Here is a 64,987-nt window from a genome sequence, read left to right as displayed (position 1 = left end):
AACGTTTTCCCTTCTTTATAACCATAACAACTGTTGTTTGCGTAATTAAGGTAGTATTCTTCTCTGGTTTGTGGCAAGGTGAAATATTCATAGTATATTTGCTTATATGACTTATACGTATATTGAAGTGAACGAGATTTAATAAAAGACCCCTTTTTGTTCTTTTCTTATCACAAATGTACAACTTAAACTGCCAGGGACCATATTTATGGCGGAATGGTGGCGTATGAAGATATCTTCTTTCTGCCTCTCAAAATTATTATAGATTGTGTATAAAACAATTTGAACTTACATTTACACAATATAATCAAAGATTTTCAAATTTTTAAGTGCAAGATAAATCAACAATAAGGACTAAACTGTCAAATTTCATGTAACTATATCATTTTCTTTTAAGTCCATACTAATTATTTTTTCTCTTTTTGTAAACGATCAAAACTAGACTATTTAATTTTTTTTGTATCTTTATGTGATAACTTTACTACATGTGAAAATAAGAAAAATTCAAATATAAGAAGCTCATTAGGAATAGTAGAGAAAATATGCAATTTAGTTAAATTACTTTTGTCAAATTGGTAATATCATCTTATAGCCCCTATTTGGTACATGTAGTATCATTTTATGCAACAAAAAAAAATCAATCTCTTGAAATGGAAGTAGGGACCCTATGAAAGGCTACAGTAATTGTTTATTCTTTATGTCCAGGGAAAATATTATGACCTTGAATTGACCTTGCCTCTAATATAATCTCACTCACACCATCACTTCATGATATTGTCTCTGATTCTTTGAAAATGTCATTAATCTTCAAATACAACAAATTGGAGAAGAAACCTACATTAAACTACTTATAGATATATAATTTTCAACTTTAGTACCTACGAATAAGTATTATTAAAGGTGAATCAAATTATATGGTTCTTAAAAAATAGAAATTAAATTCCTAAAGCAGCAAAAACAGATCAGTTTAAACCACTGGTACGTTGTTTTATGGTTACACTGCAAAGAACTGTAACAATTTATCCCATTTAAAAAAAATGTTTTTGGCATTGCAAGGATGTATATTTGCCAGTAGTGGATTTTCACTTTTCCTCAAGATGAAATATATTTGACTAGATAACGAGAAGTATTCAAGCTAAGAAAAGTCCACAAAACAATGCAAATTGAGGAGTAGAGCAAACACGGACCTACAAAACATCAGAAGTACCTGTAGGATTAGGTGCTTTGAAAGACTTAGTATCCTCTGGCACACCCGCCGTATGCTCCTTATTATTATTGGGAAATAAAGGAAAATTCCTTGAACAAATAATTGTGTAATTTCTTCACATTGATGCATAAATTAAAAGGTAAAGTGTCTTGACGATTGAAAATTTAAAGTCATCAAGTTTCTTTTAAATCTTTGTACTTAGCTTACCATCAACGTCCTTCTCTAGTAAAATATCCAAATATGAAACAGATGTGCCAGACTCTGTGGTGTCTTTTACTTCAAGCTCAAAGGGATATATCGTATCGACATTTTACGTTTAAAATTTTGAACAAATTTTACAAATTTTATATTCAGACCGTTTTGTATTCATATGAATACAAAACGGTTTGTAAATAGCTGTGCGCATTATTGTATTCATGGAAATTCCAGTAGACTGTTGGAAGACCTAGTCTCGAAAAACAAGATATATATTGTCAACATGGTCAATTAGAAACTGTCTTTTTAATATCAACTTCAGAGTACTTGAATGTACAATCACATATTTTAAAAAATTGCAAATGACCAATGACAAGTTAAGAAGAATTACGAATTCCGTTCTTATTGGAAAATAACTGTCAATGATATAAAAAAATTGGACATTAATTTATTGTGGGAATTGTCATAAATACATAAAGTGGACAAATCGTGTACATTTTCATGTTGTTGATTTTGGTAAAATTTTGTGATTTCAAAATTTCCAAGAGTTCCTTAGAATTTTTAAGTATCCACATCAGATTAACTCGTTCTCAAATATATTTTTACACAGTACTTTAGACTTGGGATGGTTACCCAGAGCACAGCAAGATTTATAAAAAAAAAGTTATATATCGCTTTATTTGTATTTTGTAAAATTCTATGGAAATCTGGATGACTTTTACATTTTGAGTTTTACAATAGTAATAACTGTATATCTCGAAATGGCTGAGAAATCGAGATCAGAATCTTTTAAGACGGGATCGGCATTGTTCGAAAAAGAGACGTTTTCAGAAAAGGTGAGCAGAGAGCAGTGATAAACTTTTGCGTAGACATCGGAAAAACACCAACAGAGACTCATAAATGCTGTAAACATGCAGTCGGGAAAATATAATAAAGGAAGCTGTTCTTTAGTATTTAAGTGGCAGTTAGAATTTTCGGACGGTAGGAACAGTGTACGAGGGCTGTTCAATAAATAATGTCCTCGGTGCTCAGAAAGAAGCAAACGACGCTTTTCAATGACTTAGTCTTTATGATTTTACTTATTAATCTCTTAATTCAAACACATATCCGTAACATCTTTTATCCAATTTCTGATTGGTTTTAGAACTAATTTTTGGGTATGACCCTTAGTATACTGGAAAATGGCAGATCCAATGATTTCCTGGACTTGTTTTTTCCTTCTAAAAAGTTTTTTTTTCAAGTTTGGTAATAGAAAGAAGTCAAAAGGTCAAAGATCTTGCAAATATTGTTAATGTGAAAAAAACAATAACTTTCTGTTTATCCCGAAAACCCCTTTACTCTTCAGGGCATGCGGGTTTGGACGCTGTCATGAAGAAATTCAATGTAGTGGATTCCTGATTCTGGGTCCTTCCTCTAATAAACCGTTCGATGTTTTTGCAAAAGAATTGCTTTCTATTCTTCTCCAGATATTGAACTGTCTTCCCGAATACGAACTTGAACAACAATATCTTTGCTTTTGTCAGACCCTCGCCGTTTTTATCAAGTACATCTTATGGTAAATTTTGTTTTGATGATTTTAAGGATATCCGATCCTCAGCCAGGAAGGCTAACTCTTTAATTTACAATTTAATTCAAAAGTCTTTAAATAAAGCTTGAAATTGAAATTTTTTTATGCAACAATTTTCACTTTATGCCTCTTCATATGATTCAATGTTCTTTAAAATTTAAACAAACGGTTTTAAAAAAGTTGATTTTTGTACCTCATAAAACTAAGAAAAACTTGCATATTTAAAAAAAAAATGAAAGTTCTTTTTATTTAGCCTTAGTTACCAATGTTTTTAAGCATGATTTGAAATTAGAAGTGATTTGCATGATTTGAAATTAAAAGTGATTTACAGTGTTTTCTTTGAAAGGAAACACTTCATACACTATACATTATGAAACAATGGAAGTAAGTAGGAGAAAGTAAAGTACCGAATAAGTATAAAAATCATGCAATTTTCTTTAAAAGCCTGGATACCTATGATTTTTTATTCCTAAAATGTATTTCTTGATCAATTATCAATTAGAAAATATGCAGGAGGTAGTTCTAATCGCATTTCCTGAAAAATTATTTGAAATTTACTAATTTTCCCTGTATAAAATGATTGAATTTAAAGGAGAAGTTAAAAAAAAATGGGTAAATACATTTTACTTTGAGAATTTAGAGACATCTTTGTGAGCATTTTCAATTACTCAATGCCTGATTTTCAGAACCTGAGGATCGGATAACCTTAAGCAATAGATTCAAATTCGATTATCTGTTTGAATGTTAAAAAAACGTGGAAACTACAAATACTGATATTTTAAAATAATTGTTTAGGCATTCCTACACGCTGTCGTTTTCACTCATTTTAAAAATAAAGGGTAATCTTTGAGTACCAATCTTTTTTTTTTTTTTTCAAACGTTTCGTTAAAACAGTGTAAATTACTCCCGATATGATGTCTATCAAATTTGCTATGTGTCTTAAAGTCAATCATACATCATCAAATATTATTTGTTGAAATTTGGCAAACAGTACATAAGTTGTTATAATTTTTGTTGTCAAGGAGGGTACCCATTTTTGATGCCCATTATATAATTTTTTATTATTGAAATCCACCTGCTCATTTGTCTATAAAACAGGCATCAGTTGTTGTAAATTTCACATCTTTCAGTGAATATTTCTTTGGGATTTTTAACAAGTTTTACAGCAGCTTTAATGTAGCCTTTATTTTCACTCTAGTTTACTGATTCTTTACCATTCATTTATAATGCACTGTCTCGAATAGCCCTTGTTTCCCAGCTTCTCACGATGAAACTATGTGATGAAAAGTTGTCACATAAACTGTTATAAATTCAGTAAAGATTCAATAATGACAGAAAGTCAAGTTTAATGTCATATGATATCTGTATTGTATGTCTTACAGTTCAGGACATTATTTATTTAACTACCCTCGTAGTTTTAATGACAAGTTAATGCGACATATAAAAAATGTATAGAATTAAACGGTGACTGCGTTGAAAAAAAGTAACACATATTAAGCTTTGACGTCAAGTGACGTCGAGGACTTCCGTTTAAGTGCTTCGGGAATGAATGTGTGTCTTCTTCGTATCTGATAAAAGTATATCAATTTGTGCTTTGCTTATTAATAAAATGAAACATGAATTTAATGAAAATAATAGTTTCATATAATTTATCAATTTTTGTTAGTGATTATCAATGTTGTTCACGAAGTTTACGGACAACTGTCGTATCTCTGTAAGGGTTTTTATGAAAATTTTTTAATCCAATATAGACATGGTACATGTATATGTAACTGAAATTCTTTTTGGTTATTGGGAATATACAAAATATTCAAAACTGACATATGATTTTGAAGACTTTACCCCTTAGAAAGCCCAATCTCTGTAATGTAATTTGCTTGGTAACACTCTGTTACCATGACAACCAGGACATTTATATATAGTAATAATTTACTATTATAACCTTAGATAAACATTCTGACCGAAATTAAATCCACACTATGCTGAAAGATTTCATCTAAATTTAGTAGTTTTGAAGCAGTTGTTCTTAAAAAAAAAGATTTTTGAGTAGAAAATATAAAAAAGTAAAGCACATGTATTTGTGTTAGTATGTTTTAATTCATAGAAAGATGGCCGAATATGACATCTATGAACATTTGATATTTTCCCTTAAATGATGTTAAACTAAAAGATTGGAAAAAAATGTGATGAAAAATATACAAATTTTGTATCTTCTTCAAAGGATAAGCTGGAAGGCTATTCATTCCCCGTGTACAACACAACGTCATGTCCCAGGAACCTATCAGAATGGTATATTAGGTCATCTGACCTCAACTGTACACAGAGTAATGGATACATGTGTATACCTAACGAGAACATTACACAGCTGTTGGAGTTCTGCTACAGATATTTAAGGATTCCAATTGAAAAGGGTAAAACAAATAACTGGCAATTTAATCTTATTTTAGGAGAATTTAGAGCTTAACTTTGATAGCATTATTAAATCATTGATAATTATGATGTAAAGTTCAGTATACTAATTGAATCCTTGTAATTCGATGTGATGCTACATTTGTATGTGAAAACATGTTTTTTATCTCTACTGGTCAGCGACCAGAAGAATTTATGCACTAGTAGTATGTGTCTGTCGTTCGTCTCTCTGTTTGTGTGTAAACAATTTCTCAAAATGCTTCTCCTTTTTGCGGTTTTGATTTCGATGAACAGTGTTGCCATGGTTACTTAAAATAGTACATGCAACTTCTGTGAAATTCTTTGAAACTGCTACTGAAAAAAAACAGTCTGATTGTAATGAAATGCGGCATGTAAGTACTCTACACTGTGATACATCATTGTCGAAGTTTTTTTTTTATCTTGATGCACGATATTGCCATATTAACTTAAATTGAATTTTGTTTTTAATTTTATTATAAGCGAATCCTATAGTTGTAGTTTTTTTGCAACCTTGCCACAAAAAGAGACCTAATAAAGGATCATGATTATTTAATTCATTGCTGCTACTTTTCTCTTCCTTTGTTATAAGTACAAACCAGTGTAAACAGAGAATTCCGTTTTTTTAATTGTCTCACGACATTTCTTTATTTATAATTTATAATGATAATACATCTAAAACATTATAGAATAAAACATTTTCTTTTAGACATCTGCTTGATTCTAAAGAAATCAACGTCCCTTGTTGAAGCCTACAGCTGCAAACAATTTAGAAATGGGTGTCCAGATAAGCAGTACTGGAGTAATGAAATCTTTAAATGTGCGTATTACACGTATAATAAAAATCATGTTTTTCTTAAATTAAAGTATATAATATTGCTTTTCAAAATTAAAAAGATTTAAGGTACTGTGAAATCGCTTATTTTCATGGGAGTTTAATTTTCTTTGTTTTCGAGGTATGAACACAACGAAATGTAAAATTTGATATGTATTACTACTACACATTTATCCACCCACGGTTTCAAATCCCCACAAACCAATACTTTTTCCTCGAACCTCGAAAATTTGACCCCACGAAAATATGTTATTTTACAGTATTTCAGTAAATATTGACTGCTAATCCAACTTCTTATTATCATTGAATTTTATGAAAAATAATGCTATGACGCTATAAAAAAAGCACTGCAATCAATTACAGTACAGAAATCACTTTGATATTAAAAAATAATATTAATAATAATAATAATAATAATAATAATAATAATAATACTTTATTTAAAGAGGGTGACCCGATTAGTGCAATGCACTAGTCTTCCTCGGGGCCCTCTAAGCATGTTCACAATAATACAATAATGAAATCATTGTACAATAATAAATAATACAACATGACGTAAAAATACAAGTACATATAGATTTCAGGAGATTTTAGCTGCGGCATGTTATTATGACTTTTTCTACATTTTTACGAAATATGTGTAAATTCTGTGAAAAACGTATGTACAAAGGTAGTTTGTTCCATAAATGAACACCGGAATAATGAAAAGAATTTTTAAATTGATTTGTTCGATATTTCGGTAGATGAAGGTCATAGTTTGTTTCAGATCATAGAGCTTAACTACTAGAAGAAATAAATTCAAAAGAGTCTCTTAAATAAGTAGGTGCCATACCATGAAGTGTTTTGTACAGTAATATATATTTATGAAAATCAATCAACTCGTAAATAGTCAGCCATCCAAGTTTTTCGAATAATGGTAGTGAAGGGGCATCATAAGCCACATCTAGTATAATACGGGCTGCCCTTTTTTGCAATTTAAAAACTCTATCTATGCCAGCACCTGGCGCATTACCCCAAATAGTTAGGCAATAATTCAAGGAGGGCAGAATGTATGCATTATAGAATAGTTTTCTTGTGTGTAAGGGGAGGAATTTTTTAATTTTGCGCAACGTATATAATTTATATGTCAAAGATTTACAAACTGAGTCAATATGGTGATTCTAGCGCAATGAACCATCAATATGCACTCCCAGAAGTTTTAATTTAAAAAAAAATATCTGTAAAAAACAAAACTGACTTATTCTGAATACGTATACTTATGACTTAATGTTAATTATATGATATGTTTTCGAAAGGTTTTTATTTTTTTTATATTATTGAATAATTTCATTTAAAGATCCAAGTTGTCTAGCTATTGGAAATAGATGTTTTCTTGATGAGCCTCTGTGTAAAAATGAAGGGTATGTGAATATATCAAAATAATAAATAAAAAATCATATTATAACTCACAGATTATTTCACTAGACTTTGTTAAACTTCAGTTCTATTTCATATCGAAAAGTGTCAAAGGTAAAGAAACCCCCTACTTCTAACATTTCATATCAATGTAAAAAAAACAAAACTTTTGTTCAAAGGTAAGTTAGAGATAATTACCTTACATACATTTTCATAATTAAAGCTCAAAGATCACATAATCGTAAGAAGGTCCTGTAATATGATAGTTCTTAGGAAGTACAAAATATACAGGATATACTTATTTACAATTCACGCAGGTTCAATTAGAATTATAATGTTTTTTTTTTGCTTTTGAATAGAATTGCTTCCATTGGAACTTCAGAAACTCAAGGTACAACACACGTCGACTTGGGATCGACCATTTTGAATACAGGTTTAGGAAAAAAACCCATCCCAGATATCGATGGAACTAATACATGGGTTTGGATCCTTGTAATAGGAGTATTTCTGATAATAGTATTCACACTAGTATGTGTGCTTATATTCATCTTCAGAAGAGGAAATCAGAAGACTTTGAGCGGTAAAGACTTTTGCATAAATATATACTGAATATATTTTTCTGACATATAATAAAATAGAATAATTAGTCATTAATAGAAGTTTCTAACAAATATTTCTACCTCAGATATTTATTTTGTTAAACACAAATAAAGAAATTTGAACACCATTAACTGACACTAATGGACGAAAAAAGTGCTGAGAATCCCAAATTTTACTGAGAAAGTTTGATAATTACTGATACTGTGCTGTTGTTGCTGATAAATACTGATATTTACTGTTATTATTACTGTTGTTGCTGATATCTTTTGTTGTTTCTGATAAATACTGATAATTACTGTTTCCTTTTACTGTTGAGTCTGATAAATACTGATAAATACTGTTGAGGTACTGTCGTTGCTGAGAATTGCTGATAATTACTGTTGAGGTACTGTCGATGCTGAGATTTACTGATAATTACTGTGGTCATTGTTTTTAACCTGGTAATTGGTTTAAAATAAAACAGAGGGCTATAAAAACCTTCAATTATTACTTTTTTTTTTACTTGAATTGTCATGGCAAAATTTTCGTATATTTTTTTTTAAAATGTTCCGCTTGTGGCAAGATTACATGACTGTATGTATGTATGCTGATCTCAATTTCTACATTACGTTAACTTTGTGAAAATTTTGACAATAATCAAATGAATTATCAATAGAATGAATATATAGAAATAGAATTAATAAAAAAAAATTAACTGCAGAAAAAAAATGGAATTTTACTTTTGCATAAGATCTTATTGAAAAATAAACTGTAAATAAAAAGAAAATTATGCTATCTTAAAAAAGATCAATCGCCGCCTTTCCCGACTCCAAGAAAATTATGTAGGGAGATCGATGAACTTTTTTTTTCAATAATAAAGAAAAAAAAATCTTAATGGATGGGAAAAAATCGGGATAAAAAAAGTTTCCTGCAGGTTAGAAAAGTTGGATTTGTTCCGTTTTCACTAGGTCAACTGGTCGAGTTTTTGACAACATTTTGTTTTGTTTTTTCTCGTAAACAATCATAGAGAAAAATAATTATATTCATCTTGTTAAGTGTTCAGTTTTCTGGTCTCTTTTCGTCGAAATATTTGAAAATTTGCTCGAAAATTAGAAATTTTATCCCTTTTAAAAAGTAACTAAGAGGTAAAAAAACAGGTTTGAATATGTTCAATCTGTGGGCACTGATTTTAATTAATAATCTATTTATTTATTCATTTATTTTAATGTTATGTAGACGTTTGTAGATCGTCCAAGAATTAAACTCCTCCACATGTACATATGTACAAGTACACACTGTATGCATGTGTAACCGGCAAATGGGGTGAGCTGATTAAAAATTAGAGGTTAAGAATCCCTAGTATAAAGGTACATGTGTTTAGTTTGTCTCTTAAAATTTAAATACAAAATCATTTTTTATTTAATCAGTTTTGAAATATCATTAATTTTTTTAATTTGATTTTATGGAATGGGAAATAAGAACTGAAATGAGACTTAATTTAATATGTTACTATTAGTATATGATCAAATTGATCGATTTTAATTTTGCATGGTAAAAAGTTGAAAGGAAATCACCTTTAAATTGATTTCAATTGATCAGAAATCGGTGATCGACCTGTGATTTGGCTGTATTGTGTACATGTCTTCAGCCCCGGGGTAGAACGGGGTACAACTTGTATATCCCATGCAAATTGTAGTGGTCAGCGTAACAATGGGCACTAATTACCTATTGTTCTTCGTCTGCGGCTACCGGTGTTTTCAATAAACAGACTACGTACACTGTACATGTACTCTCTACTTTGGAACAATCTTAAAGTTTATGGTCGCGCGAAAAAAAAATTCCATAATATTGAATTTGATGACGAATAAAGATGATAGAAAAAATATTTAGAATAGAACACTTTGGTACTATAATGAAAAAAAAGATACATACATGTACATCAAGTACGTTGTACAGACTTATTTCCATTATTATTTCAATTCTCAAAGATCTATCTTCTTCAGTATTTAATTTCATTTTTTAGTTTTACGCATATTTCTTCAATCAATCAATCATTTATTTGAATCTTTTTACCATTTTACTTTAGTATACATAGACCACAAAAAACATAAAAAATTTAGGTGATTTTATACAAAACAGTAGGTCTAAAAGGCATGCGTGAATAAGAAACTAAACAAAAAAAATGTAGGTTGCTATAATTAAATGCGAAGTAAGGGAATTTAGGCCGGGGAGTAAATTTTGTTTATCAGATAAAAGAATATCCCGGGGGAGGTGGTCACATGTATTTTCAATTCTGAATTCTGAATCTCTGCTAACGATGGTTTGGGACCGGTAAATACGTAGACGAGAAATTGACTTCTCTTTTAATTGAAAAAAAAGTGTGCAAAATATACAATCATATAAATATAAAGAGAAAGATTGTTTAGTGAAGCACTTTTTTGAAATTATATTAGCATTAATTGTTCACAATTCAGATGCAGGAAAACTCCACTTCGCTTAATCCGAGGAAAAAAAACCTTAAATGTATGAATTTTGCCAGAAACATGACGTTGTGTATCGCACTCATTAATAAATGTTATAATTACTTCAGTTCTGAATTTTGTATGGTTCATTGCAATTGTTTCTCTAAAATAATTTTATTCATGCATAAAAAAATTCGATAAGTATAATATCATAACTTGCATGACTTTTAAAACACACAACTAAAGAACAGACCTTGCCCTATCGGCTATCACTTAATTGTAATGGTAATTCTCAGCAGCGACAGTACCTCAACAGTATTTATCAGTATTTATCAGACTCCACAGTAAAAGACGACAGTAATTATCAGTATTTATCAGCAACAACTAAAATTATCAGCAACAACAGTAATAATTACAGTAAATATCAGTAATTATCAGCAAGAACAGCACCGTATCAGTAATTATCAAACATTATCAGTAAAATTTGGGATTCTCAGCACTTTTTTCGTCCAGTAGTGTGAAGTTGAATTAATTTCGTTTGCACATTCTTAGTGGGTTTCAACATTTTAGTTTATCAAATTAATAGAGTAGCTAACTTTAAAACAAAGGTATGAGGACGTATTTGGTTGTTTTATTAACACACTCGTCTAATTAAACTGAATATTATTTGATGCGTCTAAAATTCAAACGTGTACTTTTATTGATAGCACGTTTGTCAATAACGGAAATAACAAAAAGAATATAGTTTAAATTGACACTAAAATCATTCTGTATTTTGTCCTTTCATTCCATTTTTTCTTTTTTAAATATAGAGGGGCACAAGGAAGAGGAGACAATTCCCCTTAAAATGGACAGATCGGGAGAAAGAGGAAATTGTAACATGGGTAAATGTTACTTTCATGTCTTTTACTTTATAAAATTGTGAATGTAAACTACAATATTCACATTTGCTCTGTTTTTCTACAAAGCCGACTGTGAAATTGATTTGAATAGCATTTTCGTGTATACTCATGCGTAGAAATATACAAGGAGAAACATGCGTTAACGTGAAGTCACAATGATGTTCCAGCGGCGTTAGTAAAAATGCAAGGATATAAGGAAGCAAGGAATTCAAATATTGAGTAAATTTAAGATGCTCCAAAATGTAAAATGTAAATATAGAGATTTTTTGAAAAATGATTTGTATGCATTGTTGGTGTAAGAATACGTAATCATATTTTTTTAAATAAACTTTTTATTTATGTTTTATTTAAGTATGCCGACTTGACAAGTCTGTGTGATACATACAAAACGTAAAAACATTCCTTAAATAACTTTAGAAGATGCCTGTGCTTTAGGAAGGATATGGAGATAACGAACAGTATTCAGTATCAAGGTCCATAGAATAATTCAAAATAGGAGCAGAGCAAACAGGGACCTCCGAAACATCAGAGGTGGGATCAGGTGCCATATAGGAGTAGCATCCCCTGCTGACCAGTCACACTCGCCGTTTGCACCTTGTCATGATCGGAAAATAACAGAAAAATCCGCCGTCAATTCAGTGTATAAATAATGTACGAACAATTGGTATGAAAAACGTCAGTCAGCACTTGTCTCAATGATAAATTGTATTTGCTCACAAGGTCATTGTAATGACGAAATGATGACTTTAAACGAGACTGTTGATATTCTTGTTCATTAACTTCACCCCTACTAATGTTTTCGGAACTTTTTTTTATTTTTCGGTGCTCTGCAAAATATAAAACCCGATGAGTTCAGAGTAGCTCTGGCAGTGGCTCTGGCGAGAGTTAGCGAGACTACAGCGAGATAGGGTAAATTATTCACGGAAATGTGCCTAGGAAGTGACTAGCACGTGGAGACATGGTAAACAGAAAAGATATGTTGCGTTTCAGTTTTCACCACCCTATATCTGTAGAAATGTACTTCAATCGATCCCTCTTGAATTTATTCAAACTTAAATAAGCATTTTCTATGATACAATTTTCTGCAGTGACTCTGTCATGAATTAGAATAATCTTTTTGGGCAAATATTTTTGCGTGGGAACCATGACTATATTTTTTGGCGTCAGATTAGCAAATGAGGCACCAACATGACTTTAACTGACCAATCAGCTGAATGAGAATTGCATTATGGGTTACTACAAATACTACAGGAATTTTACGCTTGAAAGAGAAGAAAAATCTTATGGCGATCGGAAAGAAACAAAGACCATTTTTTTTCCATCCATCTCGTGAATGAAAAGCATTTTTTATTAATTCTTTTATTTCCATGCTCACAATGACAAAGAATTCATTTGTTATATAAACTGTGGAAGTCTAGGTTTCTCAAAGTCATACTGCAAAGCGATTTGCGTCTGTATTAATTCCTTTGTTGTACTATCGGTGAATACAATTGTCAGGTGGATTCCCTGGTCATGGCCACTAGTATGTAAAAAATGTTTTGTCCATTTAAATGCATGAGATGCTGCTCGCTACCCTTGAAGCGCTGGTGTTCTGAACTTGACACAAACTACATTTTATTACACATAATTATTTTTAGTTACCAAAATATTAAAAAATGCCCGTTAAAACTTTTTAAGTATCTAATCTTTGTATTTTGTTCATAAGAACATTTTTTTATTTTACGCTCCATTGACACGAACATAAATTGACCTGAGACACGTGTTCGAAGTAAAATGTAAACATATTTTGGAATAAACGTTGCAATTCAATGATTGGTCAGTTGCTCGTGGTAAGATCCTCTGTGCGCATGAATAACAATTACCATATAAGGCAAACAAAGGTTTGTGTGTGTAGATGATATTACACATTTTTTTAGACAGCGTATCGGCCGCTTTCGCCGTAAATGATATGATATATTGTTATTTTAACCCCCTCCCCCATTAGTCACCCGTTTCTATTGAAAATCATGAAAGTCTTTCAGAAAGGTCTTGAAACACATTTTTTACAGGACATGCTTTCAAAAGAAACAGTCTATAGCAATTTCCTGTTTGCTGCCAATTTTATTTATAAAACCGGTTCTGCTCTATAACCTTTGAATAGGTCAACCTAAACCACGTGGCTTGAATTCAAATCACAATAACAATAGTAGGGTTGAACTTGCTTGTCAATAATTTACCTCATTTTAGAAATTGTTCATACGTTGCATTTGCATATCGAATCAACTGTGATACATTCATTCTGTATGCAGGTGAAGAAGGTATATTGCTTCATTATAAGCAAGGGAAGTTAACGATAGAAAAGTTAAAGTCATCACGTTTATCATATAGCGTGGTTGTTAGATTACCATTAACGTCTTTTTCAAGTAAAATATCCAAGTATGAAACAGATGTGTCAGACTCTATAGTATCTTTTATCTCAAGTTCACCAGGATATATCGTATCGACGTAGGAATGGGAATGACCATTGTTAATTGACAATACTTCGTCGATATATGTAAATGTCGTGTTGAAGGCCACAGCAAGTGTTTTCTTCTTTTCATGCACTAGATTTTGCACAAATTCTGCTTCATATGAATATAAAAATAGGTCGGCTAATAACGGAGCGCATTTGGTACCCCTGGGAATCCCAATAGATAGCGCTAACTTATTCCAAATATCATATTTTCTCGCTGCCTTATATCGTGATACTTAAATTTTAATTAATGTCTCTGTAGCCCCACTGTGATGTCACTTTAGCGCGAATTTTTCTGTGTATATTTCTACGCGTGAGTATAAAACAGAATAGCATTCAAATCAATTTTATAATTAGTTATGAGAAAAACACGGCAAATGTAAATATTATTTTTGCAGAAACATCTTGCTTAAATTTTACTGATGTATATTGCCATGTTTTAATTATGGTTTAGAAAGTGATGTAAGAAAGGTGTTTCTTTTCACAATGATCACATAATTATTCTATATTATTTGGTGTTATAGTAATGCTCCGCCTTTCTGTGCCTTTTTTAAATGACATCTTATTTAATCATAAACAAGATAGCATAGTACCTGTTTATCTTACCGGATTTGACTTCTGTTACATCAAGTCAATGTGAAGGAAATTAAAAGAAAATTGAAGATGAGAATGTTAATAGTTTCTATTACAGTGGAACCTCATTTATACGGACGCTTTGGTTCCTAGACAATTTGTCCGAATATGTGAAGCGTCCGGATATTTGAATTAGCAGTTAAACAAGAACAAGTAACATTAAAAAATTCTGTTCCGAGGAAAAGTCGTCCGGATACTGAAGCATCCAGATATCTGAGGGTCCACTGTATATGTATTATAATCTGATACAATAAATGCATAAACTTAACAATTAATTTTATTTGTAGAAAAAATTCCACTCATAGAATATGAAGAGGAAATACAGGAAAGTGAAGGTAACCAAGAAATGAATGATGAGTCTTTACTTTTGTCTGCAAATACAAAAACCCTGGGCAAAGAAAATAGTTTTGGAGAAAGATCTACATGTTGGTTATTTTTTAATTAATATTTAATTTAATATAATTAATATTCATAAATGAATATAATAAGAATTAATAATTCTTTTTTTACTAATGATTACGGTTTATTAAATAATGAATATATAATGTTTAAGAAAAAAAGCATTTTCATGTGTATGTTTCACCCTAGATTTCATAATCATAACTGGATACTTTATTATATATTCGGAAAGTCTGTTACATGTAATACATGTATGTACATAAGCCAACTAACAAATTCAGTAATTTGAATCAGCTGAATATGCTTCTAAAATAAACCTGTGAATATATCAATAGTCTTCTTAAGTGAAAGTTTCCCCCAATAGGTGAAACAAACAGAGAACAATTTGGGGAAGAGCAAGGAGAAAAAACGTATATTCACCGTAAATCCTTTTTAGATTGTGTAGTGGAAAACCAGGACGAAATACTATGTTTAGATGAGACCAGGAAATCAGACTCTTCAAAGGAAGACAATAGCAAAGAAGAAAACTCCCCATTGGATAAAGACGTTTCAGACAAGATAAACAGTAATTTAAATCATCAGGAGGATAGTGATAGAGACATTTCAGTAAAGCTTGATAGAGGTGAGATATTGGGAATTCATATTTCAGACTAAGTGTTCTTGAAATAGTTTTCTCTAGTTTCTGACTAGATGAAATATGCAACGTATTTACTTATATGATTTATATATCAACGTGTAAGAGATTTAAAATATCGTATTTTTCTTTCCTCATCAACGTTTTACAACTTTAATTAGAAATTGTAAACTGCTGTTTAAAACTAACAGGGGCTATATTTTTGGCGGAATGATGGCGTATGAAAATATCTTCTATTCTGCCTCTCAAAATATGTATAGAACACTGAATTTAGTTTAAATTTTTACATAATCAAAGACTTGATTTTTTTTTAAATTGTATGATAAGGTAGTCCAATCCTCAGGTTTATAAAATTTGCAATTAAGTAATTAAAAATACTAATAAAAGTATCTCTGAATCCACAAAATTATGTAAATTCATCCACAGTATTTCTTTAAAGTTAAGATTAAAGTTAATCATATTATTTAGGGAAAATTGTCAAATCTCCGATATTTTTGCAGGATTGGCGAATTTGAATATCAGCAATGCATTTTTTTTTAATTGCAATTAATGTACAAATATGTTTGAGGTTAAAAAACGATAGGTATCTGGCCAGTGGGCATTCAGAGAGATCGTCAAGATTTTTATACTTATTTGGTATTTTTTGTCTTCTATTTCCATCATGTATTCTATAATACATAGACTAAAAGACTTTTGCTATCATTGCAAGACACCACAACTCACTACTTATTCCATATCATGCTAATAAGCATTGGTAGCTAAGGATGGATTCAAGAAAATACTATTCGTTTATTTTATCGATATTGCTCTTTACTGAGTAGACGAACTTTTTGTAATTTTACTTTAAAAAAGTTCGTTTATCTACGTTATTGTTCGTAGTGGTACGGCACTTGCTGCATGTGTAATCCAGAGGTACTGGGTCAATAATCCTTCTCAATGCAGCAATAAACTTGAATTAAGAATATCCCTTCTTTGGTTAGTCTTTTTCAAAGTTTCTCATATAATTATCAAACATTGACCCTTTACTTCCAAAAATAAGAAATTGTTTTTGTTTGTACACAACCAAAAAGATAAATGTGATCTATTTTCAGTTGGTATATATCTTGATGACTATGAAATATGGAAAACAGAGATTTCAGGTAAAGAAATGTTTCATCGTTTGCTATTTTTGTTATTTTAATTAAAATTACATAATTGATTGATTGTATCAGAATGCATATTGTTTAACGGCCGATTCGAGATTTTTTTAACTTATATACTGACTTAACTTTACGCCGGAGATGGGCTCCAAAAGGTTAAAATTACAAAATGATTATACACATTCCAACATACACATACACATTCCATTATCTACTTTTGCTTTCAGCGCTAAGACTCTTAGCATTAATAATGAGTGTTTGATCAAACAGCACCCGTGCATTATGTCTGGAATTATTATATTAGATCTACAAACATTCTTGTATTTTCAAACAAGACTGAAGGAAAATTAAACCTTCTGTTTTGTTCGCATTTTTCATTATTTTGAATAATACCGCATTATCTATGGATTTTTAGACCCAATATTAACACAATTCGGCTTGGTTTGTGACCTTATGGTCTTTTACGAGTAAAGATGGGTATATAGGCGGGTGTTATTACAAAAGAGGTATATGCATTCCCGAGGAATGAGGCTATTGTAATTTATTTGCTCAATTTCAGTGCCTAAAATTATTCAATAGAGGTAAGAATACATTTCTTAAACTTATTCATATTACATGGAAAATATAAATTTGACAGCTTTACTAGTTATTTAATCCTGCGGAAGAACAAACAAATACAGATATATTGATGATTATACACATTCCAACATACACATTATACACATTCCACCATGATCTACTTTTACTTTCAGTGTAGCATCAATCCTAAGACTTTAAGCATTGATAATGGGTGTTCGTTCAACAAGCACCCTTGCATTAACAGTGAAAGTTACAAATGGTTCTTTCGGATGACGCACGAAAGAACCCATGCGAACCAGAGCGCGGCGTGATAGTCTTAATTTTGAAGCCCTTTACCAGTATATGGTTTTGTCTCAGATGAGTAAAAATTCTAACAGGAGATATAAAAAACTGATCCAATCATATTGAAAATAAATATATATACAATATTCGTTTTTCAAAACATATATTGATGAAATGGATCAAGGATATTTTCGCCCAATTGAAAATTTTAAAGTCACATCAAAATTCAGTCGAAGAACCAAGTCTTATTAGAATAGCGCTTTTAAAAATAAATCTCTTTTTGGTTTGAATATGAATATCAATTTCACATCTAAACATGTTTGATGACTACACACAGATAAAAAACTAGTGTTTTGTTTTCAAATATATTTAGCATGTAAGTCAGAAGGCAAGTCAATATAATTACATTTTTGTATTGATGAAATCTTACAGCATGAATAATTCTGTTAAATTTTTTGTAGAAAAATACAAGGAGTTGTCCAATGAAGAACGTGCTGTTTTATTTCTCATTCTGTGCAGCAATAAGAATACCTTTATCCTGGAAAAGACTGAAACATTAACAAAAAGAGAATTAGAAATTATTGGGGCACTAGACGTTTCAAAGAACATAAGTTATAGTATTCAAACATTGCGATCAAAAGGATTTATATCAATAGAGAACGAAAAGGTGACATTTGCCTCAGCTGGTGTTCAAGACGAGACAATGTTTGATTACTTAAACATATGTTGGAAGAGGAGCAAAGTTTGTGGTCAAGAAGAGACCATGTTTAAATACATGTTTGAAGACAACAATTGGGAAATGTTAAGTCAATATGGTTGCTTTATGAATAGACAGTTACTAAATGTGTCACTAGAGAGTTCGATGAAATATTTCAGATCGCGAAATTACCGTAAAGGGAAATTTGTTCGCTTTTTACCAAAAGACAGTAGAAAACGAACTTTATACAATTCGTTTGTTGGAATAGAGAACACCTATGAAGAGATACTAACCAGAATTATTTCTGAGCTTGGAAAAGATATACTTATTTGTGACATCTTGGATGATAAATCGTTGCATTCAACTATTTCAAGTCGGTGTAAGTACCCTTTTCTTTTCATGTTATCTCTTTATTTCTCTCTCTCTCTCTCTCTCTCTTGAAATATACAGGATTGTCTTTGATGATCTTCTTTTCAAAAAATAACAGCATCAGAAAGTGTAGAAGATATGTTAATTATTACTAATGAAATGTAAATTATATAATGTTCAACCCCCTTCAATAGCTGATCAGAGACTAAGATGGGTCAATATACGTTTAACTGCAATATATGGATCCTTGGTTACAGTAAATGTTGGAATTGGTTAAATTTAGATCAAGATTCCCATAATGTACATAATATAGGAAAATAATTTCTTATTCATAGCTGAAATTGCAAACCATGTTAGTCAGATAGAAGAATCCCATTTTGTGTAGATTCAGTAACTTACTTAACCATAATATAAAGGAACATTTTTTCTGGTTTTCTTGTAAAAATAACTATTTAGGAAAAGGAAAAGCAAGCTGAGGTTCATTAGACAAGCGTTCTAACCCATGGGCCCAGTGATTTAAGAGGCAGTCCACCGAAAAACCAGGCAGTATTGTATTGATAGGCGGCACATCGAATGTGAGGAATATTTGATATTTTATTGAAAACAATATCAATGTAGTCCAAAAGGAAAAATGTAATTGAAGATTTGTTTGAAAATTGCTTATTGAGTAAAATATCCTTATATTTTGTGTGTTTGAATTCCCCTATATAAACCATTGAATGTAGGTCAGAAACAAGGAACTGTAATTTCTATTACATTTTTAACAGGACTATAATTAACACTTAACTAAATCTAGAAATATTTCATCTTTTTGTTTAAAATATAAAATTTGTTGGAAAAACACTTTCGATAGTAGTTTTCTGGCAAAATATAAAGACGTTTTTATGAAATTTTGCGATGCAAGAGTTATCTCCCGTGACATCGGTAAATCAGATTAACACCTTTTTATCGGAATCCTAGTAAATATTTAGAATCGATACACTAAAGAAAATTATTAAACAAAAAATAACTAATTTATTTTCAGAATAAAATTCATTTCCGCCTCCAAACGTAAAATTTGGAATTAAATTGGCTCTATTATCCAGGTTAATTTACATAACTACTATTGCGTCACAATGAAATTGTTAAAAGTTTTCCAGAGAAGTTTGTAAATTCTTTGCGTAAAATTGTGAAGAAAAAGATTTTCTGTTTAATTACTCTACAGAGTGCATTATTTTAAATATTAGATAATATTTTTATATCAAAATGTATTTATACACTGGAAGCGTATCAACTAGATGCATGAAAGCAAGCCGTTTTTTTTTTTTATGAATGTCTGAGAACTAATTTTTTTAATGAAGTGTTTATAATGAACATTTCTTATAAAATTGGGAAAACTTGTAAAAACTGGATAAGTTATAAAAGTTATAAGTTATAAAAATATATTTTTGAGTTAAATTACTTCCCACAATAGTTGATGGAAGATGGTTTAGTGAAACATTTGTTTTTTTTTTTAAATTCTATTTATTATTATTTTTTTTATTATTATTTGGAGATTGAAACAATCACACACTCACATTTAATGTGGAGTTAAACATGTGACTATGTTAGCCAATTCAAAAAATGTTTTCACGTTCATGAAACCAGTTTTAAAAAATAACGATGTCATGATCCCCCCCCGTGTTTTTTACTTGCGATTTATGAGCTATTAAATAATGATACTGTATATGAAAGAAATTATTTTCTAATTAAGATAATATTTTATAAAAGATGAAAATATAGGGGGAAAGGCTTTACAGATGTCAGGTAAAAGAAAAATTGGAAAAAGTCGAGACTGTACACATAATTAAAATATGTTCTGTATTTAGTCAAGTTTAATTTCGCCACTGATTGAAATTGACTAAAATTCCTAAGAAAACTAGTTCTAATTGTAACGGGGACCGTTACAGATGTTCCCCAAACGCTCCTCAACTCCCTCTTTGTGCCAATTTCCTTTAAAAAAAATTTAATATGCCCAGTATCGCAGGATTTCATAAAAGAAATTTAAAATTTACAATGATATCAACTTTTAGTCATTTAACGCATTGCACGCAAACGCACGTGAATGCACATGCAAGGTGATCATGGCATGTTGTCTAAACCAATAACATATCTTTATATTCCAAGAATCAATAAAAAGTCAGAAAAATAAAAATGTTACCGTTTTTTCAAATATATTGTTCATTTCACGCATTGCGCTTGCGCAGGTACATGCAAGAGCGTCCTTGCATTCAATTTTGCTAATAGTATCATGTAGGAATCTATTATACCAATTCATATTCTAAATTTCATCCTGTTTTGTAGAAAATTAAGAAAGTTATAGGCATTTAAAGTTTCAGCCAATCAGATTGCAGCACACGTGCATGCGCATGCTTACATGTCAATTCTTATATATCATGCTGTAGATCTTCATAATGTATGACTATGTTCAAAATTTCAAAGGATTATGACAAAAAACAAGAAAGATATTGAGACTTTAGTTTCAGCCAATCAGAGCGAAGTGCACGTGCATGCGCGTCAGATTTTGCTATTTTGACCATGTCGTCTTGTTGATACTACTAATATATCCAGTGCAGTGTGAGTTTCAAAAAATTCCATCAAGAAATAGAAAAGTGAAGGCTTAATCCATTATATTGGTAATTTCACATGTTGCACGTGCGCGCTCTTGCCAGCACACGTGCATGTAAGTGCTTTCATAATAATTCTTATATATCATGCTGTAGATCTCCCTAATATATGACTATGTTCAAAATATCAAAGGATTTTATCAAACCAGAAGTCTCTTTCGAGACTGAAGCTCTACTGGTTTGAACTTAAAGCAAAGGAAGAGAAAAGTACTTAAGCAGCTGGGATATGAAACTTTACAACAGCAATAAATAGAATAATGATCGTTGATAAAGTCTCTTTATGTATCTTAGTGTAGTCTACTTGTGTGCCAAGTTATATTGAAATCAGACCAAAACTGTAGCCAGTAGCATTTAGAAACAATTTTACAGAAATTTCTATTTTTAGTAACCATGGCAACACCGTTCATCGAAATCAAAAACCGATATACAGAATTACGTATCTAAGTGTATTCTACTTGTGTGCCAAGTAATACTGAAATCAGACCAAAACTGTAGGAGGAGAAGCATTTTGAAAGAATTTCACAGAAATTTCTATTTTTAGTAACCACGGCAACACCGTTCATCGAAATCAAAAACCGATACAAAGAATTATGTATCTAAGTGTATTCTACTTGTGTGCCAAGTAATACTGAAATCAGGTTAAAACTGTAGGAGGAGTAGCATTTTGAAAGAATTTCACAGAAATTTCTATTTTTAGTAACCATGGCAACACTGTTCATCGAAATCAAAAACCAATACACAGAATTATGTATCTTAGTGTAGTCTACTTGTGTGCCAAGTAATACTGAAATCAGACCAAAACTGTAGGAGGAGTAGCATTTTGAAAGAATTTCACAGAAATTTCTATATTTAGTAACCACGGCAACACCGTTCATCGAAATCAAAAACCGATATACAGAAATATGTATCTTAGTGAAGTCTACTTGTGTGCCAAGTTATATTGAAATTAGACTAAAACTGTAGGAGGAGTAGCATTTTGAAAAATTGTTTACAGACAGACGGACAGACGGGCGGACGCCGGACGCATTACTATCGCATAAGCTCTTCTGGTCTCTGACCAGTAGAGCTAAAAACAAGAAAGACATTGAGACTTTAGTTTCAGCTAATCAGAGCGAAGCGCACGTGCATGCGCGTGAGATCTTGTTATTTTGACCATGTCATCACATCTATACTACTATTATATACTTATATTATGAGTATCAACGCATTTCATTAAAAATTGGAAAAATTACGGCAAAACACATTATATTGGTCATTTCTTTTGTTGCACGTGCACGCTCTTGCAAGCACGTGCGCGCAAAATGACCTTCGTTCGGCAAATCTACACAACATGTCTACTGATCCTAAAAACATTTTACCTTAGTCGGATGTGTAGTTTACTAGATCATTCGTGGACAAAATTTTCCCAGGAAGAAGAAAAATAATAATAACTAGATGCGATCTCGTTGCGAGCAACGAGTAGGTCTTCCGTCCGAATTTTCGATAAGATGAGATATGACTTTGACTATGATCTTTGATAAAACATCATGGAATCATGCTTTTTCTCTTTTGATTAAATCCTTTTGATTTAGATAATATCATCAATGCGTACTTAATTTGCACATTAATTCTTTTCTTTTTTCTACTTTGAGAAACAACCAAAACCAATTAAAGAAAACTTGTAAGGAGACCTTGGATTATGAATGTAGTTTGACACAGAATTGCAACGAACCTACGACGTGACAATCCAAGTATCCCTACACATTTCATTGCTCCTTATGTTACTTTCGTTCAAGCAAACGCTCGGCTGCCTCTGTTAACCGCTATTGCGAAATGTCGGAATTGACAGAGACCGCCGCCAATTAGTTCCCGCTTCAGAATTTTGAATGTTATCTCGAGTTTGAATTCATAAATTTACAAACGAATTATATATTCAGCCTAATAAGAAATGTTTCTATCAACTATACTAATATCATTTGAAAATATTGAAAAACAAAAAAATTAGAGACGAGAGACTTTTGGCCCCTCTATGCCCCTAATTTGAAGAACTAACCCCGTTTAATTGATATCAAATGAAAGGTCTTACTATATTGCACATTTTTTATTATATATGTCCTGACAAAATATTAACAGGTAAAAAGATATAAAAGAAAACGTGTCAATTTTTGCGAGATGAGTATGAGGCTATTTTTCGAGACCAGGCGAGCGTCGATGCCTTCTTACCTGGAAAGCTCTATATGCAAAATGTCACATCTACTATCCTTCCTCTACCTTCACTGAAAATGTCAAGTCGATATCTTAAGTCGTTTAGGAGGAGATCTCAGGACAAGCTGACCCTCTAAAAATAAGTAAATCGTCCATATCTCACGACCGGAAGTGACGACGTACGTACGAAAAATTTCCGACAAGGTTCAGATGAATATCTATCAGATCTGAAAATTTGGTGAGAATTGGTCCAGCCGTTTCTGAGAAATCGCGTGCACAAAATCGGTAAGAAAAAAAATAATAATAACTAGATGCGATCTCGTTGCGAGCAACGAGTAGGTCTTCCGTCCGAATTTTCGATAAGATGAGATATGATTTTGACTATGATCTTTGATAAAACATCATGGAATCATGCCTTTTCTCTTCTGATTAAATCCTTTTGATTTAGATAATATCATCAATGCATACTTAATTTGCACATTAATTCTTTTTTTTCTACTTTGAGAAACAACCAAACCCAATTAAAGAAGACTTGTAAGGAGTTTGACACAGAATTACAACGAACGTACGACGTGACAATCCAAGTATCCCTACATATTTCATTGCTCCTTATGTTACTTTCGATCAAGCAAACGCTCGGCTGCCTCTGTTAAACGCTATTGCGAAACGTCGGAATTGACAGAGACCGCCGCCATTTCGTTCCCGCTTCAGATTTTTGAATGTTAATATCTCGAGTTTGAATTTATAAATTTACAAACGAATTATATATTCAGCCTAATAAGAAATGTTTCTATCAACTATACTCATATAATTTGAAAATATTGAAAAACAAAAAAGTTAAAGACGAAAGACTTTTGGCCCCTCTTTGCCCCTAATTTAAAAGTCTAGCCCCGTTTACTTGATATCAAATGAAAGATCCTACTATATTGCACATTTTTTATTATATATGTCTTAACAAAATATTAACAGGTAAAAAGATATTAAAGAAAACGTGTCAATTTTTGCGAGATGAGTATGGGGCTATTTTTCGATCCCAGGCGAGCGTCGATGCCTTTTTACCTGGAAAGCTCTATATGCAAAATGTCACATCTAACATCCTTCCTCTACATTCACTGAAAATCTCAAGTCGATATCTTAAGTCGTTTAGGAGGAGATCTCAGGACAAGCTGACCCTCTAAAAATCAGAAAATCGTCCATATATCACGACCGGAAGTGACGACGTACTTACGAAAAATTTCCGACAAGGTTCAGATAAATATCGATCAGATCTGAAAATTTGGTGAGAATCGGTCCAGCCGTTTCTGAGAAATCGCGTGCACAAAATCGGTAAGAAAAAAAATAATAATAATAGGGAAAAAGAAACCGAACGAAAACAATAAGGTCTTCCGTTGGAGACGGAAGACCTTAATAATAATAGGGAAAAAGAAACCGAACGAAAACAAGAAGGTCTTCCGTTGGAGACGGAAGACCTTAACTAGAGCAAAGCTCGTTGCAAAGCAACGAGTAGGTCTTCCGTCCGTTTTTGACCGGAAGTGACATCAACACAAGAAAGCAATGAGCTAAGTTGTCTCTAGTGACTTTATAATTTCAATTTTGCATCAAAACCTTCAAAATAAGCTATTTTTAGCTACTTCCGGTTGACCGGAAGTGACGACGACGGACGAAAAAAATGAATTTTTACGCTACCAGATACTTATATTATCCAAAAACTTGTCTAGAACGGCAAAAATACGTGTTTTCCGACTACTTCCGGTTTGGCCGGAAGTGACGACGCTGGACGTATTTTGACGACCCCATTAGATAAAGCTTGACATTTTGAACAACTTTGCTTCTTTGATGTATTACAAATTCTCAATACTTTTGAAGATATAAAGAAAAAACTTTCGGACCCTCTAGGCCCTTAATTTTAGGGGCCAGCCCTTTATTCGAGATATCATTTGAAAGATCTTGGAATTCTACACTTCTTTTGTTCTATATGTTTAATCAAATTATTTCCAGGTAAAAAGATATCGTAGAAAAGGTGTTAAAATTATGAAATTCGCAATATGTCATTTTTCGGGTCAAAGCGAGCGCCGACGTGTGGCACTTCCGATAAAAATGAAAAACCTTACGCATATCTACAGACCTAGGACTATCATGCCTGAAAGTTTCATGATTCTATCTAGAACCATTTCTTAGAAAGTCTGCAGACAACCTGACCCTTCAAAAATCATAAAATCGGCAATATCTCCGAACCGGAAGTGACGTCATCAAATAAAAAAAATGTATCAGGTTCAAGTAATGTTACATAAGTCCTGAAAGTTTCATTAAAATCCATCGAGCCGTTTTCGAGAAATCGCGTGCACAAAATCGGTAAGAAAAAAAAGAATAATAATATAGAAGAAAAAAAGTGAAAAAGAAACCGAAGAATAACAAGAAGGTCTTCCGCTGAAGACGGAAGACCTTAATAATAATAAGAAACAGAGTAAAAACAATATGTTCCCCAACTTCGTTTGGGGAACATAATAAAAGAGAAATTCTACTTGGAAATGAGATAAACAATTACGCTAGAATGCTGTCTGCTTTCAGTTCTTATTTACTGCATGTACGAATACTGAGTATCAAGAAATCAAACAGATGTTTTTACATGTTATCTTCATGTACGTAGAAGACATTAGTAATTTAAATATATACATTTAAATCTATGGATACACTCATTAAAAACAGTTGACTAACTGAAAAGAAATAAAAGACAAGCATATATTTCTGATAAATTAAAATGAAGAGCCAAATTTAGGAAATATTTCAAAATTTACGATGTAAAACGATCCCGATTGAAATAAAACCGATCCTGATCGAAAATAATGCAAAATTTATAAATTTATTAAACTAAGGACACCTTCCACCTATAAGACATGTAAAAAAAAAAAATCAAGTAACTTTTTAATCGTATTACAACAAAAGAGCCAAATTTAACTTTACAATCATAGCATTTTCTTCTTTATTTAATTCCGGTCGGGATAGGTTTCATTTGGGAAAATAAAAAAAAGAGGTAATTTTGACTTCTTTTATTTCTTTCAATATACCTGTTCCCACTGATTTTATTGAGTGACTCAAAAGTGTGTACTTTGTATTCATAATAAAATGAGAAAAAATTCTGGCGTTGTAATATATTGGGATTTATAACGTAATGAAAATTTGATACTTAATTCAAAAAGTCATTTGCTAAACTCAAATTTGGACCATATAATTTTTTCTAGAGAAAAATGAATTGGAGTCTTATTCATTAATAAAATAAAAGATAAGAGTCTATGATATGAATAATATTTATCGACACATCCAGCTTTTGAGTAGCTGTTACATATGAAACAAAATAAAAACATAGTAATTTTTTTACCCTCATGTTGACTTTTTTTGCACTTAAAATTAAGCATTTACCAAAAATACATGTAGGACTAGAGGAGCACTAAAAAAAATGTTGATGTTGTCATGTGTAAACACTTGCTTTAATAAGTCTACATGCAAAAAATAAGTAAAAATCCATGACATGGCATGTGCCACCCATTGCCTGGTTTTACGGTGGAATGCCTCTTAATTGGAATTAAGATGAATACATTCAATTTAGACAAAAAAGGAAATTGACGGCTTTTATTTTCCCCATCTTGTAGTGTAGGTTTTCCCCTCCAAAATATTTCTTCTGGAAAACTTGCTTCACAACCACACACACACACAATATCACTTAAAAACTAAATTTCATCTTTCTCCAGGCTAGGATTTCAGACTCGTTATCGAGTAATTATCTACTAGTTTCGATTGAAAATACATGTAGATGTGAAGCAGATTATATAGAATGATGGAGCGCGTTTAAATTCTATGAATGAAAGCTTTTATAGAGACTTTAAAGAAACTTTTTGGTTGTGTTGAAGCTATTTAACCATAAGAGAACTTTAAATGTTTCACTGAAAAAAATAAAACAACAATACTTTTAGTGATGCAATGTTACATTAATTGACTTGATGAATATCATCAACCAAAATTTAAATGCACCTTTCTCATCTTACTTGAAATGCTGTAAAGCTGGCACACAGGGAATCACGCCTTCTATTGAGGATTTATTTCAGTGACTGAGAAGGAGTTGGGGATGACATTGGTTCTAAGAAGCTGAATTTAATCTAATGTCCTCAGGGTCGTCATAAGCATTTGTTCCTTTGTTGTTTACTTCTGCTTACTGAGCCTTTTTCGTATTCCCCTAGTATATTCATTTGATCCTTTTCTTAGAGTTTGCATTCAGATGCAGATTAGTTTTTTTGTTTTTGGCTTCCATGGTAGTATTAAATTGTTTTTGTTCGTTGGTTTACACTTCAATAGTTGAGTCAAGTCATGTTTTAGCTGTTCATTTGTAGCCCGCTGATAAAAAAAAACGGGATAGATGACCAAAGAACTGCAGTGCTACCATAAAAATCCCTGTAAATTCATGACAAAAATAATTGTCGCAGTCTTCTCCTTCCAATAAACTACTAATCAGAAGTTCTGATATCTCGTATTCGTTCAAAGAAGGGCAGTAAAATCATGGTATATCTTAGAAATCACTTTGCAGCAGCGTATAATAATTTAATTGTACACAGTTTACGAGGGCTGTTCGAAAATTATTGAGACAGTGTATATATTTCTCTTTCTAACGAACGTCTTTTGGTGAAAATTTCCATACATGTTTAAAAAACATTAAGAATTCATAAAAGCAAGATATAATTTACAAATATTAAATTTCTTGTCTTCAGTGGTATAAAAATGTGTCAAAGTAGGGGTATCTTTAGCACAGTCACAAAATCAGATATTGAAAAAATGTATCACCAACGTTTAACCCCTTGGTGGACCCATAATTAGAACGAAAATAATTCAATTTATATATCTAATTTTTCAATTTTATTTTTACTTCATAATAAGAAAGATTGTTAGAATTATGATCAGGAATATGGAGACCACTAAAAAAATTAAGCGCGGGATAGAAATCTGATTATGACGACAAAATAGATTTTGACGTGAAAGCGGAGCAGCGAGAGACCTAAAACTTGTGTAGCGCTGTGTAAAACTCTTGTCCAGACTGAACAACCTGCAAAACATTCACAGCGGGAAAACATTTCGAAGGGTTTGTTATTTTCTATATAGTTACTTCTTTCTTACCTATATTTCTTCCAAAGTATAATCTAACGCTCTGGGCGACCATCAATTTTTACCGCTGCGGAATTAAAAACGTTGACCCTCCTGCAAAAATCAACAGTGCATGATACTAAACTATCCTGTAGTTGTATGATGCATGAAAAACGTAAACAATTGTAGCAACAGCACATTTATATTAGAATCGTTTAGAAAATAGACAGTTTGATTTTGTATGATATTGATAATAACAAAGGAGGGAGAGTAAATACTTCCCGATCTGTTCACATGCAAAAACATCCCGGCTTCATGACGTTAAAATGACGTACTGATGCTGCTCCGGGTGGATAGACATATGATTGTTATGATTTCAGATATTATCGACTTATTCTAGAATTTAGAAATTTAGCACAGCTGTTTAATTTATCTCTGTCATTTATGAAGTAAAAGTAAATGTCTCAATATAATCCGAACAACCCTCGTATTAAGACAAAAGACAGCCTATAAATCCAATCAATGATTAGCGAAGGAAGGTACGTAGATGGTTAAACATAGGCGGACCTAGCAATTTTTGAAAGGGGGTTTACAGGTAGATGTACCAAGCAATCATGCATAGAATTACACCAAGACCACTTCAAGTCCGTATCTACATTTAAAAAGGGGGGGGGGCTTCAAAACAATTGACAAGCAACACCCCCCCCCCCCCTCAACCCCCCACAAAAAAGAGGGGGAAGAGGGGTTTCTTGTAATGATTTGGTTCACTGCTTTCAAATTCTTGAATCTTCGTATGGAGGGAGCTTCCAAACTAAACAACTAAACAATGAATTGTCTCTGCTTTATGATCCCGTTAAAGGAAATAATTACCATCTTGAGGTGAAAAGAAAATAATTTAACTTAAACTTAACAGTCTTCTCAAATCCTTCAGAGCCACGTAATATATCCGAAAAAGGATCGTCATGTTAATTGCATGGACCTTAACGTTTACAGCAGTGATGGGAAAATTTAAATGAGTAATTGTAATGTACTGAATTTAAAAATATTTTTTTTCAAAGTAGTTGAAAATATTTGTAACTGAATTTGCCTTCAGTTAAAAGTAATAGAATACTTATGTATGATTTTTTTTAAAATTGTGATGTATTTTTTCAATCACATTTCATTTACAATTTAAATACAAGTATCTTTTTTCAAGTTAGAGATTGAATAGAACGTGTTTCACAGGATGAAAATCCACCATTCAGTCGACTGAATGGTGGCTGAATGGCCACTGAATGGTCACTGAAAGGTCACTGAAAAGACCCTTTCCCGTGACCTTTCCGTGATCATTCAGTTACCATTCAGTCGACTGAATGGCACATACATTTCAGTGACCTTTCCGTGATCATTCAGTTGAATCTTTTTATTGAATATTCGGCTTATTTTTTTACCTAAAAAAATTATTTCACTTTTTCCTGGTATAATAGAATTAAATGCATCTAATTCCGAATAAAAAAAAATTGGAGAAAAATTAATACAAGAAAAAAAAATTGCTCCCATGCCCAGAATCTAACCCTGGTCTCCTGCTTAGGTGTCCGCGACCTTATCGATTACGCTACGACTTCTTGTTGAGAAGTTAGGATTTAAAATCAATTAATTTATAGAAATCGATGGAACAATCAGTTCACCTGTTGTATCGAGGAGCTGCGATGTGTATATATCTTGTATATCTTTTGTATATTCTATGTTAGTTGCGCGGATTTTGGGGACAGACTAATTAATTACACATCTCCTATCGGGATGATGACAATTATCAGAGACGGGCACCTGTTCCTGTGTCAAAGATTTAAGATCGTTGTAAATCCTCTATCTAGAAACTTAGTAGAATGATTTTATTAAATCAATGTCATTTAGAAAGCTAAAATCTACTATATTTTTTCTACAAGAGGCATGTATAAACGATTTATTTATTCTTGTAATTAAAAATGAATTTAAAATAATGTCTCAAGTTTCAAAAACTAAATATCCTGCAGTTTTGACAATGACATAATTAAGAAACGAAATTGATCAGTAATACTTGCGATCTTCCAGAAATGGTTTAAATAATATAAATTTTGTCTCATCAATCAAAACTATATATTTCGATGAGAAAATACACGTATAAGCACTATAGAATGTTATGCATTTATTTAAATTTTGAATCGGTTATCGGATCATCATTTTTTATCACTTGAAGATTTTTTGTTTTCTAAATGTAACTAGAAAATTAAAAATCATTTTGAATAAGTCTCACATATTTTATAAAATTATAATAATTACTTAGACATATTTTAAACACATTAAACAGAAGATAAAATCGTATTATTAGATGAAACAATGTGTTCTACGCGTTCAGAATTTACTTAATTTTGTATTTTCAATTTTTTTTTTATCAGTTACGCAATATATGGCTTTAAGGTACCCGAATTTGATCACGATAAGTAAAAAAAACACAATTAAGATTGAATAATAAATCTTTATTCAAAATATTGCTTCCTTGTTAAGGAAAAATATCTGATTATAAAATAATACGCTAGTGAAAAAATTGCTAAATTGAGACTTAAATATCACTGAAAGGTGGCGGAAAGGTCACTGAAAGACGACAGAAAGGTCACTGAAAGTCGACGGAATGGTCACTGAAAGACGACAGAAAGGTCACTGAAAGTCGACGGAAAGGTCACTGAAAGTTGATGGAAAGGTCACTGAAAGTTGACGGAAATATGTCCGCTGAATGGTGACTGAAAGGTATCTGAAATGTGACTGAAAGGCAACTGAAAGGTCACTGAAATGTATGTACCATTCAGTAGCTGAATGGCCACTGAAAAGTTGCTGAAAGTCGCCTTTCAGTTTTAACTGAAAGGTCTTAATTCTTCCTGTGTTTTATAATGATGCATAACAGGATTGTTTGGTTTGTGAACTTATGTTTATTCAATAATTAAAGGTCTTATAATGTCTTTACAGAATTAACACACTGCTAAGGGCATTAGAAGTCAAAAGTAATAATATTATTGATTCATGATATTGATTTACTTTGATTTTCTAATTAATATAAATTAGTGATTGATTTGTATTTAATCACATTCTTCAAAGTAATCGAGAATAATTAATTACATTTGTTTAAATCAATGTTATTTTAATTGCAAGTAATTGACGAAATAATCAATGTTTTTGAAAGTATGTAATTTTCATGTAATTTGCCCCAACTCTGCTTTATAGGATACATTTGACTTGATCATAAAAAAATTGAAACCTTCGACTGGTATATGAGTATGTGATACCCATTATGACTATTTAAAATTAATTACTTATAAACCCGAAACAGTTATCATTTGATATCTCAGATAATAAGGTGTACTACTTGTCTTCACTCAAGCAAAAATAAATTATAAATATGTAGTTATCATGGTTATAAATTTATCTATTAGAATTTTCCAAGAATTACCAGTATTTCTCACTCTCATGGGAATTTACTATTTCCATTTTTTTTTTCGGGAGCCCTGCATATCAGAGATAAGTCAGAAACGTTATTGTCCAGCATGAGAGACATCTCCTTACTGAAAAGGAATAATAACCTGAATTGAATGATAACAAGGATTAATCAGTATTTATATCCATGTGGATTTATTGCATTTAGAACAAGCTGTACAAAGCATAAAATACTAGATACGATTCAAGGCCCTTATAAACAAAATTCCCAAATCAATGTTTCAAAATCAAAATAATAGACCATTTTCTTAACAATTGGTTGTAAATAATGGAGGATATGAGGATGACGACCTATATTCAATCTCAAAGTCCACAAAATCTCTTTGGTATGTATTGAAGGATTTAAAATCCTCAGGTTAAGGTAATTTTGAGAAGATTGGATTGCTAGACGTGGAATTAAAACCAAGATCTTTTAAAGGTACTTGGACACAGATTTGAAGTCAATATTTTCTTTATAATATTACGACTTATATATTTTAATTGCATTTCACACAAAAATTAATTAAAAATCTTATTTTATTTAAAGTTATTAAAACTTTAATTTTTTTGGCGGGTTTGATTTACACATCATTGCACTTTCACAAATTTTAACCTTATTCTTAATCATTAGGAAAAGAGGCAAGCTTGTTGTGTATTTACGAGAAATATTAAAACTTTGATTTAGAAAAATAATTTTATTCAGAGTAGAAATGCTAGAAAGCAAAACTCCTTCACAAGTATCGTCATTACGAACTAAGAGTTCCGTACAGAGTTTAGAAAATCAAGCACACTCGTGTTATGTACACGTTTTTGTAAACAAGGCACGGGTTCTGTTATTGTTGATTTTTATATTCCACCGGGTGCGTTCAAATGTCACAGTCTGCTTACCACATCTGCACGGACTGACAATATATTGCGTATTTGTTTTGCTTTCGAACATGTCTACTCTTAATTTTGTGTATTATAGTATTAATATTTTTCATTTATACACAACGAGATTCCCACTTTTCCTCGGGATTACGAATAAAATTGAATTTGTGAAAGTGCAAATTTGAAAGTTTAATATCTTTTATTTGAAATAAGATTTTTAATTAATTTTTGTGTGAAATGCTATTAAAATATATAAGTGGTAATATTATAAAGAAAATGATAGTCTGTGTCTAAGTACCTTTAAAATTCCGTTAAATGTGAAATTTCAAGCCCTAGAAACAAAGACCTTTTTGTTACAAACGTTGTCACTAAAACAAGAAAAAAATAATGTGGTTTCTTTCATCCTTTTATCGCGTCAAGTTTTCTGAAATGTGAGGGATACATAGTTTCCAGTTTGTCGTTAGCAAGTGCTTATGTATCCCTTTAAAGACATACATCTGTTTAACTAGCTTCCTTAATACTGTTGAGAAGGATGCACAACATGGGGAAATTAATGACATTTGAAAATGGATCGATAGCCAGTTACTTAGAGTTAACCTCCTAAGAAATTGTTTTCTTTTTCAGTGAAAATCCCTGAGGAAGTCTTGCAATGGGATTTAGATGCCCGAAGTCGATACTTAGAGTACTTGGATAAGGGAAAAACACCAATATATAGAGCACGGGCAATGATAGTTGGTTGTGCGGGTGCTGGAAAAACAACTTTATTAGAAAGACTGCAAGGAAAATCACTGGAAGACATACAGAAAATCAAGTCTACTGTGGGACTAGATGTACACAATGATATTTTTGAAGTACTGGAAAACGAAGGAAAACTAGAAGGTTAAAAATCTGTGAAAAACATGCATGTCAAATGAGTTATCGAGAGAGAGAGAGAGAGAGAGAGAGAGAGAGAGAGAGAGAGAGAGAGAGAGAGAGAGAGAGAGAGAGAGAGAGAGAAACATGTATCTTGATATTTAAATATCTTTAATATTTTTTCGTACAAACTTTTCAAGATCAATAAACAAAAAACTAAATAAAATCATGCGATAAATACTGAAACGCAAGAAGCTAAATTTACTTTTCAAAACATCAGATATTTGATAAAAAAAATTTTTCGAAAAAATCACAATTACTTAACTCTTGGTAAAGGTACATGTATCTGCACTTCCATTTTTTTTTTTTTTTTTTTTTTTTTTTTTTGTTTTGTAAAATTATATCAACATGAAAACACTGTATATTGCAACTGATATTAAACTAAGCTGTTTCAATTTTAAGTTGCTGTGCGTAAATGCGAGCCTGCAATCCATATAAAAGAAAATATTCCGATTGATGATGCAGAAAAGGTAGAAGAGAAAAGGCTTCTAAGTATCCTGGATTTTGGAGGACAGTGCATGTATTACGCCTGCCATCAGATCTACCTCAGCAAACGAGCATTTTACATTCTGGTAGTTGACATGTCCAAGACCTTGGAAGAAGTCATAGATGAAGAACTCTGCGATCAGAAGGACACAATGTTCTCAAAATGGAGCCACAAGGGTAAGAGGAATCTCCATAAATATGTCATTTTATAACAACAACCTACTGTTCAGGTATTTTTGAGGGACCATCTCAAAATACAGGTAAATTTGCTATAGGATTATGTAGGGAAATGCCAATTTTTAGCACTTTAAAGCAAATTATACAAATACTACAATAGACATTTTGTTCAAACTATAATATTTGATGAGTAATACTATATTATACAATATATGTAAGAAACACAAAATTCTACCGTCTTGTTACCAGAGGGGGCATCTCAAAATGCAAAAAAATTAGCAAATTTTACTATTTTTATAGAGTATTACAAAATATGACGTACATGATGGATTCACATGAAAACATAATAAAAATATTGGAGATATTTTCAAATTTCTATGTTTTAAATTTCAAGAGCGTATGTTTATTACTTTTTCTTTAACAATATTTTTATTACCTCTTTCATTAAGAGCTACAGATTATCATAACGTCAAAAACACACTGCAACGACGTCAATCTACCTATCAATTGCAAAATCATTTATATCAAATTGTAATTACATTTTTATATTTATAATTTCTTAATTTTGTTTAATTTTGATAATCAAGCGAAAAAGATTGCATTAAAACAGTAAATACGCTTCATTTTACTACGATGCACAAAATATTGCACAATGGAAACTATAGTCGGCCCCCTTAAATTTGTAATATTCTGCAACTGATAAGACGTAACCACGGCCTAATATCTACTTAATATTAGGACATTTCGAATATCTTTGTCAAAATTGTTACAAAACATAATCAAAAGATATACATTTATAGTATTTTCAATTAGTAAATCCTCTAAATTACTCAAAAGATGTAAAGGAAACACATTTATATTAAACTGTTAAATTTATTTGATTTCTAGTCTCTAAGTGTTTAAGAGAGAAAACTTGTGGTTTGTTCTTATTTTCTAAAATCGTTTTTTATCAACCTCAGTAAAAAATAATTTAACAAATGTAGCCCTTTAATTTGGTCAATCCATAGATATGTCAACTTCACAGAAAAGCATATTGACCTCGCATTTCATGCTCGGTCAATATGCTTTTCTGTGAAGTCGATATATCTATGGATCGACCTCATCAAAGGACTAATTTTATATAGTATTAGAAATTTGTGAGAAATATGCCAATATTTTTCCTTATCTTATTATTTTTGCTTTAGCGATTTCTTTATTATTATTATTATTTTTTTTTTTTGGTCACATTCAATACGTTTCAAAAATGTTGACCATCCGTGTGGTCGAAGGAATTATTACAAGATTTATTTATCAATGCCCAATACCTCTAGATCTACCAAACTGCGGTATATATATATATATACATATATATATATATATATATATATATATATATATATATATATATATATATATATATATATATATATATATATATATATATATATAGTAAAAATAATTAAAAAGAAAACACGAAGACAACAAAGTAAAGCATTAGCGCTTTCATTTAAAAATCTTCAGATGCTTTACAATTTTACAATCAAGTTTTTAAACTGTCACATAGTAACGCCTACTATGACGTCATAATTAGCGGATTTATGCACTTTAGGAAGTCCATAAAATTGGCTTTCTCGGAAGTCGAAATTAATTAGATAGTCCTTCTCTTTTTCTGTTACGTCTGGGCATAGGGGTCCATGAATTAGACTTTTTATTTTCTTCATGGTTTTTCTATCATCATTTCCATGAATGTGTTTGTAAAAGTTGTTATCCTGCAACATGTCCATAATTTTACTCTTGTAAAAATGGTTGTTCATAATAACAACTGCGCCCCCTTTGTCGGCCTCTTTGATCACAATATTTGGATCCGTTGAAAGATTTCTCAGTGCCTTTTCTTCCTCTTTAGAAAGATTTGCCTTTATGTGATGAAAATTCACAGGTAAAGAAATATTTTCAAGTGTTTCACAGACAGCATCAAGTGTCCGATTCCTACCTTTTTTCGGATTAAATGATGATTTATTTCTAACAAGATCACTTTCTTCTCGGTCTGATATGTCCTCGTCCTCGATATGGAAATATTCAGACAATCTCAAACGTCTAGTGTATGCTTTGACATCTGTTTTTAATTCCTGATTATTAACCTGTGGTGTTGGCGTATATTTTAACCCTTTCAGCAATAATTTTATCTCAGTTTTGTCAGTTCTCTGCTGGATAAATTTAATATTTTAGGGTCTATTTGGTTGTTTTCTTCAGTCGATTTAGATGTTTTCTCACTTTCAATACTTTGAGTATTTACCATTTGGGTTTGTATTTCTGTCCCTGGTTCGGCTTGCCTTCCTCTAAAAAATGATTCTGTGCACCTTTCCCTATATATGTAACACGATCATTCCTGTAGTAATCGTTTGTACTAATACCGGTGTTTCCTCCGTAGTTAGGGTTTTGGGTATCTCCTACATTGTGTTTTCTCGGATAGTGTGGCTTCCCATATTTATTTTTGTTTTTACGGAATGCAAAGTTATTTGTCTTTTTTCCGTTGTTTATTTTCTTTAATGGTCGATTAGGGAGCTGAGGATTTTGAGTGTTAACTGGCATATTTGGTCCAGTAGATTTTACAGCTGCTGCATATGTCTTAGATTTTGACGATGGGATTGTATTTTTTCCAGAGGGAGGTTGTTTTGGTGGTTTCTTCTCCTTAGCTGGTTTTTTGCCGTAGTTTGTTCATAGTCAAGTAGCCATGCTTCTGCATAACGCCACCTGTTGACGGATTTGTGCTCTTCATTCTCACAGTCAGATAACCACATACCTTGAAGCATTTCTAAGACTTTGCCGGAGGCCCTTTTTGTCAACTCTATTTCCATTTGGGAGTCGAAGTCAGCTACTTTCTTGTAGCTATTGTTTGACCTTAGTCGAAGTAGTTGAATTTCTCCGTGTATCCGTTGTTTCGCTACTTCTATCCTAATTGCTGTTTGTTCCTCAGGTTCTCCACGAATTGGCTTTATTCTGAATTTCCTAGGCAATATCGGCGTCTCTCTGTCTAACCATTTTTCATATTGTTCAGCGTGATTAGCATTGCTGATTTGTTTCCAAAACATTTGCTTCCGTATGTTGAGTGTCCGATTCCAAATGGATTTAATTTTCTGTTTAACTCTAATCGCTTCCTTTCGTAGGGCTAATTCATTGATTTCCCGCTGTAATATTTGAGTTGGGGATTGAAACTGACCCATCTCCTCTTCGTTGTTAACAAACGCAGATTTTAAATTCGTCTCCTCCTCATCCTGTATTCCAACTCCTCTAGGAATATGTTGATTTTGTCTGCAGAACTCTTCTAAAAGACGATTTGTTGTATCCGTTTTGCTAATGAATACATTAATATTACTCACAAGTTCCGCAAGAAAAGTATCCTTTTCATGATCTTTGTGAAAAGTACTTCGTGTTTCCATCACGATCACTGGTAAAATATATCAGAAGTCCATGAATTCACAGTGGTCGGTATAGTTGTATAGTAAAAATAATTAAAAAGAAAACAAGAAGACAACAAAGTAAAGCATTAGCGCTTTCATTTAAAAATCTTCAGATGCTTTACAATTTTACAATCAAGTTCTTGATGTGTTACCATTTCTTGATGTGTTAGTGGAGAAAAAAAAACACAAGGATAACTACTGATATATACTATAAAGCCAGCGATACACATCAGTATTTACACTTCGGCTCATGTCATCCAAACCATACTAAGAGAGCGATACCATATAATCTGGCAAGAAGAGTTTGCACCATAGTAAGTGAGGAAAGCACAAGGGATTTACGACTAGAGGAATTAAAATCTTTTCTTGTGAAACGTAAATACCCTATACGACTAGTGGATGATGGAATAAAAAAGGCTAAGTCTTATGAAAGAACACAACTACTTACGACACGTGACAATCGGAAGGAAAAACAAATTATACCTTTTGTTCATACCCACAATCCACGAAACCAAAACCTAACACCAGTGGTAAAACAATTAAACCTGATACTAGATGAGGATGATAACACAAACGCAATTTACCAAAATGTTCAATTTATAAATAGCAAATGGCAGGCTAAAAATTTAAAAAGAATTCTGTGCACATCCAGTTTCAAGGAAAAGAATTATTCCGTAACAGAATGCAATGACCCGAGATGCGGTACCTGCGACTATATTTTGGAGGGAACCAGCTACGACTTCCGGGGCCGAAATTTCACTGTAAATGCTGACATGTCCTGTGAAACTAAGAACCTAATTTATGTCGTAACATGCCCGGGTTGTAACGAATTTTACATCGGAGAAACTAGCACTACACTGAGAGCTCGGATAAGAGTCCACAAACAGCATATTAATAATCCGCAATACAGACAAATTAAACTTAGTGAACATTTAGATATATGCGGGAAAAGACAATTTACCGTTTTCCCGTTCTATAAGATGTCTGGAAACCAAATCCAACGAAGAGAAAAAGAAAAACACTTTATTACTACTTTAAAAGCAAAGCTAAATAGCATTGTTTGACTTTCCCGTAATAACTGCTGGGAGAATTAGGTCATAGAGACTGTATTACGTTCCGCTAATTATGACGTCATAGTAGGCGTTACTATGTGACAGTTTAAAAACTTGATTGTAAAATTGTAAAGCATCTGAAGATTTTTAAATGAAAGCGCTAATGCTTTACTTTGTTGTCTTCGTGTTTTCTTTTTAATTACTTTTACTATACAACTATACCGACCACTGTGAATTCATGGACTTCTGATATATATATATATATATATATATATATATATATATATATATATATATATATATATATATATATATATAATAAGGTATCATTTTTTGAGTTTTATTGAGATGTAAAACGGGTTGGTCACGTGATCAAATCCCATAAAGCCCGAAGGGCTTTATGGAAGATTTGATCATGTGCCAACCCGTTTTACATCCCAATAAAACTCAAAAAATGATACCTTATCACTTATGTTTACATTTGTGACTTATTCATACTTTATATTTGCCTGATTGTTACTTTTAACGTGTGAAATGCGTTAATTTTTCAAACCCAACGGCATGTATGTAATCCACCCTTTATGACGTCACAGAGAAATTACGTCGAACTTTTATCCAAACGCACATCTATGACCTCTTGACCCCATACCTGTATTAACAGTTATAAAAACGCTTGCCTTCAGTAGTGTAATATAAATGAAAACATTTGCAAATGTAAATATATATATATATATATCTTCGAAAATTAATTAAGTTCGATATAATTAACAATGTTTAAATTGCTCTTATGTGGTTTTTTTCTATTTATTTCAAAAGTTTTGGGCAAAAATTGAAAAGACATTTAAATACGGATCTGAGTCATGCGTCATTCTTTAGCGTCATAAATTGCTTACAAAGCCGAAAATAGTGACATTTTAAAAGTCATTTCACGGTTTCCCCCTATTGTTTTGTCTTTAAAGCACATTTCTAAACCTATTAACGTAACATGCATGTGCATTCGACTTAAAGCTGACTCGTTAAGTACACATTCAATATATACAATCTTACAACGATTACACTAACTTCTTGTCTTGTTTCTATATAATTTTTAATATTTTTTAAATGCAATACCCGGAAAACAATTTTCTTTTGTGCCCAATACAGACTGATGCTGGAAATCACACTTGAAAATTTAGACAGCCAATATAAAATAATAAAATAAAATAAATACATGAAGTCTGAAAGGGGAATTTAAAAAAAAATGTCATAAAAAACAAACAAAACTGAATTAAAAATTCGTCATTTAATGATCAAAATAATGTTATAATTACAAACAATGAATAATAATAAGAGTACACTCTGATATTGTTGAGTTATATATACAAAGTTTTGGTTTAAACATTTTCTTGCAGATTATCTTTTGTTTTGGTTGAAATCTGTAAACTGTTACTGTGGAAGTAAGGCCCCTGTTATTCTTGTAGCTACTCATGCAGAAGAGAAATCGGAGCAGGTATGTCCCTAGCCGTTTCTTAATCACATTTATAAATCATCCATGACATTTTTATCATATTTAAAATTATTTGAAATTTACGAGCAACACAACGATTCATATATGAAATAACATTTTCAAGGAAAAGACGGAATATTACCAAGAACTTATCAAGACGTTCCCTGTGTCTTCGACGATTAAAACACACTTGTCTAGCGATAGATACTTTACATTAAGTCTCAAAAAGCATGATGGAGAATGTATTAAAAGTCTATATGAATTAGGAAGAAGCATTGTAGACGTAGTAATATCACAAAAACAGTGGGGAGAAGATATACCCCTGGATTGGGCTATATTTGAAAAATTCATTTCAGAAAAAAAAGAGAAAAAACTTCAGAATCTGGACAAATTAAAGGAATCATTTGATAAATTGCTTCCTTTAAGCACACAGGAATTCAAAGACTTATTACGGTTTTATCATGATATTGGTGTGATTCTATATTTTGCAATAGAAGAACCAGTGAGAAATAGTCCTGAAATAGTTATCCTGGATATTCAGTGGTTTGTCAATTCATTTAAATATGTAATGACCGATTCAAAACAAGCCAGTTTCAACAAAGTCATAGATGCAGCTCCCACTAGAGAGGCGCTTGATACATTTACAACAACAGGAGAGATCTCAGGCACGTTCCTTAAATCAATCTGGACAGCTACAAAAAACCAAACTGCAGTGGAATACAAGGATGATATGATGAAATACATGGAACGATTGGGTCTCATGGCCATAGAAGAAAAATCTGATATATGTTTTATTCCAAGCATGAATAGAATGAAAGTTCCACCGCATGTAAAATCAAAGATTTACTCACATCCAAATAATTCACCGACTCTGTACATCAGATTCCCGGTTCTGCCTGTTTTTCTCTTCTATAGACTGATTGTACTTTGTCTGAAACAAGGGTGGAAACCATTGATGGACGGAAGGAAATGTATATATATTGACACTGCTTTGTTTTATCATCATGAACACGTTGTACTTTTAGGAGTAAGTGAGAGTTATATACAGTTGTTATTGTATAATGACGATCAGAAACACATTGAATCAATACGGATTGCCTTTAATAAAGTTACAAGAGAAGTAAAGAAGATGCTGTCTTCTATGACAAATACATTTAACTGTGACCTTCATTATCAAGTTGGATATAGCTGTACACCTACAGAGTTTGGGAAAGAGCTAGACAACACTTTTATTATAGAGGATGATTTGCTTAATTACTACGGGAAAAACTGCCCCCTCCACGCACTCGCAGAAGACCATGGTGTTAGAGCTTTACGCATGTTCACGGTAAGAATTGTAGAAGAAATTTGACTTTTATGAACTCATTATCAATTTTAATTTGTATTATGTATTCTTATCTTAAAAAAGGACCTCACAAGTTTTAACAGATTATTTCAGCATATTCTGAAGCTTTTCTAGATCTAAGTCATTTGATGTTGATTGTTGATCTTTAACATACATTAATTACTTTCCTATATTTTATATTAATTTTGGGTCATAACAAACATACATATTTTCGCTAAAACTTGTTTTTTTTTTAAATATAAATGTAAAGGATATGGAATTTGTTATTTGCCGAATACAGATCCTAATATATAGAATATGAAAATAACATGATAGTAGTTTATATCGCCTCCGACAGAAAATGTGTGTAAAAGAACCATTAATCCATTCTTATACAGTTAAAATGGTTATTGAAGTTTAGTGTACAGTTTCGGAATCGACCTTAATGAACAATGCCTTTTTCCTATTAATATGCAGAGTTTTTTTGATTAAGATAATTCGGAAAAAATATGCAAAATTAATATTCAGTTAAAACATGTTTTACGGAGCATACTACGTTTTGGAACGGTTACATTACAGGTTTTGCACATTGTTTTTTATTTTAAATGTTTCACAGTTGTATTGCTTAATAAATGCTATTCCAACTCTCGCTATCTATGTGATATTCAAGAGCCGAATTTTTTCGACATTTTGTATTAAATCGGAACGGCTATAACTGGTTATTAAAGATGACTTATATGTAAAAAACCAAAAAAGGGGGAGTCTGGCAACGATAATGATCGTCTTCGGGCACCGAGCTAAAAAAAATAATTATGGTTGGGAAATGCCTAAACGAAACAATTTTTTTTAAAGATTCTGCTGTGAATTGCATATTCACGAAGGTATCTAGTACCAAAGTGTTAAAATGGAGGTAGCTCTGTTAGTAGTGAACAAGATTATTTTTTTCATTGTCCTTTATAGTATTTCCAATATATACGAGGGTTGTCACAAAATTCCGTAGAGAAGCGTCGTTTTCTAGGAACCCTTTGCCATACATTAATGAAACTACGTATATAGATTAAACCAACACTATCTAATAAATTTATGGACAAATATGGATTAACTAAACGAATTTTTCCACTTTTAAAGACACATTTCATTGTTTGGTGTAGGAAGGCGGCGCAATACCCAAATCTTGCAGTTAAAATTTGGTATATTTAAAATCCTAAGGAAAAGTAATTACTATCCCTTATTTTATTTTTATGGAAATGAAAATTCTTAAAAGTGTTTTATTAACTCAAATTTTGGTGTCTATGCTTTTATCAATATGAATTTTATAACGTTTGGTTGGGGTTGAAATCCGACTTTTGAAAAATGGCGGTTACGTTAGCACAGGCGATATTTCACATTTATTACTATACTGAGAGGACAAAGAAACGCAGGGTAAACTTTTGAGGTGATTTAAATTATTTCTCTTTTAATGTTTTTCAATATTCCAATCTAACTTTTAAAATCGTCATTAAAGAAGATATAACCAAAATCCTATTTGATTTTGTTTAATAATTAATAAATTATTGAAGCTCACATGACGATACCCCCAAAAGTGAAAATCAAAAACGTCATTATCTTTAATGACTCTCCCTCGCATATGTCATGAGCCTTATTTATCCTTTGCATGGAATTAATGAGAGTGTTTATCTTTCAATCCCTGGTTATATTGGGCATTGTAAACAACGCAAAAAATTAGTCATGCGACACGCACATGCGCCAGTGAGAGAAACACAACAGTAAGTTGACCGGTTCAAAAAATCAAATTGCGAAATTGTTTTCTTTCATTTTTTGTGTGAATGTATTGATTACGATAGTCTACTGTATAAAAGGCGGTTTTGGGGTAGCAAGGTGGCGATTAAAGAGGTGACAGGACGGATAATCCCTTCGTAACATGACCCTGGCTTGTATTAACGTCATCGTCAGGGTTGACTGAAAACCAATCAATGCCCCCTCTGACAACGGGTAACAAGTTTTATGGTGGAAATTTTACAAGAAACTGCTTAGTTAACAGTCTTTGCCTTTTTCATTAATGGGGAAATTCGAAAACCAGACCCCATTGAACTTCCGTAAACTATACCAAGATTGCAAGAAATTCATATCGTCTCTACATATTGAAAAACAATGTGTATACCTAAGGTGCATCAAATGGTGCAACAAGATTTGTTGACAAACTCGTCGTCATCAAATTGCACGTGTTTTTGGCCTTTTTAGCGTTTTCCCCATGTGACGTGATAAATTTTACGGTTGAGTAATTCTGAAAACTAATTTTGGTGCATAGTAACTAAATTTCTCATCTGACCAATTTTCGTAATTTTTGGTCATGCGGTCATATTTTTCAAATATTATGCTACCCTGCGTTTCTTTTTCCTTTCAGTATATAACCGTTTCGTTTAATTTAAGAATTTGATTCTGGTACTTGAAATATTTTCTCCAAAAATTTGAACCGTTGACATTTGTATTTTTTTGACGTTTCAGATTGCTCCGGGTGTTAGAGAACGATGAATATGGAGATAACGAACAGTATTCAATATCAAAGTCCATAAAACAATACAAAAAAGGAACAGAGCAAACAGGGACCTCCGAAACAACAGAGGTGGGATCAGGTGCCATGGGGGAGTGAGCATCCTCTGCTGACTGGTCACACTAAATGGGAAAATCCCTTGTCAATTCAGTGTATAAATAATTGACTAACAATAAGTATTAAAAACGTCAGTCAGCATTTGACTCAATGATAAATTGTATTTGCTGACAAGGTCATTGTACCGACCGTAAAACTTACGAAATGATAACATTAAACGAGTCTGCTGATATTCCTGTTTAATCAACTTGCTTGTCATTAATTTATCTCGTTTTAGAAATTGTTCATACCTAGAGCTGGGTCTTGCGTATCGAATCAACTGAGATATATTTACTCTGTATGCAGGTGATGAAGGTATATTGGTGCATAAGTAAGGGAAGTTGACAATAGAAAAGTTTAAAGTCATCGCGTTTATCATATACCTTGGTTGTTAGATTGCCATTAACGTCTTTTTCAAGTAAGATATCCAAGTATGAAACAGATGTGTCAGACACTGTGGTATCTTTTATCTCAAGCTTATAAGGATATATCGTATCGACCTAGGAATGGAAATTACAATTGTTAATGGACAATACGTCGTCGATATATCTAAATGAGGAGTTGAAGGCCACAGCAAGTGCTTTTTTTCAAGCATAAGATTTTGCACAAATTAGTTTGAAATATATCTTATTCATTAAGAAATGGATTGAACAGCAGGCATAAATGCCTACGATCGTTCTCTCCATTTTGCACAAATTCTGCTTCATATGAATATAAAAATAAATCTGCTAATAACGGACCGCAATCGGTACTCATGGTAATTCCAGTAGATTGTTGGCATACCTGGTCTCCAAAAACCATATAGATATTGTCAATCAGAAACTCAAGCATCTCTTTGATGTCAACTTCAGAGTACTTGTGTGTGCAATCAGAATGTGTTTTAACAAAATAATTTTGCAAATGACCAATGACCAGATAAATAAATTTACGAGTTCCATTTTTATTAGAAAAGCAATTGTCAATGATATCAAAAAGCCTGGACTGACTTTAATGTATCGTGGGAAATGGTTGTGTACAAAGTTGAAAAGTCATAAAGTGTTTAAGCTGTTGATTTTGGTAAAACCTTGTGATTTCAAATTGTCCAAAAGTTCTTTGGAATTTTTGAATATCCACATCTGATTCGCACCAATTCTTGAATATTGTTTCACATTACTCTTGAAGTTTTTCTTCACAAGTGTCAATATTTTAGTGAGGAGTAATGAAAGAGGCTTGGTTGAACATTTACTGGAATTTCGGAATTCAATATACGAGGGTTGTCCAAAAAGTTCGTGGACAATGACGTTTTTGTGAAAATAAATGGTTCTATATAAATATTTTGCATATCAAAATATTTGTTATGATAAAACAAATCAGTATGATTTGATTTTGATTGATGTAACGTAATATTTTTGTAAAAATCGGGTTCTTTATATTTCGCGGATAGTGCGCACGGACCAAGGTTAAATTGACACAAACTCTGATATAAAGTGCACGGATTAAAATGATTATTTTTTAAATAAGACAAGTCAAAAATTAATAAAAAAAAATTTACGTTACACAAATAAAGAGGCTATAACTATTTTATGATATCTTAAGTATCGCTTACTATATAGACAGTACAAATACTAAACAGAAACCCTAACAAATATGTGTCAAAACTCGAAAAAAAAAATCGACGTCAGCCGTCTGCACGGGACAGCCTCCGATCAAAAAATTAGTTTTTATACGGTTGAAGACAAAATTGTTAAAACAACTCAAAATTATTGAAATATATTTTATGTATCAATTTCAGATTGGTATATATGATTTTTCAACGGTGTGTACAAATTCAAAGACACTAAAAAGATTTAAAAACACATGTGATTTACTGAAAATGGAGATTTCTATTCATGACGTCTAGCACGGCGTCGGACTGGGCTGTGCAGTTTATGTAAACAAAGTGATTATTTAGATGACACTTTTAAATACTTGTGCATCGTTTTGAATTTTAAAAATTAAATAAACTATAATCTTTATTTAAAGATAATTGGTAGCACACGGAAGTATGTTGCGCCTTAAAAAAGAAATGAAGTGTTTGTCTATGAACATGTGTTAAGTCAAAATCCAAATGTTTGACGTTATAATGAAATTAGCTCAACGCCAGACTGGTCCGTGCGCACAATCTGCTATCTTTAAAGACACCGATTTTTACAAAATTATTAAGTTTCCTAAATAAAAATTAAACCAATCTGACTTGGTTTTTCATAAGGAATATTTTGATATACAATAGATGCATTTGGAACCATTTATTTTGACAAAAACGTCATTGTCCACGAACTTTTTTGACAACCCTCGTATGTAGGGTAGATCAAATTCATTTTGGTTCTGTGGAATATTAAAAATATTTAAAACTGACATATGATTATGAGAATTTCTTCCTTAGAAAGGGAAGTTTGAGTATAAGTAGGATTACCACTTGTAGAATAAAATCCAAGTCCTAAAATACAATTTATTTAATGAGCTTTACAAACGAAGAGAATGTTGTTACCTGCATTGTCGGCAAGGACCAGTACGTACTGATCATGTTATCTATCTAATTCTGGCTTTAAATGTTATTGCTCAATTGTTTTTCAAGTAAACATGATAAAACTTCGTAATTTGTCTGCTGAACACACGCTTTATCCACCCTGAAAAAATCATAAAGATACACTTATTTCTTTAAAAGATATGAGCTCAGTCTACAAAATTTTGGAACAACCCTCGTATATCAATGTCTAGATTAAGCGATCTTGTATTTGAAAAATGCACCGTTTTAGTTCATTCAATAAGGAGGGTACATTTTTGCAAAAGGTGATCCGCAAAAATATTAAATTGTTAAATAATATCATTTATAAAAGACGAAAATGAAGTTATGTTTAAAACAATTGTACTGCATTATCAATGTTACCTTTCTGAGCTCTCTGAATCATTCATTCTTTTTAATTCGTTTTTACTATAGTAAATCAAAGTATTTTGACTGTGAGTTTCAAATTATAGTATTTTTATTTTATTTTCTCTCGTGAAAAAAGTAATCAATGATTATAACAAGTAATAATGAATTTTTCTCAAAATCACCAAGCAAATTATCTAAGTTGTTATAGTACATTGTTTATTTCCAACGATAATTCCATATGAACATCGCCGTGTGAAATTTACTATTTTTCTCCAATTACTTTTATACATTTTTGACTTTAATTAAATGCAATATACCGGTATCATTATTGTTTTGATTTGAAATTCATTATCCTTAAATTACCCTGGTATACTGTTAAAATGTGAATTTGAATTTTTATCCTTCTCTTGTTAAAGTACTGATTTGTTATTTATTCAAAATAATTGAGAGACCAAGGGCCAAAATGAAAATTTCTTCTGACCGTTTTATCAACTATACAATTATTTTATAATGAAAGCTCCTTATGCGATGAAAGTATCGTAGATTTCGACAAGAATAAATTCCTTACGATAAGTATTTTTTTGTGAGCCATGATTCCCGGGCTGTTAAGCAGTTTACGCCTTTTTAATGTCTAAATGCCTAGGTCACATTTCCCGGCCGGTAGCCGTAGACCGGTGGTAATCGGTAGTAATCCGTGGTGTTAACGATGCCCCAACATCGGTCCACATCGGCCTAGTAATCCTAAAAGTATCAGTCACATTATCCAGCGATGTGCATACGATGGGCAACCAATGCGTTTTATGAGAAAAATGGCGTGGTTGCCGGCCGTACTTACAAAGTACAAAGGATAATTGGCCGATGTATATTACATCGCTCATACATTGGTGAACATCGTTCGTACATTGGTCGACTACAGGCCAATGTTCGGTCGAACATCGACCGATGATCGGTCGTTATCTGTTGAACACCATTAAGCTCCCCGATGGCCTCAGATTCAACGGATATTGGACGATGCTCGGCCATACATCGGCCGATCCTTGAAAGATGTGTTAATGATAGGTTGCCGATGAGGAGCGATGTGAGGCATCGTTTTAGACATCGCTGAATTTTAACTACGAATTATTTCCTACCGATGACCCCACCGATTTGCAAAAAAAGACTCAGTCACCGTCCGATCACTAGTGGTGTCCAGCCGGCAACCACGCCATTTTCATCAAAAAACGAATCGGTTTCTCATCGTATACCCGATCGTTGGATAATGTGACTTATACATAAGCTGGGTACCGATTTATTAACAAAGTCATCATAGAACTTAACAGTTAGAAGTCAATACAAGGAGATGGTATGGCGTGGATAGTTTACGCTGAGGATATGTGTGTGGGCTTAGATAAACCGTCTTATAAAATACTAGGTTGGGCATACCATTAAATTAAAGTGTAGTTCTTTTAATTTTTTTTATTTTTTGGTGTATTGGAAAGTGAACTGGTAAGTTATTTTATCAATTATAGTATTTGATTTCTTTTAAACCAGATTATACAATGCAGTTGATTTCATACTTTCCTTATGGAAGCCCTCTTTGATTTTGTTGTTTGTATTATCACTTCTACTCATATAGGAAATAGATATTTTTAATATAAACATCTTTTTGTCTCATATGTTTTGTATATTTTATTTCTAGACTAAATGAGTAGAATTTAAATGTCTTAGGACCGTTTTAATCAATCGTGCTCACAAAATAATAAATTATTTCATTACTAATTATACTGAAACAATATTTTACTAGATTTTTCTCTCGACAATACTAGTAGACTGTACTAGATTATGTGGTTAATACATAATTGTTTTTGATCAAAGACGTGCTTTGAACCACTTAAGCGATAAAAAATAGAGAACAGAATAGTCTATTGTTTAATAACATTATGTACATGTATAGTTTACTATGATGGTAGACTTTAGTTATATCACTATAGATAGATAGATTGATTGATTGATTAATTGTATACTGTTTAACGTCCCTCTCCAGAATATTTCACTGATATGGAGACGTCACCATTGCCGGTGAAGGGCTGCAAATTTAGGCCTATGCTCGGCACTCAGGGCCATTGAGCATGGAGGGATCTTTATCACGGGGCCTCGGTTTATACGGTCTCATCCGAAGGACTGCCCAATTTAGTGGCCTTTTACGACAAGCAAGGGGGTACTGAGGACCTATTCTAACCCGGATCCCCACGGGGCATATCACTATAGAACTTAGAACATAAACTACTTATTCAGCCAATCAAATGCTTCCATTTCTCGCGAAGAATTGATTCTTCGTGGAGAAGATTTCTTCTATTTCTGAAAAATTCAGCGGTGTCTGATTGGTTCACTTGACAGTTATATGGGTGTGTCTTCATTGGTCTTTGTTCAGCACACAAAAAGAAACTATTCTAAACTCACGTGCTGTTTACAATGATATTTAAACTTTCTAGGCCTTGCTACACTTTTTTCCTACTGTAATCTTTTGTCGCCTTTTTGAATATTTTTTTTTCACAATTCGGTTCAGACAGAAAATACAACCATAGTCATGTATAATTATCAGAGATGAACCTTGTCTTTGAAGACAGATTTAATCTCAATTTTCATAATTTTTTTATTTGATATTAGACAGCGATACCCATTCCTGCTGACCAAGGCCTTGTCATCTTAACACAATCATTTTTCAGAAATATAGATATTACGATTCTTGTTACATGGGTATTCATTAGTTTAGTAACTTTAATATCTTTACCATACCGTTTCCCCAGTAAATCAACCTATTTCATATAATCCCGTGCTAACCTGAATGGGTTAGAAGTACATTATGAAACCGCATGTGTTCGATATTGATGCGTGTTCGATATGTACAACGAGCGGTCAAGTTGAACCTTATATGTGACACAGCCGTGGGAGGAGTTTATTTTTAATCCATTCATTTGATTGGCTGAGGTTCTGTTCTAAGTCAGTAAGATCATATAAAGAGAAATCTTCGTCATGAAGAATGGGCTCCGCTTCGCTCTGCCCATTCTTCATGACAAAGATTTCTCTTCATATGATCTTGCTATTACTTAACAGTAAGTATCGAAACAAAGGGATGGTGGGATGTGAATTGTTAACGCCGAAAATAACCACTGGGTTCTTTTTTTAAGATAGGATCAATAGTCTTCAAAAAATCGTCCAGTTTGGCAGTCACTTGAATAATTTTTTCTCTTTATTTCTTTAGGCTGTATTGAAATACCAGCGGGAAAGTTGTTTTATCAATAATAATACACGTATATTACTTCCTTCAAACAGGATTTTATACAATTTAGTTCATATATTTATACTAGATTTTCCTTGAAGAAGCTCTATTTGATTTTTTTTTTTTTTTGGTTTTGTATCGGTTACTACATGTATTACTTATACAGAAAAAGGGTATTTTTAAGAGTTGAATAGATAAATATGATTATTCATTAAAGAATATAACATGAAGGATAATTGTTCTGGAAATACGACTTCATTAATTGGGTACACTTCTAAGCTTAATGCAGAAAAGCCTCGGAATGACTAATTTCTGTGCATAATTTCCTTTGGAAAATAGTGTCTGTCACCGTCGCCGATTTCATTTTTTTTTTGTGGATATATTATGTAAACTTCTTTGTAAAATTACATATCTCAAATCTTTGTGGGGGACAATGGCAGAATATGTGTCCGAAATGTAGTACTCCTTTCGTGGTCTAAGATTTTTTGCGTTAATTTATTGTTGTTGTTTTTTGTGCATTTTCTGTTTGTAAATAATGTACTGACCTGTATTTTTCATGATACTTTTGTCCTGTTTTGGAAAAAATACGTAAAATTTGATAATTTCATAAAGATTGAGTAGCACGCAGTGTAAGATATACACTCGTGGAATCTCTACAAAGAAATACAATTCACTGATTACTGATCTGCTCCTTATATACGGGTTCTAGGGGGAGCGTTGAAGAATGGGAAATATGGCGGACTATGCCAGCTTTAATGGACAATCACACTGTTTTTCATTCAAGATGTGAAATTTCTAATCAACAGAAATATTTTTGCATAGTGTCGCATATGGGGTTATACATACAATTATTTTAATAAGACGTGGTTTAAGGTAGGGTATATGCATGACTGTATTTAATAATATTTCTCTCTTTTTTATAGTATTCTAGTTCCTGACATCTGATGAAGAATCTGATGAAGAATATGAATAGTGAAAAATGAATGCCGTGCATTTCCGCTTGAATTGAAATCAAATCACAAACCAGTCCTGTAAAAATGCTTTAATTATATCCCATTAGTTTAAATTAGAATAAGAAGACGGTACAATTTGAGCTTTATTATGCCCTAAAAATTCAATGTTCTTAAAAAGTTATGAAATTAGCTTTAACAATAGTTGAGTAGATGAATATGATAAATCATTAAAGAATATGGCATGAAGAAGAATCTTTCTTAAAATATGACGTCATTAATTTGGTACATTTTTAAGTTTAATACAGAAAAGCTTCAAAATCAGTTGTTTTTCTGCTAATTTTCCTTTAGAAAATAGTGTCTGCCACCGTCGCCCGCCCTAATTTTTGGAAATATTGTGCAAAGAGCTATGAAAAATCACATATCTCAAAATCTTTCCGGGCGACGGTGGCAGAGTACGTTTTCTGAAAGAAAATTCCATTGAAAATTAATGTTTTCTGCAACTTTTTAAGAAAGTACGGGAAAATGCACAAGTTAATGACGTCACAATTAGTACTTAAGAGGTCATATGAGAAAAATTATTTGTGTATTCTTACTGCAAATAATTCCTATGATTCAGAAAGAATGAATTTTAATTTCTTATATCACTTTCATATTTTAGAGAAATATAGGGCTTCATTTGTATTGAAACTATACCTTCTACTTATACTTTTATTGTATATTGTTTTGTTTATTTGAATATTACTGTTTAGGCACACATTATTCTTTTGTTAGTCCTTAGTTTAGGGGAGATGGCTACAATAATGACATTATTATTGACCTGAAAACCCTGACAAGAAAAAATGAGAAAAGTTCAAACTCCCGAACTGGAACATCCTGTTTCGGAGGGAGGACGGAGGGAGATGATAAGGAAATAACTTTCTTTACCGCCACATTTTGTTAATACCTGTCAGTATCAAGTTACTTTGCTTTTAAAAAATGGATGAACCAACTTTTTAATGTCTTTGTTAGATAGTGAAAAACTATGAATTTTGTGACTGATGTGTAAAAATACTTGTATGAATAACATTTTGCATGTAAGAATTGCAAACTATATTAGAATGTTACTGAACATCAAGGAATGTCAAAATTTAAACAGGATTATAATATGTAAAATTGTTTGCTGCATTTTCGACAATAGAAATTTCAAAATAAGAATTTTCCAAAAAAATACTGAACATGTATCTAAAAAAATATAATGGGAATACGAAGTCATTATACTTTTTTCCACGCATTGCAAAATACCAGTTTATTCCATTCATGCTGACTGAATATTTTTTCATCACAATTGAGGTCTAGATTTAACTTGACAATAAATGTATATAGGTTTAGTATTCAATCTCGACACTATGCTCCGTCATGCACTGCCGACGGCAATAATGTGTACGAAATGATACTGCAACAGGTAGTGTCCCCTGTTTTGTATAGAAAAATGAAAAACTATATCTGGAATAATAATAATAATCAAAAATCTAGATGAAGGTAAAAACAATTAGTGGTACGTATAGAATAATACTAGTTAGTTTATCAGTTCTGCGTTTTTTAAAACTATAAATTAAACTTCCAAAGAACAATCAACGCTTTAAAATTTTTACCTATTAAGATCAGCTCTGGCTTAAAGCTGAACACGACTCGTTAATAGGCATACGCATATTTCGATATCATTACGAGATGTGATAAAAAAAAGTTCGCGAACTATTTGAATAATTTCCATGAAAAAAAACAATATTTGGTTTTAATGTTGATTATATTTTAAATAAATCCTTCCCAATTTAAATGCACATCAACCATCGTTCTGTGCATGCGTGAATCACGTGATATTAGCGGTCACGTGACCCACTCCCTAGCGCTCTGTCACAAAAGTTGAAAGATTTTTCTGAGTTTTATATTTCTTCCCATGTGAGTTAATTTTTATGACAAGAACAATTCATTTGTCAGAAATGGTCATATCTCGGCAACAAATGGATGAATAAGAATATCCGTCCCAAAAATAAGCATGGCAACCATTAAAACACAAATCTTCTGTCTCGGGAGAGACCTTTATTCAAGGTGGATAGAGAATGGCTGCCTCCTTTTTATCATATCTAATATGTTTAAAATCTAAAGTAAACGATATCTTAGGTATTTAATAATTATATAATTGCTCAAATATTCAACATTTTTTCAAAGTGTTAATTGGAGGTCTTTGATAGCAAATAGCTTAATTAGAAATACATATCTTTTCAAACTTACTTTCACTGGGCAAGATGACAAGTATCATTTTTAACCATCTGCCTTCCTTCGCTAAAATGATCAATCTACGAGGGTTGTCCAAAAAGTTCGTGGACAATGACGTTTTTGTGAAAATAAATGGTTCTATATAAATATGTTGTATATCAAAACATTTCTTATGAAAAACCAAATCAGAATGATATAATTTTTATTGCTGAAACTTAATATATTTGTAAAAATCGGGATCTTTTAAGGTCGTGGATTGTGCGCACGGACCAAGGTTAAAATGACATAAACTCTGATATAATGTGTTCGGATTAAAATGATTTTTTTCTATATAAGACAAGTCAAAAATTTATAAAAATTTTATGTAACACAAATAAAGAGGCTATAATCATCTTATGATATCTTAAGTATCGCTTACTATATAGACAGTGCAAATACTAAACAAAACCCTAACAAATATGTGTCAAAACTCGCCAAAAAAAAAGCGACGTCAGCCGTCTGCACGGGACAGCGTCCGACTAAAAAAGTTTTTATACTGTTGAAACGACGTAAAAGACAAAATATTTGTTAAAACAACTCAAAATTATTGAAATATATTTAGTGCATCAATTTCAGATTGGTTTATACAATTTTTCAACGGTGTGTACAAATTTGATGACACTACAAGAATTTAAAATCACATGAAATTTACTGAAAATGGAGATTTCTATTTATGACGTTGTTATAAAACTAGCGCAGCGTCGGACTGGGCTGTGCATTTTGTGTATACAAACTGCTTATTTAGATGACGCTCGTAAATTTTTGTGCTTTGTTTTGAATTTTAAAAATTAAATAAATTATAATCTATACATAATGATTATTTCTAGCAATTGGAAGTGCATTGCACCTTAAAAAAGAAATTTAGTGTGTGTCCATGAACGTGTGTTAAGTCAAGATCCAAATGTTTGACGTTATAATGAAATTAGCTTAACGTCCGACTGGTCCGTACGCGCAAACTGCGATGTTTAAAGACCCCGATGTTTACAAAAATATGAAGTTCCGTCAATAAAAATTTAACCATTCTGACTTGGTTTTTCATAAGAAATATTTTGATATACAATAGATGCATATAAAGCCATTTATTTTGATAAAAACGTCATTGTCCACGAACATTTTGGACAACCCTCGTAATCATTAATTGATTTTATAGGAACTCATTTATCTCAATAAACTGTATACAAATTATTATATGATACTACAAAGGGATTTCTAAGATATACAATAAATTGTATAGTCGTTTCTTGAACGAGTTCGACTGAGACAACCATTTTTCGTCACAAGTGACCTACATAGTGACGTCATTTTTACATTGTGACGTCACAAAGAAGGAGAAAAACTTTATTTAGCATATGCTATTAATAGACCTTGTGTATAGCTATGTGTGTACCGAATTTCATTCTATTTTGTAGATATAGAGATAGTTCGCGAACTTTTTGATCACCCCTCGTATCTACGAAACATCAACACTAGGGTATACTCGTCGCATCCGTTACACCTGACTGCTTTATTGTCACGGGTGTCGGCGTGGAATGGCGATCCGTGTTCGTGCTGGTTATCTTGCATTATCTTTGTTTACATTTTATTGCAGTTATTTATATCTGTGTTGTTTGTATACTGCACTGACCTGTTCAACTATAATTGTAAGTTTCTTTGGTATCGGTATGCCTTTCCAAGGATTTTATCTCGTCATAAAGCTGTATTAGAATTATTATTACATGTATTTTATATCCTTTAAAACAAAATATTTACATTTGCAAATGCTTTCCTTTATATAACACTTCTGAAAGCAATGCTTATCTATGACTGTATAAATACCAGTACGGGGTCAAGAGGTCATACATGTGCGTATGGATAAACGTTCGACGTAGTTTCTCAGTGACGTCATAAAGGGTCGACGCGCGTTCAGTGGATTACATACATGCCGTTGGTTTTGAAAAATAATGCATTTCGCTCTTTAAAAGTCACAATCAGGCAAATATAAAGTATGACTAAGTCACAAATGTAAATTTAAGTAATAAGGTATCAATTTAAAACGTCTATCGGGCTATAAATACGGGTCGGTACTAGATTAAATTCATCAGAAAGCCCTTCGGGCTTTATGGAATTTAATCTCGTGACCGACCCGTATTTATATCCAGATAGATGTTTAAAAATGATACCTTATTTCTTAAATACAAGTGTTTCTAATACCTAATAGTTCTTATTCTAGGCATTTTACGTCCTTTGCGCTTTACAACGTCTCAAAAGTTTGGTTTCATCACTAATTTAGCTTCACAAAAGAATATTTATAATTTTAGAAGCACCATGTCTACACAATGTAACCTTTTTAAGAGCTTAAAATACAAAAATCCGGTTTATAATTTGTTGTATACGTTGGTCATGTGAACCACATTGAGCCAATCATGTAGGAACGACAGACAAAAATAGTCACACAATGAAACGCATTCCACAGCGTATAAAACGTTAAGACGTTTTGATTTAAAGTTTTCCCCTTGGTTTTTCTCAATCGACGTGAGTCTCTCGATTTTGAGGTTGACCTTTGGAGGTCGTCTGACCTATGACTGTTGAGCGACAAACGCATCAGTTCCTCTCCGCTGTCGTCTGACATTCGTGGTGTACGAGAATCTGTAAAGTTCAAAGAAAACATATTACGTCGGCGGATTTAAAAATAATGAAATTTCTGGTTAATAGTCGTTTATCTAGTTTGCAAATAGAGACATCAGCTTTAATAGCAAAATATGATCAAATAATTGAATATTTTAATTATTCTTTCATCTGAAATACTGTTAACTGACTATGATGAAATAGATTTTTGACTGATTTCAAAATTTTACAGCATATATTTTGCCCTGAACTTGCATGCATGAAGCTCAAAAAAACTTTTTTAAAATGCTATTCCACTCACTACTACAACTGGATGATAAATCAAAATAAAAATAAAAATAAGATAGAGTTCGAAGCGTCATTCAGAAAAGATTATGATTATATTTTATGATCCTGTTGCAAGATGATGCCATCCTTCGTGTTGAAAAATAAGTCAAATGCTATCAAACAAAAACTGGAACTACATTCATTTGTCATTATTCATTAAAACAGTAACCATAAGAAAACTACAAAAGCTTTGATTTACATGTTTTTTCCCTTTTTAAATCAATGCTAAATCTTCTCAAACTTGATGAGCAATGTCAAGTATATTACTTTTGCTTTACCTTTGTACACGTCTTGGGAGACAGGTGAAGAAATAAATACACAAAAATGTATTATTTTATTTTGGATATGAGTTAGTAAAACATTCGTAATAAATCCATTACAAAAAATAACTCTCTATGATTACAAAATAGCAACTATTTCATACACCTTACGTTTTGATTCGACATGAAATGTACAATTGGGCAATGCTTAAACGGTTCTTTCTTTTCTCTCTCCCGATTTAGTGCTAAAAAATAAATGAGTGGGTAAATGGGAATGTCAAAGAAAATTTCAATAAACCTGTTGACAAAATGAGAAAATTTTAGGAAAAACAAGTTCTTGAAGCAGATTAAAACATTATTGATTGTTAAGCAATCAGTTGGGAGAGGGCAGAGGGCACACAAACAATGCTTTAAGAATGTCTTTTCTTGAATAATTTTCAAGAGGATGAACCTTCCGATGTTGAACCAAACCCTTAAATTTTCAAGTAAGGTGGGTAAGTTTTAAAATAAAAAAAACCAAAATTTAAATATTAAAGGTTATGGTATATACTTAAAATTATGTTAGATACAGTGTACAAATATCCAGGAGTCTGTGTCATATACTCTCTTCACAAACAAAAATTGTTTTTAGATTTTTGGAGATTGTAATCTTTACTTTTGCTATACATATAATAGTAATTTTTAAGTAAATTATCAATAGGAGAGAGAGAGAGAGAGATAGCCTTTTAAAATGTTACTGATTAATTTGGAGGCGAGAGTCTCTTTTTATCAGCGAGTGACTGTATTTTATTATATAATATCATTTCTACAAATCAATATTTCCCTTGAAACTAGTTATCAATAATCAGTTTTGTACGTTTGGTTTAAATAATTATATTTTTTTAATCTTTTGGCGATCATTTCGAGTTAAAAAATATCCTTTCAGAAGTTTGAGGGAACAATGAGTAAAACCCTTGAATGCATTAGGACAAATGATTATTCACTGTGTATTTATCGAAAAACTTCCATAGCAGATCATTTATATTAATCAAGAAATCCAATCCCAATATACCTTACCTACCTAGTCAGGTAATTACATGTTTATATTTAAAACTTGTATTGGAATCATTATTGTTGTTTGAAGGGTAAATTTCGTCGATTGTGTCCCGACTTCTTAATGAACTCATTTTAAGCTCAATAACACTATGCCCTGCTTTGATTAAGAAATTTCCATCTTTTTTCAGTATCTGTTTCTTGTAGTGCAATGATTTTCTTTGACGTAAATTGGTGTTTATAATTGTTTGAATTATAACTGTCTGGAAGAGTTTAAAAATCGTTAATTCTTTTAATTAATATTAACATAGGAAATTGGCATTTGCTTTGAACAAGCAGTCTGTTGTTCTTATGTTTGCATTATCCCTAGCATTAACATTCACATGAATCATTCATGTCAAGTTTAGTCATGTTTGACATCAGCTGATATACAATAATAAATATGGTAAGATTCGTTCGTACATCCTTATGTAATTAAACCGTTCTTGAAATTAAGAAATAAAAAAACAGGAATAGTTTGATGATATTTGTTTGCACTAAAAAAAAAATAGCCATTGATCCGGCCGCATGAAAAAAAATCATAATATAAATCAAATGTTACGATAAATACTGTAAGTCGTTTTACTTCCACAGTGTTTAAATTACAAGATATCACAAACAAGTACCAATTGCGATTTTTTTTTCACGCAGCAAGATATAAATTTAAATTTCTTTTAAAAATATAAAGGTTTTTAAACACTTAAAATGGCATTCACGGTGGATTTAATTTCGCGGAGAAATGATAAATCGCGAACATGGCGAAATTACAACCATCGTGGTTATTTGCCATTCTATAGTACACGACTTCTTTATGTGCTCCTGATTAGATTAACAAAACCTAATTTTCTGAATTCCTAAAATAATTAATTTCCCAGATACACACACCTAAAATATTTTTGAAACCTTTTCTCTAGTTCTGTTTGTGGCAGTGAAAATACGTGAATGCTAAATGGTAAAAGGGGAGTAACTTGAATGAGAAAGTAGAAGAAAAAGATGTATTGGATAAAATAAAAGGAGATAGAAAACAACGAAAATATAACGAGAAAATATATGAGCCAGTGTATGAGAAAAGGGGTCTTATGACATAACGTCATAATGCACAGAAAACGTCATAAACGTCATGAACGTCAGAATATTGCGCGACGTCTGCATTTTCAAAGACGTTCCAATTTCAAAGTGAAAATAGATTACCTACGCTAATGAACATGAACGTCATCAATTGATCAAAGTAGTCACCACCATCATGTGACTTTGGATGAAGTTACTTCTGAATTTCAGGTATCTATTTTAGATATCAATTTTACGCATGTATGTACAATATTAATTTAGACAACAATCAAGAAGACTGATTATGTAACCTACCGACGCTATAGTAATTAAAGTACAGTTGTCAAGACATGGATTGCCTGTATTTAAGATATTGGATATTTTCGTATTGTACCTCGCTATAAGATACCAGTTATTACAAGGTTTATACCAAGGAAATAAATATATCAGATGAAATCAGAAATGAATTTAAAAAAAAAAATTAAATCAAGATGAGCATAAAAATACATGAGTCTTATTTTCTCGGTCCGAATAATGCGTTTATTATTTCTGCAGTATGCGCGTGAATTTTTTTTGGTTCAATTTATTACTGAGCAATGTAGTTTTTCAAGTGATGTTTAAATCACTACAAGGAATTTACTTATAAATAACTTTTAGTCCATGTCCACGTTATTCAAGAAAACAAGTCACCAGCACAATAAATGTTCACATATGGTGACTTTAGCCGGGTGAGTTTTTGGAATTCTTACAGAAATACAACTTTCTGATTAGATATTATATATTAATTTTTTTTTTTACACACAATTACATTTTACACAGTATTTTCAATCTCACGTTAACAAATTGCTTTAATTAAATCCCTGTGTTTTCCTATAATAGTTTCTTCTATTTTAATGAATAAAAACGTCCAATAGATGTTTAAATTCCCCTCGGTTTACGCTGAGCTTAGCAACAGGACGAAAACGTTTACCATGTATTTAATGTTAGAGAAATGGAAAAAGATGCTAAAGATTTATACATCATGGGTTCTATTACCATTACCGGGTCTTCTGTCACTCGAAAAGGATCAAGATCCCGAAATTCGTACCACTACAGTTTTAGAAATGTGAAAATTTCTAAATCGACTTTCCAGTGTTTGTTTGATGTGGGGAAAAAGTCTCTCTAATATCTTGAAACATTATTCAGCATATGGGGCCGTCCCTAGACGACATGGAAATCAGGAAAGAAAGCCAAAGCATGCAGTCAATTTTGACGATGTACAGAGAGTGGTATATTTCATTCTAGGTTACGCCGAGGAACACGGCCTCCCTCAGCCCTCGGCCCTCAGAGGTCGGGATGATGAGCCTCCCATTTTTCTTCCTTGTAATTCTACAAAGAAAGCCATTTATGGCCAGTACAAGTCGGCATGTGATTCAGATGATATAAGGAAAGTAGAATACCACACTTTTACAAATATATGGAACTCCTGTTGTTCGCATATTAAATATGCGGTCCTCGTTTTGAATGTGAATTACTGAGAAAGAGGTTACTTGATGCACGATCAGAAGAAGAGAAGTTAGAGGCCTTAACAAAATTTCAAAGTCACATCGATATAGCACAGAGAGAAAGAAACCTCCACAAAAACTCGGTTAAAGAATCGCTGGAAGAATTGCAAGGTATCAATTGCCAGGAACATCACAACCAACCGTTATCCTCTGACTTCACCAAAGTGCACTATACATTCGATTTTAGCCAGAGTGTTGCTTTGCCTCATCATGCATATCAAATGGGACCCTTGTATTTTCTAACTTTAAAGAAAGTACACATATTTGGATTTCGTGTTGACGACAAACCTATGCAATATAACTATTTGATCGGGGAAAACGAAACACTTGGACTGGATGGGACGCATTCGCATGGCTCCGATACAGTTATTTCCTTGGTGCATCATGGCCTTGGCAACTATGGATATGGAGAAAAAGAGTGTTTGATCCATGCCGATAACTGTGCAGGTACTCTCTCTCTCTCTCTCTCTCTCTCTCTCTCTCTCTCTCTCAGTGTTTATAATCGTAATGATTGTGTGTAATAATCAGGCTTTTAATCCAGTGAGTAATAAATGTCAAAATATTACTAAGCGAAAAAAAGCTATTTTACACTGTTACAGTATATCATCTCAATGGTGCGTTGTAAGGTTTTTAAATACAAAGAATCTAATACACTGTATATTATTTTGCTACATTAACACATTTATTTTTATAAGGGACATTTCCGCATTTAGAAAATTAAATCACTAATGTTAATTAATTTTGTTGGGGCATATGAGAAATTTATGACATATCAAGTCTATTTGAAGGCAACCTATGGGCTTGTATTGAAATTCAATAACGACAATTTTAAGTAGTATACTTGCAGTTTTTGTTTAATTTCGTTTTGGTTTGAATCATGTTTGTGTGTATGAATAAAAAGAAATTTTTCGTATACGTTTCACTTACATAAGATATGAAAAATGCAAACTCTCTACTAAATTATTGTTCCTTTATTTTTAGGTCAAAACAAGAACAGGTTTCTGATTGCGTACTTTGCATGGCGAATGATTACTGGTTTGCATCATCAAATTTCTTACCTAATGCAGATTGTTGGACATACACGATGTCTAATTGATGCAGGTTTTGCAAGGGCAAAAAAGTTGTTTCGTCGCACCGACTGTGATAGTATGAGTGAGCTTCAGAGAGTTTTTGATCAGTCTTCAACAACGAACAAAGGTATTCTCTACGACAACGGAAGAGATTCTACATGGAAATACTACGACTGGAAAGAGTTCTTGGGCCGTTTCTTCACCTGGTTGCCTGGTATTTCAAAATACCACTCTTTCCGATTTCATGCAGACTTTCCAGGATTTGTATTTGTAAAAGAAAATACTGATTCGACCGAGAAAAAAAAATCAAAATATAAAAACCAGATGGACTTCAGCAGATACCAGGAAATTTTCCCAGGGAACTTGCACCCCTCGGAATGTCTAGAGAAAGAGTTCAGTATCTTTATAAGAAGGTCAGACCATATGTGCGTCCAAGATGTCAAGATTAATTATGCCCTCCAGCCCAGACTGAAGAATAGCTTACCTAGGCTATTTATTTTCCAATAAAAATGTAACAAATGTAACCAATGCAAAAATTTTGTTTCATTGACAAAATAACACAATATTTATTGATTGTTAAATATTTTTTTTAAAAATAAAATTAATGCAAAAGAAAAAAATTATGTTTAATACAACAGGATCTCACAGGGGTTGATGTGTGTTTTTTTGACGTCAAAATACAGGATTCCGACGTTTTAGCCATTTTTACTCCCTTTTGTAACCATTAAATGAAGCATTATTATTAATAATATATACAATTAATATTTATATATTCCGATTCCTTGCGTTTTCTTCTACCAGAATCAGCAAAAATTTGAATTTGTGATTTTTATGTCATAAGACCCCTTTTCTCATACACTGGCTCATATATTCTTCAATATTACTAAAGTACATCTATACGTTTTCTACCGACATAAAAAAAATGCAATTCCAAGTGGAAGATTAAATTTTAGTTGGAAAATTGATAAAATATGCCTGTTGTACATGCTACCGCGATAAGCGGGCATGATGAATAACAAACAACATTTATTTAAAACATGTGGTAGTGTAAAATAGCAGTTGCTTATCGGAAAAAGTGGTGCTGATTTGTAAAACTTTATCTCCTCGGAGGAAAAGATCAAAATCAGAAACGGGAATTCCAAGGCTTAAAATAAACATCATATTTTAGAGAGGCCGTGAAATGGTTTCAGGGATTCAAATTTGCAAGTTTTCAGTATAAAAAGAATTGGTTCGTTCAATATATTAGTTTACCTAGTACATAAGGCATCGAATATATATTATATTGCATATCATGGATACAAATAAATTTGAAGACATACCACGGAAGACTTTCTTCGCTTTTCAAAAACCGTGTTTTGCTTAAATATTGCTTACTGGGTATTTTTAGACCCCATTGTATTTTTCATGATTGGGCGAACTAAAAAACTAGGGGGAGGGGGTGAAAGAATAAAGCTTAATTTCTTAAACAGATCTATGACTGGGCGAATTCAAAACAGGGGTAAAATTGTGCGGAAGTACATAAGGGTGAAAATAACATGGGCGAAAATAAACCTGTATACAGTATGATAACCTGATAAAAAAAAAAGCTTAATTAAAATCATCTTTTCATGTTGCAATATTTCTTTTTCATTGATCTAAGATAGAAGAATTGCACAGAAAAAAAGCCTCAACTTTAGTTTAACTTTTTAAATTTTTCATAGGTATCAGTCATATAAATGAGATGCAATGTATTAGTTTGATTGTTCGTTTATATAGATCTGATGGAATCTCATCACTGTCAAAGTTTCTGAAGAAACTAAAAAGATTTTGTCCTTAGTGTACATCATTTCCGCAATTAATTTCCAAAGGAATTTTACTCTACTACATGTATGGCATAATATATTTTGTAATTGATTTTATTTAAGTCTGGAAACGATTTATGATACAGATGTATATTCTGATGTCATTTTTTAAATACCAAGGTTTGGTATAGATTGTGGCTGTGTGTGTGTAATTTCAAAGAAATACATAGGACTTTTCAAAAGATGGTCTGAAAAAGTAATGATATTTGTTTACCAGCTAGGTTTGCAGCTGATGAAAATTGTGTAACGGTTGACTCAACAGAGAAGAGATTAAATATCCTTTCGACCCTCTAGTCGTCAGGTAAATAGAAGTTAATAAAATATTTTTAATTTTTGTTATTGAACAATTTAAAATCTACAGGTTACATGTTCCTAGAAACATTTATAAAGTTTAATAAATGTGCCTCTTTTTTGCTTGTGTTTAAATTAAAAAAAAACTCTGACTTAAAAAGAGACGTACTAGCTACTATCATCACATGAGGGAGAAAAATTCACATCGCCTTTATTCATAAAAACAAAATATCTCCGTTATCATCAAAACTGTTTAAAAACAAAAACAAATCCCAAAGTCAGTTATTTAGAATACTAGTACATATATTTGAAACTTATGGGGTTTTTCGAAAAACAACTTTAGGTTTCCCTTTCTCTGTCAAGGTTGGCTTCTATTTCTGCAGAAAACCCGACAGTCTCTGAACCAAATTTTTTTTTTAAAAGTTGTTTGGCATAAAGACTAAGGGTGTAAACTTTCCATTCATTTTTAAAGCATTGACCAGTTCATATAATAATGTTAAAATAAGTTAATTTATAATGTACAAGCGATGCCTTGAAAATGTCTTTATGTAACGTGTATATAATATAAATAATACTACTGTATTATACCCGGTATTACTTTTTTATATTATATATTAAACTATCAAATTAATCCTTTACTTTCTTCTTACTTTCCATTATATTAACCCACTGTGGGACGTAGAGACAGGTAATTCGGATGAGACCGTATAAACCGAGGTCCCGAGTCGCAGTCAAAAAAGATCCCTCATATAAGAGCCCTGAGTGCCCAGTATAGGACAAAATTTGCAGCTATCCACCGGCAAGTCGTGGTGTCTCCAAATGAGTGAAAAATCCTCGAGAGGGACGTTAAGCATTATACAATCAATCAATAAATATATTATATAAATGATACCCTCTTATATACTATCATACAAGA

General features: G+C 31.9%; 1 protein-coding gene, 1 long non-coding RNA gene and 1 pseudogene across 2 annotated transcripts; all 3 read left to right on the top strand.

The window, feature by feature from the left end:
- The first annotated feature begins 5,196 nt into the window (after window positions 1-5,196).
- LOC134244638 (uncharacterized) lies at window positions 5,197-7,631 on the top strand. The gene is made up of 3 exons (XR_009987261.1): window positions 5,197-5,380; window positions 6,106-6,216; window positions 7,568-7,631. It is a non-coding gene; the product is annotated as an uncharacterized LOC134244638 (long non-coding RNA).
- A 254-nt stretch (window positions 7,632-7,885) lies between these two features.
- On the top strand, window positions 7,886-52,707 carry LOC134244637 (uncharacterized). Its single transcript, XM_062726894.1, has 12 exons — window positions 7,886-7,902; window positions 7,986-8,206; window positions 11,480-11,551; window positions 14,981-15,118; window positions 15,457-15,714; window positions 16,818-16,865; window positions 18,188-18,802; window positions 33,726-33,980; window positions 34,416-34,676; window positions 40,557-40,654; window positions 40,776-41,978; window positions 51,695-52,707. Exons 1-12 carry the CDS (start codon window positions 7,886-7,888, stop codon window positions 51,707-51,709), a joined length of 3,201 nt encoding a protein of 1,066 aa, XP_062582878.1. The 3' UTR covers window positions 51,710-52,707.
- Window positions 52,708-60,316: 7,609 nt separating this feature from the next.
- On the top strand, window positions 60,317-62,493 carry LOC134244639 (uncharacterized; annotated as a pseudogene).
- The last annotated feature ends 2,494 nt before the right edge of the window (window positions 62,494-64,987 follow it).

This window comes from Saccostrea cucullata, unplaced genomic scaffold (assembly GCF_032062105.1).
Source record: "Saccostrea cucullata isolate Sc308-1 unplaced genomic scaffold, CSIRO_AGI_Scuc_v1 ctg2420, whole genome shotgun sequence".
NCBI classification, from domain to species: Eukaryota; Metazoa; Mollusca; class Bivalvia; order Ostreida; family Ostreidae; genus Saccostrea; species Saccostrea cuccullata.
The sequence above is the reverse complement of the archived record's forward strand: the minus strand, read 5'-3'. Positions and strand labels throughout refer to the sequence as shown.

Coding starts and splice junctions, on each gene's coding strand:
- LOC134244637 (XM_062726894.1), top strand. Junction 8,207..11,479: donor AAATCAGAAGACTTTGAGCG/GTAAAGACTTTT, acceptor TTTTAAATATAG/AGGGGCACAAGGAAGAGGAG. Junction 16,866..18,187: donor ATGGAAAACAGAGATTTCAG/GTAAAGAAATGT, acceptor AATTTTTTGTAG/AAAAATACAAGGAGTTGTCC.